Genomic DNA, 72,089 nt, shown 5'->3' on the forward strand with positions numbered 1-72,089 from the left:
TTTACCTTCCAGGGTTGGTTTTCCCTCGGACTCAGCGAGGGATCCCACCTCTACCGCCTGAAGGGCAGTGTCCTGGAGCGTGAGACATTGGGTCGGGGGATACAACTGGGGTGAATGACCAGTACCACGCCCAGGCGGCCTCACCTTCTATGCTGAACAGGGGTCTTGTGTAGGCCTTGCGGGGGAATGGGGAGATTGGAAGGGATAGACAAGGAAGAGGGAAGGAAGCGGCCGTGGCCTTAAGTTAGGTACCATCACGGCATTTGCCTGGAGAAGTGCGAAACCACGGGAAACCACTTTCAGGATGGCTGAGGTGGGAATCGAACCATCTCTACCCATTTGACCTCCCGAGGCTTAGTGGACCCCGTTCCAGCCCTCGTACCACTTTTCAAATTTCGTGGCGGAGCTGGGAATGGAACACGGGCCTACGGGGGTTGGCAGCTAATCACACTAACCACTATACCACAGAGGTGGACAGAAGGCTAATTACCGGACAGTAAGTGCCGATAGGTAATGTAACGGACCCGTTTAATTAAAACGTCCGTAATAATAATGTTCCTACTACTACTACTACTACTACTACTACTATCTTTACGTTCCACTAACTAATTTTCACGGTTTTCGAAGACGTTGAAGTGCCAGAATTTTGTAAAGCAGTACTTTTTTAAATGCAAGTAAATCCACAGACACGAGACTGGCGTATTTCTGCACCTTCAAATACCACCGAACTGAGCCGCCTTCGAACCTGCCAAGGTGGGATCAGAAGACCAGCGCTCTATCGTCCGAGCTACGCAGACCGGCAATGGGGCTTAGAGTAAGTTGATCGTGCGGTTAGGGGCGCGCAGCTGTGAGCTTGTATTCTGGTGATAGTGGGTTCGAACTCCACTGTCGGTACCCGGGAAGATGGTTTTCCGTAGTTTCCCATTTTCACATCAGGGAAATGCTGGAACTGTACCTTTATTAAACTTCGAACGCTTCCTTCCCACTTGTATCCCTTTTCTCTCCCACTGTCGCCGTAAGACCTATTTGTGTCGGTGCGACGTAAAACAATTTGTAAGTACATGCTTCGGTAATTTCTGAGACATGTCTGCAATTATATTATTAATAATAATTCGGACCTGTTAAAAGTTCACAATTTTCTTTAGTGTTTTCTGACAGATTACGAGCTACGAAGTTTGACTGGGGCGATTAACTTTTATTTTCATAATAGTCAGTAATAATAGACTAACACAGTTTGTATAATAATATTGTTAGTTGCTTTTCGACGGATGCAAGCTAATCGCACGGCCAACTCGCCCAATTATAATAATAATAATAATAATAATAATAATAATAATAATAATAATAATAATAATAATAATAATAATAATAATAATAATAATAATAATAATCAAAAATCTTCACGTGCCAATGGAGACGCGCGGTGTCGGAATTTTGCCCACTGGTATTCTTTAACGTGCCCGGAAATCTACCGATCAGAAGCGGTCGTATTTGAGCACCTTCAAATACCAGCGGACTGAGCCAGGATCGAGCCTGCTAAGTTCATGAAACCAGTGCTTGAACCGTCTGAGCCACTCAGCCTGGCAACGTTTATTTTGATACGTTGAATAGGCACTGCAAAATCAGCAGTAAGCTAGAAGATTCTCATTTACATTTAAACATGTTCTCTTCGGTTAGAAGCACGAAAGGAAGGTACGTTTAATTAATTTATGTTTATAACATGTCCCTTACTTTATGAAGTAGAACGTTCGATGTGTTTTGACATTTCAATTCCGATACTACTCACTTTGAAATTCTATCCCATGCATTCTTTCGTTGACGTAATAAACTTTATTTACGTACACGTCAACACGGGTTGTTTCTGCATACGGCGAGTTGGACTCCCAAAAGACCATGATATTGAAATCGCACTGTGGGAGAATATTCCACGTAAGCAGTTCGACAAAAGCACTAGACCTGTCACATGCCGGTTGTCTGCTGTTCTTAGCGACGGAGATGTCGCTGGACGGGTTCCCCACCCCTACATGAAACCGGTCTGTCTGACCTTGACCTGAATAACAGCTGTCAGAGATGCGAATTATCGTCCGCACTAGTACGCGAGTTACTTCGTAGAAGTAGCATCAGTAGTAGTATTTGAATAATGCCAGTGTATGAATACCACGAATACCATTATATGCTGCTAGTGTATCGTGTGGCAGAACAGAACACGGGTCGCCCTTCATGAATCTATCGGGAAAGGCTTCCAGCAATTTATATTATATTTCTTATTCCCTACGAGTTAAAACAGAGGACACTTTGCGTTTTAAGGGCCGATGACATTAAGGCAGCAATCATCATCATCATCATCATCGTCGTCGTCACGTATAAATATTCAATAAAATAATCGTTTTATATTCATCATTACTGAAATAGGAACTATAAGTTAACATTTAACTTAAGAAGATTGCCTAGAGTGTTTTGTTAATTTACAAAAGAAAGTTTAACATTTCTTTTAATGCAATCTGTATGTTTTTGTTTTTTAAACTGTTGTACTGTAATGTTTAACATAGGTACATTATGTTGTTCACAGGCGTTTTCGTGTACGTTCGTAAATCCGTACTTTTCTATTCGAGATAGTCTTGTTACCGTCCACCTGGAATTACGGAGCCCGTACTGTATATTAGTTCATTATTTTTCTACAACAGAGTGTTACGAATGCGACTGTAGTTCCCGCGAACACGCCACTCTTATGTCTGTGTCACTAATGTGCACTTTGTTCAGCTGTGTGCTGCTTGACTATGTGGCTCTCGTTACCTTCTTCTTCCTCTTCTTCTACTGCAGCCTTATGTCTTAACAGGTATACTGTATTCTACCGACATCATCTCAACACGCTGTAGCGTAATCTGCTGCGATTTACCGAGCTCGATAGCTGCAGTCGCTTAAGTCCGGCTCCATGGCTAAATGGTTAGCGTGCTGGCCTTTGGTCACAGGGGTACCGTGTTCGATTCCCGGGAGGGTCGGAAATTTAACCTTAATTGGTTAAATTTCCTGGCACGGGAACTGGGTGTATGTGCCATCTTCATCATCATTTCATCCTCATCACGACGCGCAGGTCGCCTACGGGAGTCAAATCAAAAGACCTGCATCTGTCGAGCCGAACTTATCCTCGGACACTCCCGGCACTAAAAGCCATACGACATTTCATTTCAGTGTGGCCAGTATCCATTATTCGGGAGATAGTGGGTTCGAACCCCACTCTCGGCAGCCCAAAAGATGTTTTTCCGTGGTTTCCCATTCTCACATCAGGCAAATGCTGGTGCTGTACCTTAATTAAGGCCACGGCCGCTTCCTTCCCTGTCCTAGCCCGTTCCAGTCCCATCGTCGCCATAAGGCCTATCTGTGTAGGTGCGACGTAAAGCCAATAGCTGCTGCGATTTGTTATTAGCACCATCATAGTAAAATGTAATATAGTTGTGGCGGAATCTTCTTAGATAAGTTCGACATCTGTAGATTGTGTATAATTTGATAACTCATCTGTACTCATGAAAGCGACCGTCGGCCTGGCGTTCAGGTTAATAGCTACATGTCTCTAACGTGTAACCTTGTTTATGTTTCTTATATTTATTGATGTGTATGTTTGATGTTTATACACAATACGAGATTACAGCTGACTCATCCCCACGAGCTTGACCTGGTTCTCGTTTTACGCATAGTAATCTGTAGGTAACTACTGCGAACGATGCTAACTCACGTGACATACATTTCATCTTGTTTCCTCTTAAACCACGCATATTTTACTATTTTCTTCCACGTATTTCAGCTTTTAATGACCTAATAATAATAATAATAATAATAATAATAATAATAATAATGATAATAATAATAATAATAATAATAATAATAATAATAATAATAATAATAATAATAATAATAATAATAACGTTAAGTGCTTTATGTCCCACTAACTACTTCTACGGTTTTCTGAGACGCTGAGGTGCCCGAATTTAGTCCCGCACGAGTTCTTTTTATGTACCAGAAAATCTGCCGACACGAGGCTGACCTACAGTATTTGAGCACCTTCAAATACCACCGGACTGGGCCAGGTCCGAACCTGTTAAGTTGGAATCAAAAGGCCTGCACCTCAACCGTCTGAGCAACTCAGCCCGGAAGGAGGCACGAAATGTAGGTACGTTTAATTTATTTACTGTAGTTGTATAACATGTCCAATATTCCTTTGAAACTAAACGTTCGATGTGTTTCGATAATTCAATTCCGATCTTACTCATTTGGGCATCCCATAACTGCTTTCGTTGGCGTAAGGACCTGCCATCTTTCTTGTACCTTTACGCAATGCACAACGGGGATCTACTGTATTTCACGTCCCGGCGCGCCTATACCAACCAATAATTATATCACACGCTCGTACAGGTCCCTCACCGATTCAGGTTTTCAGGTCATTTCCATACTCACTAGACCACGGGGCTGATGACCACACGTATCCCAATCCCTTAAAGGACATAACAGCAAATGAACCAGTATTAACACTGAGAATTCGGTACATCCAGGGTCCGAAACCGATGACCAGGGTTGTCTGAAGCCCCTAAGACGGAAACTGAATACTGACAACTACGAAACCAGTCTGGCGAGAATGTAACGTAACAAGGCATACGCTACTGTAGTAGCCACCTTCAGCTGTTATCGTAGCTCAGTTGCTCTTAAACATAAAACCAGTTTGACAAGGATATTACGTAACATCACGTGGTAGCGTTCAGCTGTTGTACGTAAACATAAACAGAAACCAGTTTGGCACGCATGGCGCGTGACTCGCCTGTTCTCAAAGGGAAGCTATTCATTCACAAGAACAAGGCATACTACCTATTCTAAAAACATCGTATCTCTTTGCTCTCGAAAATAACTTCCGAGAATTACTAAAAGTTTGATATATAGTGGTTCGTCACATCGTTCTCTATTGCTAGAAGAAATATCTGCAGGTATACACCTAACACCCTGTATATTGTACTTATGAAAATATTGAAATATGAGTTGAATTATAGCCGAGAAGTGATACTATGGATGCAGATATTTTCTCGCGAAACTGGAGCGTTTATCGTAGAGATAGGATAGGAAAATTAGGAGGAGGAGGAGGAGTAGTATTCACCAGAATAATTTGTAAGCTACCAAAAACTTAAAGATCAGCAAGATAACATTTCAGGTACAAGATAATAGGCAATTTGAAGCTTTTAGGGGTGTATAGAACTGGAAAGAGTGGCGCTGACGCTTACGTGGATATACAGGGTGTTAGGTGTATACGTGCAGATATTAAGCTAGTCGGCAAAGAAAAAGACATCTCACAATATATGCTATGTACTTTTTATCTTGTCCTATTAGTTTGCCCATAACTGAGCCAAATATTTCAGGACCTAATGTGTTTTGAACGGCTGTAGCAGGATATGCCGGTTACGTCATTCTGTCCACGCGTAGTGGAAGTACAGTAGCAGAGTCTAGGGCTTGTTGAACCTGTTTCTTATCGCAGGCCAACACATGTTGTTGTGCACTTCCCCTAAAGGCTTGGCAAGTAGCAGAGGATGACTCACGTGCCAGGCCACTTGCTGTACTTGTAAACCGGTCTAGGGTACTCTGTGTGAAATGTACACAGAATCCTTACAGTGACCTCGAAGATACGCACCAGCACATACGTGCGAATAAAGTATTGTGTAGTTGTGTGTGATTTATAAGACGTCAATGGCATTACTCAGTGATCCAACCTGACAAAATGAAAGGAAATAGTTAATAAGTAAATGAAAAATGAGCGCAACATTTCTGTGCTGTTATTGCGACAGTCTACGATGAATTTCTGACAATAAACAATGCGAGTTGTCTATGCTTATTCATAAACTTTTCAGGTCAATGAAAGAACGGTGGACACTGAAAGAAAAGGCTGTAAGCATTCAGTCATATTGTTATTAATGAGACAGATTTCAAAAACCGTAGTTGCAGCCATGCGTGAACATTGCTCGAAGGAACAATAGCTACTGTGGATTTCTTTTGCTAGATGCTTTACGTCGCACCGACACAAATAGGTCTTATGGCGACGATGGGACAGGAAAGGGCTAGGAGTGGGAAGGAAGCGGCCGTGGCCTTAATTAAGGTACAGCCCCAGCATTTGCCTGGTGTGAAAATGGGAAACCACGGAAAATCATCTTCACGGCCGCCGACAGTGGGGTTCGAACCTGCTATCTCCCGAATACTGGATACTGGCCGCAGTTAAGCAACTGCAGCTATCGAGCTCGGTCTACTATGGAATTGCCACCGGGCATTTCTAATAGAAGGCTTATTCTTCTTTTTCCTAATCTGTTTACATTCCAGGGTTGGTTTTCCCTCGGACTCAGCGAGGGATCCCACCTCTACCGCCTGAAGGGCAGTGTCCTGGAGCGTGAGACATTGGGTCGGGGATACAACTGGGGAGAATGTCCAGTACCTCGCCCAGGCGGCCTCACCTTCTATGCTGAACAGGGGTCTTGTGTAGGCCTTGCGGCGGAATGGGGAGATTGGAAGGGATAGACAAGGAAGAGGGAAGGAAGCGGCCGCGGCCTTAAGTTAGGTACCATCCCGGCATTTGCCTGGAGAAGTGCGAAACTACGGGAAACCACTTTCAGGATGGCTGAGGAATCGAACCACCTCTACCCACTTGACCTCCCGAGGCTTAGTGGACTCCGTTCCAGCCCTCGTACCACTTTTCAAATTTCGTGGCGGAGCTGGGAATGGAACACGGGCCTCCGGGGGTTGGCAGCTAATCACACTAACCACTATACCACAGAGGTGGACAGAAGGCTAATTACCGGGCAGTAAGTGCCGATAGGTAATGTAATGGACCCGTTTAATTAAAACGTCCGTAATAATAATGTTACTACTACTACTACTACTACTACTACTACTACTACTACTACTACTACTACTACTACTATCTTTACGTTCCACTAACTAATTTTCACGGTTTTCGAAGACACTGAAGTGCCAGAATTTTGTAAAGCAGTACGTTTTTAAATGCAAGTAAATCCACAGACACGAGACTGGCGTATTTCAGCACCTTCAAATACCACCGAACTCAGCCGCCATCGAACCTGCCAAGGTGGGATCAGAAGACCAGCGCTCTATCGTCCGAGCTACGCAGACCGGCATTGGGGCTTAGAGTAAGTTGATCCTGCGGTTAGGGGCGCGCAGCTGTGAGCTTGTATTCTGGTGATAGTGGGTTCGAACTCCACTGTCGGTAGCCGGGAAGATGGTTTTCCGTAGTTTCCCATTTTCACATCAGGGAAATGCTGGAACTGTACCTTTATTAGACTTCGAACGCTTCCTTCCCACTTGTATCCGTTTTCTCTCCCACTGTCGCCGTAAGACCTATTTGTGTCGGTGCGACGTAAAACAATTTGTAAGTACATGCTTCGGCAATTTCGGAGACATGTCTGCAATTATATTATTAATAATAATTCGGACATGTTAAAAGTTCACTATTTTCTTTAGTGTTTTCTGACAGATTACGAGCTACGAAGTTTGAGTGGGGCGATTAACTTTTATTTTCATAATAGTCAGTAATAATAGACTAACACAGTTTTTATAATAATATTGTTAGTGGCTTTTCGACGGATGCAAGCTAATCGCACGGCCAACTCGCCCAATAATAATAATAATAATAATAATAATAATAATAATAATAATAATAATAATAATAAATCTTCACGTGCCAATGGAGACGCGCGGTGTCGGAATTTAGCCCACTGGTATTCTGTAACGTGCCCGTAAATCTACCGATCAGAAGCGGTCGTATTTGAGCACCTTCAAATACCAGCGGACTGAGCCAAGATCGAGCCTGCTAAGTTCATGAAACCAGTGCCACTCAGCCTGGCAACGTTTATTTTGATACGTTGAATAGGCACTGCAAAATCAGCAGTAAGCTAGAAGGTTCTCATTTACATTTAAACATGTTCTCTTCGGTTGGAAGCACGAAAGGAAGGTACGTTTAATTAATTTATGTTTATAACATGTCCCTTACTGGTATGAAGTAAAACGTTCGATGTGTTTTGACATTTCAATTCCGATACTACTCACTTTGAAATTCTATCCCATGCATTCTTTCGTTTACGTAATAAACTTAATTTACGTACACGTCAACACGGGTTGTTTCTGCATACGGCGAGTAGGACTCCCAAAAGACCATGATATTGAAATCGCACTGTGGGAGAATATTCCACGTAAGCAGTTCGACAAAAGCACTAGACCTGTCACATGCTGGTTGTCTGCTGTTCTTAGCGACGGGGATGTCGCTGGACGGGTTCCCCACCCCTACATGAAACCGGTCTGTCTGACCTTGACCTGAATAACAGCTGTCAGAGATGCGAATTATCGTCCGTGCTTTGCGTTTTAAGGGCCGATGACATTAAGACAGCAATTATCATCATCATCATCATCATCGTCACGAATAAATATTCAATAAAATAATAAAATAATCGTTTTATATTCATCATTACTGAAATAGGAACTATAAGTTAACATTTAACTTAAGAAGATTGCCTAGAGTGTTTTGTTAATTTATAAAGGAAAGTTTAACATTTCTTTTAATGCAATCTGTATGTTTTGTTTTCTAAACTGTTGTACTGTAATGTTTAACATAGGTATATTATGTTGTTCACAGGCGTTTTCGTGTACGTTCGTAAATCCGTACTTTTCTATTCGAGATAGTCTTGTTACCGTCCACCTGGAATTACGGAGCCCGTACTGTATGTTAGTTCATTATTTTTCTACAACAGAGTGTTACGAATGCGACTGTAGTACCCGCGACCACGCCACTCTTATGTCTGTGTCACTAATGTGCACTTTGTTCAGCTGTGTGCTGCTTGACTATGTGGCTCTCGTTACCTTCTTCTTCCTCTTCTTCTACTGCAGCCTTATGTCTTAACAGGTATACTGTATTCTACCGACATCATCTCAACACGCAGTAGCGTAATCTGCTGCGATTTACCGAGCTCGATAGCTGCAGTCGCTTAAGTCCGGCTCCATGGCTAAATGGTTAGCGTGCTGGCCTTTGGTCACAGGGGTACCGTGTTCGATTCCCGGGAGGGTCGGAAATTTAACCTTAATTGGTTAAATTTGCTGGCACGGGAACTGGGTGTATGTGCCATCTTCATCATCATTTCATCCTCATCACGACGCGCAGGTCGCCTACGGGAGTCAAATCAAAAGACCTGCATCTGGCGAGCCGAACTTATCCTCGGACACTCCCGGCACTAAAAGCCATACGACATTTCACTTCAGTGTGGCCAGTATCCATTATTCGGGAGATAGTGGGTTCGAACCCCACTCTCGGCAGCCCAGAAGATGGTTTTCCGTGGTTTCCCATTCTCACATCAGACAAATGCTGGTGCTGTACCATTAAGGCCACGGCCGCTTCCTTCCCTGTCCTAGCCCGTTCCAGTCCCATCGTCGCCATAATGCCTATCTGTGTAGGTGCGACGTAAAGCCAATTGCTGCTGCGATTTGTTATTAGCACCATCATAGTAAAATGTAATATAGTTGTGGCGGAATCTTCTTAGATAAGTTCGACATCTGTGGATTGTGTATAATTTGATAACTCATCTGTACTCATGAAAGCGACCGTCGGCCTGGCGTTCAGGTTAATAACTACATGTCTCTAACGTGTAACCTTGTTTATGTTTCTTATATTTGTTGATGTGTATGTTTGATGTTTATACACAATACGAGATTACAGCTGACTCATCCCCACGAGCTTGACCTGGTTCTCGCTTTACGCATAGTAATCTGTAGGTAACTACTGCGACCGATGCTAACTCACGTGACATACATTTCATCTTGTTTCCTCTTAAACCACGCATATTTTACTATTTTCTTCCACGTATTTCAGCTTTTAATGACCTAATAATAATAATAATAATAATAATAATAATAATAATAATAATAATAATAATAATAATAATAATAACGTTAAGTGCTTTACGTCCCACTAACTACTTCTACGGTTTTCTGAGACGCTGAGGCGCCAGAATTTAGTCCCGCACAGTTCTTTTTATGTACCAGTAAATCTGCCGACACGAGGCTGACCTACAGTATTTGAGCACCTTCAAATACCACCGGACTGGGCCAGGTTCGAACCTGTAAAGTTGGAATCAAAAGGCCTGCACCTCAACCGTCTGAGCAACTCAGCCCGGAAGGAGGCATGAAATGTAGGTACGTTTAATTTATTTAGTTGTATAACATGTCCAATATTCCTTTGAAACTAAACGTTCGATGTGTTTCGATAATTCAATTCCGATGCTACTCACTTGGGCATCCCATAACTGCTTTCGTTGGCGTAAGGACCTGCCATCTTTCTTGTACCTTTACGCAATGCACAACGGGGATCTACTGTATTTCACGTCCCGGCGCGCCTATACCAACCAATAATTATATCACACGCTCGTACAGGTCCCGCACGGATTCAGGTTTTCAGGTCATTTCCATACTCGCTAGACCACGGGGCTGATGACCACACATATCCCAATCCCGTAAAGGACATAACAGCAAATGAACCAGTATTAACGCTGAGAATTCGGAACATCCAGGGTCCGAAACCGATGACCAGGGTTGTCTGAAGCCCCTAAGACGGAAACTGAATACTGACAACTACGAAACCACTCTGGCGAGAATGTAACGTAACAAGGCATACGCTACTGTAGTAGCCACCTTCAGCTGTTATCGTAGCTCAGTTGCTCTTAAACATAAAACCAGTTTGACAAGTATGTTACGTAACATCTCGTGCACTGCATAGGAAGCGTTCAGCTGTTGTACGTAAACATAAACAGAAACCAGTTTGGCACGCATGGCGCGTGACTCGCCTGTTCTCAAAGGGAAGCTATTCATTCGCAAGAACAAGGCATACTACCTATTCTAAAAACATCGTGTCTCTTTGCTCTCGAAAATAACTTCCGAGAATTTCTAAAAGTTTGATATATAGTGGTTCGTCACATCGTTCTCTATTGCTAGAAGAAATATCTGCAGGTATACACCTAACACCCTGTATATATATATATTTTTTTGCTATTTGCTTTACGTCGCACTGACACAGTTAGGTCTTATGGTGACGATGGGACAGAAAAGGCCTAGGAATGGGAAGGAAGCGGCTGTGGCCTTAATTAAGGTAGAGTCCCAGCATTTGCTTGGTGTGAAAATGGGAAACCACAAAAACCACCTTCAGGGCTGCCGACAGTGGGATTCGAACCCAATATCTCCCGGATGCGAGCTCACAGCTGCGCAACCCTAACCGCACAGCCAACTCACCCGGTGTGGAATTTTTTTGATAACATACTCAGCTGTGTGGGAAACGACACGGAAAGTAACCTGATTGTAGTGGGTGATATCAATTTACGAAATAATAATAATTTCGTGTGGCTATATCTAGCCTAGTGCAGCCCTTGTAAGGTAGACCCTCCGATGAGGGTGGGCGGCATCTGCCATTAGTAGGTAACTGCGTGTTATTGTGGTGGAGGATCGTGTTATGTGTGGTGTGTGAGTTGCAGGGATGTTGGAGACAACACAAACACCCATCCCCGGGCCAATGGAATTAACCAATTGAGGTTAAAATCCCCGACTCGGCCGGGAATCGAACCCGGGACCCTATGAACCGAAGGCCAGAACGCTGACCATTCAGCCAACGAGTCGGACAATTTACGAAAGATCAATTGGGAATGTAACGCGAACGACAGGAAGCATAGCCAAGTTAATCTGGGAAGGACAGCTGAAACAGAAAGTGATGGAACCTACAAGAGGAAAGAATATTCTTGACGACGTATGATAAAAACAGGTGAGCTGCAGAAAGAAACTGAAGTAATAGACTGTGTAAGTGATCACGTAATGGTTTTCGTCGTAGTTTAAAATAAATGCAATAGAATAATAATAATAATAATAATAATAATAATAATAATAATAATAATAATAATAATAATAATAATAATAATAATAATAATAATGCTATTTGTTTTACGTCCCACTAACTACTTTTATGGTCTTCTGAGACACCGAGGTGCCGGAATTTAGTCCCGCAGGAGTTCTTTTACGTGCCTGTAAATCTACCGACACGAGGCTGTCGTATTTGAGCACCTTCAAATACCACCGGACTGAAAATGCGATAGAAAGGAAGGTTGTAAATGTAGGACTATTGGTCTGGACCATATGGTTATCAATACAGGCATGAAGGAGGTTCTAAAAAGTAGTTATGATCCTTAAAAATTGTAAATAAAAATGTACGCCGTCTGTGGGATGGGTTTAAATCAACTGTTGAGGAATGTGAAAACAGGTACGTTCCTTTAAATGTGGTAAAGGATAGTGAAGACGAACCATATTATAACAGAGACGTAAATATACTAAGAAGGAAGTGCAGGTTAGAAATGGTTGTGGAGTTAGAAATTGTTGTGGAAGTAAGCAGAAATTGAAGAAACTTACTAATGAAACATGGAAAGGCATGTATAGGTATCTTAAGGCAGAGATAGATTCCAAGAAGACTTTGCAGCAATAATAATAGTGTCATTGATTTTATACGGTTTTCTGTGATGGCGGGATCCCGAAATTTTGTCGCACAGGAAAAAATTACCACGGCAGTAAATCTACCGATACGAGGCTAACGTATTTGAACACCTTCAAATACTACCGGACTGAGACAGGATCGAACCTGCCAAGTTGGTCTCAGAAAATCTGAGTTCTACCGTCTGAACTACTCAGACCGGCGGAATCATTAATGAACAAGGGGAATATATAAACATGGGGGTTTACAGAAGACAGAAGTATTCGGTCACCAATATGTGAAGATTGTTGGTTACAGAGTTAATGTCCAGAGGTAAGGTAAGGGTTATTCTGCCCGAAGGCAGGTCCGAACCTCCGCAGAGGTGTTCCTGAGCCGGAGTTTACGTGCGGTAGGGTGGCTAGCTCCTTTCCGCTCCTCCATTCCCTTACCCCCCACCAACAGCGCGTGGCAACCCATCCAACTCCTGACCACGCCCAATGTTGCTTAACTTCGGAGATTTCACGGGATCCGGTGTTTCAACATGGCTACGGCCGTTGGCAATGTCCAGAGAAGTATTGAAATTCACCTTCAATAACAAAGATATTTTCAATAAGTTATAAAGGGTGAACAATTGACAAGCAGCTTGAATTGATAATATTGTATTTCTGGGGATATACTGAAGGCAATAGGCGGGGTTATAGTACCATATCTGAAGTACTCATTTGATTACGGTTTTCACGAAGGAGTTATACCAAATGAATGGAGAGTTCCTTTTCTCATGTACAAAGGAAAGGGAGATAAACATAAAGCCGATAATTACAGGCCAGTCATTTGACATGTGTTACATGTAAGTTTTGTGAAAGCATTCCTTCTGGTTTATTAGACATGTTTCATCATCATCATCATCATCATCATCTGTTTACCCTCCAGGTTCGGTTTTACCCTCGGACTTAGCGAGGGATCCCACCTCTACCGCCTCAAGGGTAGTGTCCTGGGGCTTCAGACTCTTGGTCGGAGGATACAACTGGGGAGTATGACCAGTACCTCGCCCAGGCGGCCTCACCTGCTATGCTGAACAGGGGCCTTGTGGAGGGATGGGAAGATTGGAAGGGATAGGCAAGGAGGAGGGAAGGAAGCGGCCGTGGCCTTAAGTTAGGTACCATCCCGGCATTCGCCTGGAGGAGAAGTGGGATACTACGGAAAACCACTTCCAGGATGACTGAGGTGGAAATCGAACCCACCTCTACTCAGTTGACCTCCCGAGGCTGAGTGGACCCCGTTCCAGCCCTCGTGCCATTTTTCAAATTTCGTGGCAGAGCCGGGAATCGAATCCGGACCTCCGGGGTGGCAGCTAATCACGCTAACCACTACACCACAGAGGCGGACTATTAGACATGTTTGCGAAATTAATAACTGGTTTCATAGAAGACAATTCTGGTTTAGGAAAAGGGGGTCAAGTTCTAGGATAACAGTAGGATATAGCAGATATTTTAGATTCAGGATGTCAAATGGACTGCATCGTGAGTAACCTGTCTGATGCGTTTCATACGGTAAAACGTATAGGACTACTGAAAAAATTGAAATGTAAAAATAATCGAAAACGACCGATTTTTTGTCAAATCCGTAGTTTTCGGGGTCGGTGAGGTGAACTGTGACATTCTGGATGCCTTTTAAGGGAAAGTTCAGCGCCAATCGGAAGGGGAGTGAGAACGGGTGAAGAAAAGGAAATGCCCAATGTGACCGAGTTTAAGGAATAATGTGTGTTTATGCTAGCATACCTCTCAACCAAATTTGGTACACATATGACTTAATATCTGGAATAAATTTCTATGGGGGGATGGGGTGAATTATGAAAATATAGGAAAGAGGATGGGGTAGCATAGACAATGACAAATATTAATTGACAGTCCATACTTTTCAGGTTTGCTGAGGTGAATAATGACACTCCAGTAGTCGCTGAAGTCCATGTTCGGTCCACGGGTAGAGAAGAAAAGAAAATGTACAAAATGACTGAAATCACGGATGTGTGTGTGTGTGTGTGTGTGTGTGTGTGTGTGTGTGTGTCTTCCAGCATAACCCTCATACAAAAATGGTACACATGTAACTTACTATCTGAGAAGCACGTCGTTGTGGTAAAACACCCCTAGCACTCCTAGGGGTGCGGGTGAAATATAAGAATAAACGAAAATTACTGATATAAATGTGGAATATATTGTTTACGAGGTCGCCGAGTTGAACTTCAAACTGTGGTTGATTATGTCACACTTTAGCCGCAATTAGTATGGAGGTTGAGAAGTGATGAAAATGAATGTAAAAATAACCCAGATTATCGATGTCTGTGGGTATGTTCCAGAATAGCTCACAACGAAACTTCGTACACATACGACATGCCACCTGAAAAAAATACTATGGAAATGAGACATACCAACCCCCGCTGGGGGTGGTGAATGGGAGGGGAAAACATGTACATATAATGGAAATTAAATGGCGTATGGCTTTTAGTGCCGGGAGTGTCCGAGGACATGTTCGGCTCGCCAGATGCAGGTCTGTTTATTTAACTTCCGTAGGCGACCTGCGCGTCATGATGAAGATGACACATACACCCAGCCTGCGTGCCAGCGAAATTAACCAATGATGGTTAAAATTCCCGACCCTGCCGGGAATAGAACCCGGGGCCTCTGTGACCAAAGGCCAGCACGCTAACCATTTAGCCATGTAGTCGGACACATACAATGGAAAATAACAAATATTAATGTCGAATACATTATTTGTGTGTCGTTGAGACGAATTTGGACGCTCTGGATACCGTTTAAGTCCACATTCAGCCTCCATTGAGAGGGGCTTGAGAGTAATATTAGTCTAAAAGAACCGATATTAGAGTTGAATCCACTGCTTTTGGGGTTGAAAGGCTCTTTGGTGACAGTCTCAAAGACAGTAAAATTGTGAACACAATACCCACAGCGCGACGGGTAAGATACACATAGTTATCACTTATTACATTTTTGAAAGGATCGTATACTTCCCGGTCAGTTCGAGCTTCCACAAGGACAAAATTTTATTCGAAAAATAATCTAAAACTTGAAATCAAACAGTTCTAAATAACTCTAAAACTCCATAATAAATCGTAAAATATCAATCAACATCTCAAAAAGGAATTCTATTAACACTCAGTAAACACGTAACTAGTAATAGGAATATTAAAGTTAAACTTTCAAAAACTATCCAGATAAAACCGGGCACTACAGCTAGTGTGACATATATAAGAAGGTTTGTGATATTTAAAAAAGTCCTATATTTAGATAAGTTAACCCGCCTTCAAGCTTCTTCATTTGCGTGTTGCGTATCTCACTGCAAGGTCCTCAAGAGTTCAACATTATTCACCGCTGGTAGGATAATAAGATCATTCCATTCTGATGGAATTGTTGAAACGTGCGTGGTTTCTCTAGTTCCGTTATTCAGAATTCGACATGCAAAGTGCAATCTCCTCCAGACTTAAACTAATTCAGGAAATTCTATACACAAAGGGGAAACAACTTCATTAGTGTTCAGTGTTTCTCGTATGTTATCCTTTTGAATTTAGAAGGAGTTCCTCTTAACTAAAAACTGCATTATTCAGTGCGTCCTTCTTCAAAATAACCATGTTATGAAGCAGGCTTATAACGCAAATACAATTTCAGAGAGTTGAAATATAACGCCATCGAGGTATGAAGTAGAAAACATATATTTCTTCTTTCTGGTATATTAGCAATTTCCCGCTGGCTCCGCCCGCAATGTACAAGTATGATGTTGTTCGTTACTATCCTCACGGATGCATTTGCAAAGTTTCGAGTTAATGAAATAAAGCACATGATCTGTTCTGGTAATAGAAAGTAATATTATGTCAACAAAACACTTGAAAATACATCACACAAATAAATTGAATTAAACGTTCCTTGCAACAACACTACGCGCTGAACTGTTAAAAATTCCTTCAAATATCTTTGTTATGGAGACAAATGTACTCATAACTTTTCTCAGAATCTACCAATTTAAGTAGTTACTACCTCAAAAGAAAGCGCTTGATCCACTGAGTGGTTTTAGACCAAAACAAACTGCGTACCTCAATTACAACGAAAGATATGACTGCTTCAATGAGAAAAAAATGTTGAAATGAGACGTCAAATTGAATGTGCATTCATAACTTTCCTCACAATCAAACAATTTGAATAGTTAACAACTGAAATGAAAGAGCTTGATTCACTGAGTGTTCTTAGGCCAAAACGAACTCCGTACATCAATTAGAACCAAAGTTATGACTGCTTCAAAGAGAAACAAAAAATGAAAAATGAAATAATTTGAGGAAGGCGCAAGTGATTTATAGTACCTGATGACAAATCTGTGCATGAATACCTTTCAGTTTAAAAAGAATTAAGTAAATCAACTGGATAGAATGACCGGACTGACTGACTTTAGTTTTCATCATTTTTTAATATACAGATTTCCTAATATATTTCACGGTCGGCTGCCTTTCCTGTCACCAAACCAGTCTGGAGTATAGTATTCACTATTACCTTTACTGTGGTAGTTGGGAGTGTTACTTGTTCTTCGTACATGAGAATGTTTATGACGAACTAAAACACGCCAACTCAGAGGAATTTACCAGCCACCCCTAACATTCGTGTCCTGGCTGGGAATCGAATACGAAGCCCTCTAAATAGAAGGCTACTATGTTGATAATTCGGCCAAGGAGTCAGATGAAGGTGAAAACGCGAAGAATTATCTTTATTCGAACAGATCTTTGAGTCTAAGAACTTTTTTATATTTTTTACAATTTTCTTTACGTTCGACCGATACAGATGGGTCTCATGGCGACGATGGGATAGGAAAGACCCAGGAGTGGGAAGGAAGTGGCTGTGGCCTTAATTAAGGTACATTCCCAGCATATGCCTGGTGTGAAAAGCCCCGACAGTAGGTTTTGAATCCACTATCGCCTGGATGCAAGCTCACAGCTACGCACCCCTAACCGTACGGCCAACTCACTCAGTCTTAGAACTTTGACACTCCTATTGTGAATGAGATTCGTAACAAGCATTATAGAGAGAAAAAAAGGACTACTGTGTACGGCCCCGCTGGAAAACCAGTTAGCATACTGGCCTTCGGCTTAAGGCGTCTTAGGTTCGATTCTCGGTAGTGTCGGGGATTTTAACATTTATTGGTTAATTCTCGTGGTTCGGAACTGGGGGTGTGTGCCATCTTCAATACTAGCATCCTAAGTAGGGCGCCATCTTCGCAGACCAGCAAGTCGCCCATAGGTGTCAACTCTAAATACCTACACCAGGCCTCTCTGAAAACCATACGCCATTAATAATAATAATAATAATAATAATAATAATAATAATAATAATAATAATAATAATAGTAATAATAATACTTAATCGAATTATTTCTGCTTTTTCTACCGTTCTTCCCACATTAGTGGGGTCGCGGGTGCGAAATGTGTCCAACAAATGGACTCGGCCCAGTTTCACAATCGGATGCCCCTCCTGACGCTAACCCTAGGAGTTCACTCAGCCTTAGGAGGTCAACTGATTAGAGGGAGGTTCGATTCCCTCCTCTGCCATCCTCGAAGTAGGATGTAATCATTATTCCGTGTTTCTGTGGTGGTTGGTAGTGTGTTGTGTCTCGTGAATATGAAGAGGAGAATGTTGGGACAGACACAAACACCCAGTCTCCGAGGCAAAATAATTAATCATAGAAGATTAAAATCCCTGACCCGGCCGGGAATCGAATCCGGGAAATTCTGAACAGAAGGCCTCACCAATGACCATTCAGCCAAGGAATCGGACAATAAACGAATTAAAATGACAAAATTCGATACAAATTGTCCCAGACTCTATTTCCACTCCCCGAAATAATAGGAATACCCAGCCTGATGTACAAAGGGCGAATTGGACCAGGAATAAGACAAGAAATAATTTATTACGGATAAGCCCTGCATTTGACGTACTGTATCCAATGTTTGATACTGATTCTTCCGCACAAGAATCCACTCCGTTAGTCGTTTCTAGCGGCAATTCTAGGAAGTAATCCGTCCGGCGATGACAGTGATTATTATTATTATTATTATTATTATTATTATTATTATTATTATTATTATTATTATTATTATTATTATTATTATGTTGCCATTAGTTTGAAGTGCCACTATTTCGACTTAATATGTTGCTATCTTACAGAGACTTGATCAACCCTCCATATCTACGACGTTCATTATGTTTCAGTGAGATGTCTCTTACTGTAGTGCTACGTAGTGCTGTGTACTATGACTAACTTATCAAGAATGTTTATGTTTGGAAGTTAGGTAACCTGATCACCCTTCAGTTGTAGATTTGCCATGTTGGAGTTGTCACAACTGTTCTAAGGTTTATCAACCAATAAGGATCTGCCTAATGATATTCGATTCCACCAATGAGAAAAATTACTTCACTGTTCTTGAACTCTCAGCCATATTCACTATAAAATCTGTGAATTTTGATCTTTACTTGTCTATCTTCACCAAGACCTTAAAAGAGTGCTACATAACTGAGGAGGTCTCCCTCGGGAGATGCAGAGGCTGGGGTGACGTAAAGAGGTGGCGTAAGATAAAGGCAGAAACTTTCGTCTAATCAGGTGTATTAAACTACGTATCATGAAGAGAAGACTCCAGCGTTCCCCCTCAGCGTGTAACGGTTAAATCCATCTGCGTTTACTGTAATTTAATGTAAGATTTTTTTTCTTCTATACTTTAAATGTATATTTTCTAGGCAGTATTAATATAATATAATATAATATAATATAATATAATATAATATAATATAATATAATATAATATAATATAATATAATCACTCCTAATGGGGATTTTAAAGGACGCGTGAGCGTGTAACCACGTTCCCCTTCTCCATTTTGCTTTCTGGCGACTAATTTTAAAAATCTAAATTTTTCTAAGCTCGTTTCGGGCTTTTGTTTCGTGTTTTTAATCACCAAGTAGTATAGCTTATCCAATGCGTCCTTGGGCCTTATGTCCCGGTAGGTGTTTTATTTAGTCTTTACCTAGGAGTGCTTGTGAGTTTTCAGCCTCCGTTTGCATTTCCTTCTCGGACTTTCTAACCTGCCTATGTATTCATTTTCTCCTTTCATGGCCATGTAGTATGGGCTTTGGCTCCTGTAAAACGTTCTGGATCTCTCGATTCTTTCTTCGAATGTGGCTCTCCTATTTTTAAGTGTGGCGATGGCGATAGCTGATCAAGCTTTTAAAAGCAGAAAGTGTATCCTTCATCAAGTATTAGCGGTGTTTGACACTAAATATTAATGTATATTCCTGGCCCATAAAAGGGTTTTCGAAATGTGTAAATTGTAAATTGTCGTCAGTGATCGTGGCCCTTCTTGATGTAAAATTGATGGTTCGATTCCCCTCCTTGGAACTTTGTGCGAGAAGCTACGGCTTCTTCCTGTCACTTTTGTAAGGTTCTACATTCTTTCTGTCGGAGGACTCAATTCGTTGAGGCTAGTACTTCCCTATCCTCATTAATGCCAATGACTAAAACATTTGTGAGACCAAGTCTCGTATGAAAGTGGGAGTCCTGCACCTCCGACTGTAAATTTCCTAAGCTTATAAGCTTCCCGGTATTTATTGTCAAGGTTTTGGTTGGAAAATATAAGAAAGGATTGAAATAACATTTTCCGTAGATTTCATTATCAAAATTTAAACTTTCCTTCATGCTTTGTCAATCCATTCACCCCTCACGCTTCCTTTCATCACTAGAACACGTAAATACCCGCAATAATAATAATAATAATAATAATAATAATAATAATAATAATAATAATAATAATAATAATAATAATAATAATAATAATAATAATAATAATAAATAATAATTTAATATTATTTAATATTATATTTAATATTTAATTTATATTTAATATTATTTAATATTATTATTATTATTATTATTATTATTATTATTATTATTATTATTATTATTATTATTACTATTATATCTAAGTGTACAAGGAAGCGACAGTAAAGAAATAAAGCGGTGGAAGTTCTTTCTTTTATTGGAGTGTGGTCGCTGGGAAAAGCTGGTCCAGGTCATTTGAAGTTGACGCCTACAGATCACCTGCGCGTCTGAGAGGATGGGGCTCTACCTAAGATGAATTATAATGCTGAAGACGACATAAACAACCGAGCCGGAGGAATCAATCAATGAAAGTTTATATTCTCGACCCGACCGGGAATTGAGCCCGGGCCAAAGGCCAGCAGGCTAACAAATTTTTTATCGAGATGGACCGCGCTGGAGGTGATATTTATTTTTAAGGAGTAACATAACAGGATAATCAGCTCCATTTAACACTACTCGTAGTAGAAATAGGAGGAGGTCTGATATTTGAAGACTGAGGGCATCACATAAAAAAACGTGAACAGACATCAGAGCCGTCAAAATAAAATGCTACCTAGAGGTGGGAAGAGCACAGTAGTTGACCCTGTAAGTAGAAAGATAAAAAAAGAGGAACCTACAATAACTAAATTGAGAGCATGTTTTGGTGAACGCGGACCCTTAGACAAGCCTGGCTTTGCTTCCATGTACTTGTGCCAGGCACCTCATTTCATCTTTCCTATCTGACCTTCCTTCTTCAAAGATTGTTCTCTTCGGATCCTGGTGGTATTCATTTCGCGAGATCTAGAGCATGCTTCATTTACACGCCTGATAAACAATCTAATTTACACTTATAAATGGAAGAATGTACATAGTATATACATCCTTAAATGCATGTATGTAAATGACAAATCTCTATCTAAACCACTGGAGCAATATCAACCAAATTTGGTACACTTATAACTTACTATATGGAGACGAGCACTATGGGAGTAAGTCACCCCTAGCACCAATAGTGTGGGGGTTCCGGGTGGGTTGTGTAAATCGAAAATAGTGTTGAATCCATAGTTGTCGGGGTCAGTGAGATGAGTATTGGCACTCTGTTTTTTTTTGTTTTTTTTTTAAAGAGAGAGGTCAGCCCTCCTATGGGGAGGGGGATGAGAGGGATTCATGTATAAAAATACTTGAAAATAGTGTCGAATCCATAGTTTTCGGGGTCGCTGAGATGAATAGCGACACTCAAAATATTTTACCTCTTAGCGGAGGGGATCGAAGAGTGAGATATACAAATATTCCAAAATAGTGTCCAATCCACAGTTTTCGGGATCCCTGAGATGAATAGTGACACTCTGGATATTTTTAAAGTCGAAATTCAGCCCCCTTTGGGGGTGGGAAGCAAGGGGAGAACAATATAAAAATTATCGAAAATAGTGTCGAATCCATTCTAGTCGGGGTCGCTGAGATGATTAGTGACACTCCGGATATTTTTAAAGTGCAAGTCGGCCCCCATTGGGGTGGGTGATGTACAAATACTACCTGCTATCTAGAAAAATAATGTGGTGGCAATACACCCCTAGAACGCCTAGGGAAGGGCGTGAAATATAATCTGTATTAATAAATGGAAGTCGGTTTGGAGTGATCTATATGTACCGTACTCTCTCTCTTCATATACAATATATAAAAATGAAAATAGACGTGAATTAATGAGGCATTTCCTGGCATCTTAGAAACTTAAAACTTGGTACCAGAAAAGATGACGACTTCAGGATTCCTAGAAAAGTCGAACATTCTCAAATTTTCAAATTTGGGAGGCTCAGCATAAGAACGCAGTCGGATATACCTCGTATTTATCCGAAACGATAACCTGTAGCTTTCATAGGCTTAACATTTTCCTAAAATCCCTAATTTTAACCCCCTCCCCCAAAATCAAGATGGCGGCACAACCAACCAGATGTGCTAGAAATTGAAACTTGGCAGCATTTTAGATTTTAGCCTGTAACCGGCGGAAAAATTACGAGATATTTGCTATTTTGAATTTTTTACCCCCGAAAAATATCGAAATATGGAGGCAGTTATAATGACGGCGCATACTTCTCTTTCGAGGTATTTTGTGGCTAAACGGTAAGTCATATCACAAAACGGATAGCACAATCTCGGTTCAATTTGGAGTGATCTACAAATTTGATCCGATGCCTTTGTCGTATCTGTATCCCTTATACGTTAGATTTGTCTCTATTTCTCGACTGGACGTAAATTTTGCACTTTCTACACGTATAATTCATAGTTTGAATCACTTACAGGATTGATAGTATCATCAAATAATACACGAACAGTGGCCCTTACAGTAAAAACATATGAGTCCAATTACATATTTGTAGCTGTCATATACGGATTAAGTGATCAAAAAGTAATGCAATGTGAGAAAAACTCAAATACCACCCTATTCAACGTTTCTAACTCAATCTTACCCATGAATATATGAGATACGATAAAATATCATAGGACCAGCCATTTAGACAGCTGAATGAAGCGTCTTAAAGTGCAATCTGTTTGTCGATACGACACACCGTTTAGCAGCACTTAATCTGTAAATGGAGGTAAAGACACATATACTTTCATATGTCGATCTATATTTATTCATTGAAGTCGGCCCCCATTGGGGGATGGCTTACCCCCACAGTGCTCGTATCCATGTAGTAAGTTGTTTATAAGTGTACCAAATTTGGTTGATGTTGCTCCGCTGTTTTAGGAGGAGATATGTCATTTACATACAAACATATATATTGAGAGCATGGTTTGGTTGTGCCTGCCATTGTAATTAACACTTTACAAAGCGATGGTGACTTTCAGCAGGAGGGTGCTTGCTATTGTAATCATTACTCTCCACATCGACTTTGATTGACAGTAGGAATGGGGTCCTTCTCCAACCCCTGTGTACCATTGTAATGGATAGGTCCCTTCTCGATTTGACTGGCAGAATACAAGGGAGTTTGCATTTTTTTAAATTCCTTTATCCGATTGTGCTTGGCAGCAGACAAGGGTGCCCGATATTGTAAACAAATTTACCCATCTAAAATGTGACTGACGTTAGGCACAGTAGCCTGCTACTATAATGGAAACTCACCAACTCGGTGTGACTGGCATTAGGGGAATGGGCCTGTGATTATAATGATAACACACAACTCAATTTCGACTGGCAGTAGAGAAGGTGTCTGCCGTTATAATAAAAAAATCCTCAACTGTAATCTGTCTGGAAGTAAGGAATGGGGCTGGCCATAGTAACGAAAACTGCCTAAATCGATTTTGACCGCACAGTACGCAACGGGGACTGCCATTATAATGAACATTCTCAACACGATTGTGAATAGCAGAAGGAAAGTTGTTATCAACACAACTCCGCAACTCGCACTTTACATTGTAAACAACGTAGTGTATGTGGAACTCGCAATGCTGTTTACATATAACGTTAAGAGACATGAAATTTAAAACGATCTTATTCACTGCATGTACAATATTTTATTTTGATATCCGTATACAATGAAGAATACCGTAGCGAAGCACGCGTACATATGCTAGTAGTTGAATAAACGATATGCTATCCATGAAACGTAATTAATATCAGTGAATGCATTGGATATATTAATGGCCTGAGTCGGCTAGGATAAGGGGCTGAGTGACGTAAGGGATTTATAATGAATCGTCCGTTAGACTCATATAGTACTTACTCATTGTTCGCAGGTGATCAAATATTTAAATATTAGAAAAAACCTTTGTATACACCTATGCACTGATATACTTCGAAAATTTGGTTACATAATTCTACTTGTACTGTACAGGGTGTGGGAGGAATACTGTCCATTAAACACCAATTAATAATCTATTGACTTTACGTCCCACTAACTTCATTTTTAAGGGTTTAAGAGACGCCCAGGTGCCGGAATTTTCTCCCACAGGAGTTGTTTTACGTGGCAGTATATCTACCCACACGTGGTTGACGTATTTGAGTACCTTCAAATACCAACGGCCTGAGCCATGATCGAATCTGCCAAGTTGGGGTCAGAAGGCCAGCGCCTCAACCGCCTGAGCCGCTCAGCCCGTCCCAATAAGCACCAGTAGTAAGAAAGAGGTAATAATAACAATAATAATAATATTGGCTTTACGTCTCACCAAATACTTTTACGGTTTTTCAGAAACGCCTAGATGCCGGAATTTTGTCGCGCAGGAATACTTTTATGTGACAGTAAATCTACCGACACGAGGCTGACGTATTTGAGTAACTTCAAATATCACCGGACAGAGCAAGGATCGATCCTATGAAGTTGGGGTCAGAAGGCCAGCGCCTCAACCGTCTGAGCCACTCATCCCGTAACAAAGAGGAACAGGACAGACATCCGGTTATTGACGGATTTTGATGTTGTTTTCAACATCAGATTACGAAAAAGCGAGCTAGTTAGCTGTGCTGTGAGCTTATATTCGGCAGATAGCAAGTTAGAAACCAAATGTCGGCAGCCTTGAGGACGGTTTTCTGTCGTTTTACATTCCACACGAGATAAATACTGGAGCTGTACCTTAGTTAACACCATGGTCACTTTCTTCACAGCCCTAACACTCTCCTGTCTCATCGTCACCATGAAACGTATTTGTGTTGGTGGGACGATAAGAGGCCCAATAAGCCATCATTTTCCATGTCCATTTGGGCAATGAAGAGATCAAAGCTATACAGAATAAAACGAACTAAAAGAAATTACATCAAAAATAAAGTAACTCTGTACATTTCTGTCAACGGAAACCACTTTTTTTACGATATTAAGTACTGAAAACTTGTAACATAATGAATGAGAACCGCCAGAAGTTCCAAATTTCATTCACATATTTTAGAAAGGACATTTCACGACAGAGTAACGTCCTATGAAATCAACATGTTCTCATTCATTTTCAGTTTTGATCAGTGTCAAATAATTTTATCAAGTCAGCAACATACTGCTACAAAGTTAAATAGGAAGTGAGAAATATTGTTACGTGTTTCATACCTTATGATTCACTGTAAATTTTCAAATGTTAATAATAATATTGACATCTATGGTATTTTTATGTGATATACTGATAATGATGTCTCATTTTAGGAACTTGTATATTCTAAAAATATTACACTCGATTTCTTTCCTGTAGAAATATTTTATTTACCTGCTTTATTTTGAAGTTTATGGTACTGGCATTTACATATACTATTATTTTGTATATGACTGGGTAAGGCACACTGAGTGCACATTTATGTAAAGGAGATATGGTTTATTTTCCTTCCAATATTTCCTGTGAATACCTTTATTCTTCATTAGAATGTCTGGGAGTGCACTTGGAAAACATCTAAGACTCTGACGTTTATCTTATATTTTTCATTTCTTAGTAAAAGTTTACTCCTGTGACGAAAAGTGATTGACATCTTCACAGAATCACTAAGCAGTTTTACGTTATTTTTGATATCGTGATCATAGCTACTGGACCTCCCGGTTTGCTTGAATTACGGACTGCACGATCATGACGTTTCACAACAGCACTGACCTGAAACTATGCATCTATTTTAAATTTATGCAAGCTGTTGAAGAATATTGTAGTATTCGTAACCTTGGTACTAAGTGTCATTTCTCCCAGAATTATAAAGAGTGTCGCAAAATAAACATCCTGTCTAAAGTGCTCCCATAAAATAAGCAACACGGAACACACCTTAGGTCTTCATCGTACAGACCGCTTCAAGATGAGATTTTATTTGTTAAAATATGTCCAAATTTGTTGTAATTCCTCTTCTTAATACAATGATGTTATTGGATTTACGTCCCACTAACTACTTCCATGGTTTTCTGAGGCGCCGAAGTACCGGAGTTGAGTCCCGCAGGAGTTCTTTTAGGTGTCATTAAATCTACTGACACAAGGCTGACGTAGGTCAGTATGACACCTCAAGAGTCATGTACAATTTGTACATGTGACAGCGCCACTCGGCTATAACGCCCTGCTTCCAGGTTCTCATACCACCATTGTCCTACCTGAGGTAGTTACGTTTATCATGATAGGTTTTTTTTCTTTCTTCAGAAATGTACTTGTTTTGCATGGTTTAGCAGCATGAACATCAAGCATTCTCGAGTACATGATGTTCAAGAATGATAGGAATGTCAGGTTCCATACACGAGTCCATTCTTACAGTTGAGTTCATAGGATGAATGCATCCCACTACTCATTTCCACTCCCGCTAGCTGAGAAGTAAAGGATTTGAGATACTGTAGATTTAATGTTCACTGAACGTATAGGGTGGTGGGGAAGGAAGCGAGCACCACCAGAAGGCATTATAAGGTTACAAATCTCAAGTGAGTAATTAGGTCTTCTCGGCGGTAAATTTCATTACGCTGATCACAGAAGAGGTTTTACCTGGAAGTAATTCGCGCCAATTACTGGTAATGGCACACCACCTTCATTACAAAATACAAAAGGGAGCATCTGTATCCAAATGAACTGTTACAGTTCCTCATACCTCACAGTGGAAGTGCCTATTATTCAATTTAGAAGCCTCTCTTGAAGATAAATATCAAGTTTATGAATGGAGTATAAGTTTTGTCTTAAACATTAATTGTTCATTAATTTACGTGAGACCAAGTTTCGAGGCTACGCGGTACGGGTTATGTATCTGTAAATTTGCTTTGGGAAGATACTAGATTCGAACCTACATGTCCGTAACGAAGAAAATGGATTTCCATTGTTTCCCATTTTTATACCAAATAAATACTGGGGACTCTAACTTAATGAAAGTCACGCCGTTTGCATCCATTTCCGGCTCTTCTTCAGCCCATCGCCACCGTAATCGATATCGATTATCGTACGTTATATGGCTACACTGAAGTAAGAAATGCATGTGAATAGTAATAATTAGATTTAATTCCCAGTAACTACCGATATTTTTGCTACTTTAGTACGTAAGAAAAGCCGAAATTATTTTACTTGCTTTTGTAACACCTGAGATGAATTCCCAACTCTAATAGTATTGCTTTGGGTCCCATTAACTATTTCTATGGTTTTATGAGGCGCGAGGTACCATAATTTTGTCTCATACGATTTATTTTGCGCACCATTATAGCTATTAAAATGTGTTACCATTGATGCTTTAACGGCCCGTACTTATAGACATGATATAGGCTTTTTGATCTTATGTCGTGTCAAGAAAATTAGGTGAAATTCTTTACGATTCGCAGAGAACTTCGTTCTCCGTCTTCAAAAGGAAATCTCGACCATTCACGTGGAAGACTTCTCCAAAACTAAAGTTTGAATTTAGATATTACTAATAGAAGTGTAAGTGGTACGTTCATTTGTAACCAGATTGGTCACCGTACGCAGTACAGCGATAGCATTCGAAGTGGAATCTGACGGCACCATCAGAATAAGTCCGAGAGCGAGTCTCATAACGGATGTACATACATTATGAAAATATGACACTGACACAAGCCTGGAATGAAACATCTGGTGATGAGAAACGTGCGAATTCGGAAAACACCGAAACTAAATAACAAAAAACTAAATGACTAAATAACAATAACAATTTACCTACGTAAATCCTTAATGGCTGGCAACCAGGTATTACTTAATTGATAGTCAGTGTCCCTGTTGAAATTTTTAGGATTTCTACGTATTTCCACAGCTTCCCGTATAATCCAGGACCTGTAGTGTCTAATGTGTTGAGAGCCCGGGCAACGTGGAACCCGACATCATGACCCGAGAACAGGGCGTGTTCAGCTATTGCTGATTTGTCTGGCTGTCGGGACGAATATTTCGTTCACGTTCCTTGATACGAGTACCATTGGACGTGCATATTGGGCCAATGTATACCTTGTCGCAAGGGTACAAGGAAATTTTGTACACCCCAGGATGTAAAAGTGGGGACAATTTGTTGTTGGTTTTACCTAGACTGTGAGCAATTTTAGAGACGGTGCCAAACACGGTTTTTATATTATGTTTGAGGAGGATCTTGGCGATTCGATCTGTGATGTTGAGAATATAAGGTAGTTAGGCAGTTTTCTTCACTTCTTCCTTCTGTGAGCTTTGCTTGGTCGTCCCTCTGGGATGCAGGGCGCTATGAATATATACATCGCCGTAACCATTACGCATGAATGTGACTTTGTGTGTGTTCATCTCCTCCTGGATGTCTGATGGCTCACAAATTCGTATCGTCATCTTTGCGAGTGTCGTGGGAATTCCTGGTTTTTGTGCTGGATGGTGGTGAGAATCTCATGAGGGTAGTGATTTGTGAGGGTAGGCTTACGATAGATCGTACAACCTAAGGAGCCGTACGGTTTCTTTCTTACTAGAACATCCAACAAAGGAAGGCATCCTCTCGACATCTCCATGGTCAATTTCATTGAAGGATGTTGCTGATTTACGAACAGATAGATGAGGTGGCTATGGGAAGTCCATTTTCAGCCGTAGTGGCTAATTTCCTTATAGAACATTTTGATGAGGAGGCTATTGCTGCGCCCGTCAAACCTATAGTTTGGTGGAGGTATGTTGATGATACATTTGTGGTCTGGACAGAAGGTCATGAGAAACTTCATCTACTTCTAAAGCTGCTCTGAAAAATAAAACGTTGGAAAGCAACTTCATGTCTGCAGAAGTCCACTCTATACCGAATACAAACTGACAGGAACGTGACTCAAACCGCGTAGCCAACTCACTTTGTCACAAAATGAGCGTTTGGCAAACCTTGTCCACTAAGAAAGAAATTGTGCGTCTAAAAGTTGACATATGTAATTTTACCAGATGGGGTGGATGTTATTTCTATGAATCTGGTGATGAAAGGAGATTGTGTTGAAAAAGTGTAGTTTTTCGTTATTTACTTTACGTCGCACCGAGATAGGTCTTATGGTGACGATGGGATAGGAAAGGCCTAGGAATGGATAGGAAGCGACCGTGGCCTTAAGCATTTACCTGATTTGAAAATGGGAAAACACGGAAATCCATATCCAGGGTTACCGACATTGGGGTTTGAACCCACTATCTCCCGGATGCAAGCTCACAGCGGCGCGCCCCTAACCGCACGGCCTACTCGCCCGGTGAAGTCTAAATTAGTGAAGAGCCAGGTAGCATTTCGTTTCACACTTAAGAGACATACAATTATCCAAGAATAACCATGTAGACTTTGCCGGATTCTGAATATATATATAAATATACAATTTGCTTTACGTCGCACGCACACAGATACTGTAGATCTTATGGTGACGATGCGATAGTAAAAACCTAGGAGTGGAAAGGAAGCGGCCATGGTCTTAATGAATGTACAGCTCCAGCATTCGCCTGGTGTGAAAGTGGGAAACCACGGAAATCCATCTTCAGGGCTGTCGACAGTGGAGTAAGAACCCCACTCGGTCGCGGATGCAAGGTCATAGCAGCGCGCCTCTAACCGCAGTGCCAAGTTGTCCGGAATTCTGAATATATAAGTTGGAGGTACAATGATACTTAGTTGCACAAACGGACCAGGTGTGTCTCTTAATTCACGCAGGACACTAAAAGGAGAGGAGAGAAATATATCAACGAAAGATAAGCGATTTCGTTGTACAAATGCACGAAAAATATCCCCGAATAATACCAGATCGTGATAAAGAGGAGTAGTACAGTTAAAATGAGGATGGGATACAATCCTCTAACTCACAATTGTGATAAAGATTCTAATGAATCAAATATCGTAATCTCGGATTGGATGACATCTGAAGCCAATATGCCTCAAATGAAGTCCCCACGTTGTCTTATGTTGCCAAACCCAATTGTTGGTGTCTAGGATTTGAGAAACTTCAAGATACGTTAAAATCAGATATAACATTTTTGTACAAATATGTTCTCTTCATTCACACTGTCGTTCAAATGTAAAAATTAACTGGTGGAGCTGAAGGACCGCAAACATATGAGGAGGGATGTAATCACCGTTATGTGTTTCAGTGCTGCTTGGCAGTTTGCATTTTCGTATGTATATGGAGATGCATAATAAGACGGCCAAGATAACCCAGTCCCCGAGCTAGAGGAATTAACTATACGCATTTAAAACTCACGACCCGGTCGAGAAGCGAAGTCAGACCCTTGAACCGAAGGCCAGTGCGCTGACCATTCAGCCAAGGAGCCGGAATTCCTTAAAATCTAATATCGTATCAAAATACTTTACGAATGTTTCAAGTAAGATGTGAGTTCTGTGTGTTGCAGTAGGAGTTTAACCCCCAGAATAAAAAAATGCCTTATCTCTCTGCGTCAAGGCGACCCAAGCCGAAAACATGTCTGTAAAAATTAATGTTGAAGATACGTCTTTAAACGAAGAGATTTCCCTATACGCCGATGGAGACCATACCGCCATTAATTAATATTTACCATAGTTCAACTACCGTTTCTCCGAAGAACGGAGTACCAGAATTTTAACTTCAAACGAAGCTTAATGTTCACTGAACCTATTACTGTGAACTATCAGTAGTGGAGCTATTTCATTACTTAATTTAAACAATACAATTACCTAGTAGAATGCGATTAAGGAATCCATACCATTAACATTTAAAGTGCTAAAATATGTTTACAAGCTATTTATTCCATTGCATCCCATGGCCTAAGAGCCCCGGAGAGCCATGGCCTACCAAACGAACGCTACTCAGCCCGAAGGCCTGGAGAATACGGGGTGTCGTGTGGTCAGCACGGCGAATCCCCTCAGCCGTTATTCTTGGCTTCCTATACCGGGTTTATTTCATTAAAAGTCACCTTTCTAACACTTAAATCAATATCACTTAAGAAGTATTGTGAACTACTTACACATGAGGCTATGTAAGTTATGGTGAACATTATTTTAAACAATTAAATATAGCTTACATAGGTGAATAAGAACGAAGATTTCCGGTAGGAATAATACCTTTTCCCTACACTAAAATGTATTTTGCGAAACTGAGAGAGACTTAATAGGAAAATACAGTTATGAAATGAGATGAAGGGACGCAGAAGTCATTCTTTTCCATCGTATATCACAACAAATGTTTTAAAATTGTGTGCAAGGCTTCCTCATTTAGAAAATTTCGGAAGCACGTGGGTTACATTCACCAGCAGGAAGTCAAAGCATTTAGAATCATTATATTGAATTCAGGAGAGACACATGGCGCTGGAGTTCACTACTACACAAAGGACAAAGGCAGCCGGGGGTAGAACTATTCAATTTATCCCACTTAATGACTAGGTTGGATACTGGAAGTCTTTACCGCCAGTCCTGAAAGGACTTTTCGTGGCCTGTACAGGTATGACTGCTTGATTTACGGCCTGTGGAATATTCGAACGTTTGTTAACAATGCTCTTTGACTCCCATTGCTAAGTTACAATCTATATTAATCTGCATGTTTCTATCCTTATCGCAGAGATAAATAATAACAGTTAATCCAACAAGTCTCAGGCAAAGCAAGGCAAGCTTGTAATTTTACGAGATTGTTGATATCGTGATCAGAGCCACCAGCTTCACGTAGAAACAGAACCACATGTAAGTTATTTTTCATTTTAAGTATCCCACGCGCTTTGGCCGGGGTTCAAACCACCGTCACATTGGTGAGATGCCAGCAGTTATGCTAGGTATCTTGCTCTTGTTAAGTAGAGTAATTTAAAAATTAAACACAGGCTATTGGAGGGATTAGGTGTGGAGTAGAGGAAATAAACGTTTCCTATCACAGTATAACCGCAACGCTTCCATTCCCTATTTCGATTCGCAAATAAATCACAAGATGCTATCGAGATGGGACGTATGAGATGACATTCTTATGAATATCCAATTCTTATGAATATTAGACCGTGTGTGTAGTGTTCCGCTCCGGTCGTGTCATTTGGACTCGTCACTTACACTGGCACGTCTTTCCAAGAGCTACATAGCAGAGACAGATCATCGAACACTCTCCTCGAGTTAGCTCTGTTAACCTGGTTAAGCACAAAAATGTCTCCATAATCAAAAGTGTATCCCCTAACCCCAACTCCCAGTCAATTGCTGTTATTGTTTTATATGTGGCCGTGAAACCTTTAGGGAAATGTTCAAGTGTCCAAACTTGAGAGAATATTGATTTCAATCATTCTGAGCTACTTATAAATATTGTAGTCGATATTATGGCCCATTATGTGAAGTAACAGCAATCCATAAGGGTGTGAGGAAATGTTGCACGTTCCCCCACCATTTTCATTGTTATATAGAACGGGAATAAAGGAAATCAAAGTGAAATTTCGAATAGGAATACCAGTCCAAGGAGAGGAAATCAAAACTCTGACATTTGCCGGTGATACCGTTTTTTATCTGAGTCTGCAGAAGATCTGTATAACCTGCTGAATGACATAGACAGAGTCTTGGAGAAGATGTGCAAGTTGAAAAATAAATCTAAAGGAATAAAATACTGGAGTGCAGTCGGACGAAGTCAGATGACGCAGATAATATTAGATCAGAAAATTAAGTCTTAAAATGCTGTAGAATAACTAAGTATGGCAGAAGTAAGGATGACATGCAATGTAGTAAACTATAGCACAAGTAAGGGAGGCATTTAATTGTCTGACTTTGAACACTGATATACGAATTACAAAGATAAAGGTTTTCATCTGGAGCGTGACGTTGTCGAGAAGTAAGACATGGGCAATAACTAGCTCAGAAAGGAAGTTCATAGAACTTTATGAAATGTGATGTTTTTGCTGAAGGTGAGATGGATCGGTCGAATCACGAAGGAAGAGATACTACATCAAATGGGTGAGGGAAGAACAATTTAGCTTTGACCAGAGGAAGAGATAGAATGATCGAACACATTTCAAGGCACCTTGCACTTGTTCAGTTGGTTTCTGAGGGAAGTGTATTTGTAAGAGTGGTAGGGGTGGCCCAAGGCATGAATAATACTTCAGATTATCTTAGACGTAACATGTAGTAGTATTTATGTAGAAATGAAAAGGTTAGCACAGGCATGGCGTGCTGCGTGAAACCAGTCTATGGACTGATGACACAGATAACAACGACAAAATTAACAACGTTTCTTTGGTTTGTTGACTGGGTTCAACGAATCGGCCAAAGTTAAGTTATGGTCTAGAAAGGTAAGACAAAAATAAAACTGCCTCCATATAGAATGGAGTATTCGTATCCTCGGTACTAAGTGTCACAAAATTGTTAACTCTTTGTCCGGCTGCCTTTGCCCCCAGGAATTAATTATCCAGGTATATAATCATTTTTTTGCTGTAGGTTGAGTGAAACTCTTCAGAGTGCAAATCTCGTTCGTAAATCTTTCGACTTCCTGAGAGAGAATCAAACCCATATTCTTCTTGCTTGACCTACCTCGCCCTTATAATACCACCTATCCATAGAGTTTACAAAACTTGTCATATAAACTGCGTTCGTCTAGCAAACTTCGCCCATATCGTACTTCATCTTAATATTACTTACAAATCCCTACAACAACAGTACTTTATCTTTAAGAATATAATTGTAAAATATATGGGAGAAGTATATTCTGTAGGAAGTTAAACGGATTAATTACACATGCAGTATAATAATTTGCCCATTGTCTTATTTTTAATGTGAGTGTAGAGATAACTTAGTGACCAATCAAACTGATCATAATTCATTAGAATTCTGCATATTTCATTTCTTATCGGATTTAACCATTTGCGTATAATATTGGTATGTTCTAATGGATACAAAACGTATTCTGTATTTCCTATGCCAATTTCCTGCTTCTCTTAATGAAATCTGGTCCACAGTATAAATCCCTATTGTCTGATAAGAAACTCCTTTAATATTATTAGAGGCAGCAGTGCGCCAGTTGCTTTGTTGTGCGAGCTCGGGTGACAGGCTAACTTCTGCGGTGAGACTATTTAGAGTCTACCATGAGTTAGTCTTCCAGCAACTGGTCTCATCTGGCCTAAGTTACAGAATAAAGCATAGGTTGTTCATCAAGGGAGAAGTTAGTGGACATTATGTGATCTCTGTTAGAAGATAAATGCTTAAGTTACGTTCGCCATATGTACATATTTCTTTAAAAAATTTGCATCCAATTAGATTAAAACGTACACCAAGAATCAACAAGGAGATTTCATTCTTCTTCTTTTACTTCCTTGACTTTTTCCCGTTATCTTGGGTCGGCACCACACAGAGTGGTCCACCAGCTTCTTAGTTTCATGGAACCCATAGTTTATAGACAAGTTCAGGATATCGGTCCCTACTCTTGTACAGAATTACTGCATCGATACTTATTTCTGGTACCTGCAGTGAAAAGAGGAATAGATATGTCACAAAAATTCTCAGGCATAAATATGTTGAATTTACATAATATAAAACTACACACATTATATTCTTGAAAACAAAATTCACCTCAATAACAGGCTATAAAGCTTTCTTAGCTAAGTAACATTTTAGTGTTTGGTTTCTTAAATATGGAGTCTTAGAACAGTTTTATTCCGACAGGAAGTATTTTTGTAAATGAATACTCCCTTGTTAGAAGGATTCAGGCCAGCACATATATTTCGGCCGTCTGTTTTCTTCTCTCAATCGCTTGTAATACACGTGTTGCGATTTTAATTACTTCCGGCACGCATCTCCGTAGATAGGTAACACATCAAGGTATTCGTCACTGTAATAGGTTGAGTGTGTATTTTAGTAAAGGCAATTGGGTACATTTCCACTACACCAATGAATAAACATGTTTGTGTTGTGACATTCTTTTACAAGTGTCCAGATCAGGCAGAATAACTGCTTATCATAACGTTGTGTTCATCTTCTTAGCGTCTTTCCCGCATTAGTGCAGGATCTATTGTTTAACTCACTCGGATCAGGCCAAGTGACCAACGAAGCATTCGCATATCCATAACATGCACTGCATACAATTGTTCCTCTCTGACTGTCTGTAGTCAGCGTCGGAGCCGTCAAGAGTAACTGCGTTCGTTTAGTAAGAATATTGTATTCCGTCTGTGTTCTGCATTCCATAAAATTGGTTTTTTTATGTTCGGTCGGATCCCATTCCTTTCAAGCCTATCGTTACACTTCTGAAACTGTTTGTGAATACGTTGATGATATTCTGCCGCCAACAATAGATCAACAGCATATAAGAGTGACCATGTGTGTGGCACATAGGAGACCTTAGGTGACTGTATCCATCATATGATAAATAAAATCGGTGACCGGATGACATTCTGGCTGATCGGCGTAAGACACTAATGGACTTTTGACACAGTAGCTGTTTCAAACAGACATACTCATCGGGAACGCCATGGGACTGGAGTGAATACCAGTTTAATTCATGTGGAACACTGTCAGAGGCCTTCTTCAGACCCAGGACGGTAATGCGAATTGGTTTCTTATTCCATTCTCGGTACCTCTCCTTGCTGGTGACAATGCTCCGTAGATGCTAATATAACATTGTGTTAACGTATAAGAAGAGATGTTCTGCCGTGCATGGTCACAATGCAACTTCATCAATATATGCATAGAACAGGATTCGAACAGTGGCTCCATTTTCAGTTCTCAAAGACCTTACCAATTAATCAGCAGCGGCGATTGGGAATTACAAGTAGGAGAGCAAAAATGTGAGATAAAGCGGAAGGGGTGGGAGATTTATACATCAAAACTAAAAATAACGTACACAGTGGTAAGTTTTTGATGCTCTCCTAGGGAATTACGACGGAGATTTAAAGGGTGTCAGCTTACCAACTTAAGATGAGATTTTTATTCAATACTGTACAATAAAACTTTCACCAAAGGAACAATATTACACATGTATTACAAATAAATAGAAGTGATTACACAATTAAAAATCATTTAGTATTTGACTACACACTAAGAAACTAACAGGCAACAAAGAGACTGCCAGACCGACGAATGCGCGCGGCAAGAGGGTTCATGACCTTGGCAAAATCGTATACTCCTGATACCCTTCCTCACAGCACATTCGAAGCCTCCGCTGCTTGCTGTGACGCTAAATAAAATCGGTTAGCCGCGACGAGAGATATGTTGTGCGTATTTCCCCTAATAATTTTGTAAATAAATAAAGAAAATAAAAGAAAAAATTAGTTGATAAAACAACAGGGCTTGTACAGATTGCTTTTCTTAGTAATTATCAGTTTCAGTCGGTAAAAATGTAATGTTTTCTGAACAAAGTGGAGGGATGGGGGTGGGAGGGTGGCAGTCCCTACTGCAATTATTCATCAATAACTCACTCCTCCCTCGCATGAGGCTCACTATTAATGCATGAACCCAGAACTTCGATTTTGATTTCCATATCATATCTTTAATTCCAATTTTACAACATTAATTTAGGTTATGTCACAATAAAACACTTCACAATCTATCAGGTAAATAATATTGGTTCATCTATATATATAAAACTAGCTGATGTACCCGTACTTCTCTACGGAATTCTGCATTGCATACGGAATTCTAGTGTACACGTTGTGAGGAAGATTGTATCAAATTGCATAGCTCTTAACGTTACCAAAGAAACGCGACGCGGAAGTCACCAAACATCTTTTCTCATATGAGTTAAGAGCATTTTCACTGTAATGGTAGACCCATTTGCATACCATCAGTCACAATCAGGTTGGGAAGTTTTCATTATAATGGTGGACACTCACTCTCCACGTGCCCTTTTACATCCTCAGAAAGACTGTCTTAGTGGTTTTCCCAACTGAAATGAACATACATTACAATGACGTCAGTAGGAATGGCGACATTAAACGCAATGCTATCGTATGAAATACTTGATCAAATGAAACACAACACATTTTCTCACTTTTAAGGAACAGGACTACACTGCCGATCTAACAGTTGAAAGTTCCAGAGCTGGAATGACCAAGCCGCAGACAGCCGTGATTCGTGAACACTCTTCGTCTTTTTTCGGCGGGAGAGGGTCGAATAGTGGAGACTCCCAGGGCAAAAACAATGCCCTTATACTAATCTGTTCCCTAGGAGTACCCGATGAGTCGGAAGATATCAATTCACTACACTGGCTGTGGAAAAATCTGACTTGGAGACAAAATTTTCCTCCAAGCCAGAGGAAAAACCTCCTCTTCACTGATAATCTGCAATAAAATAAATGTATACTCTAATAAAAGTGAAGAAGGAGGAGAAGAAGAAGAATATTTTCTTAAGTAACGGCTCATTTCAGGGTTGAATTTTGTGTTGTTTAGTGAATTGTGGTGCTATAATGTTAAATAGGCCTAAATTGTTATTCTAGACTAGGCCATACTACTACTACTACTACTACTACTACCACTAAGTATGCACACTGCTCATTCAAAACAGCGCGCCACAGTAGGGAACAAATACAATGACTGGAATACTATGAAGAACCAGTCTGTTATGTACCAGCTGTATCAGAAAATGTATGAACCAGAGGAATGGCATGCTAAAGAAGACTTTTCAAGCTCACCGGCTATTTCCCGCCAACATTCAGTCAGGCTATTATACTCGGTACGCAGCAGTAATCCCATCTATCGGAGTTGAGAGGCAGAATAGGAGACAAAGAACATCACAACAAACAATGATCAATGTAACGTTATTGTTGATCATCGATATTGTAGGCCTTCACATTTAGTTTTCTTCCAACTCTGAAATACCACTCATCATAGTCGGTACGGTAAAACTGAATGAAACATAAATGATCGGAAATTGTATTCTCTGTAACTTTTGCTATCTAAGTCAGTATTTTTCGATAGGACAAAAAACATAGGTATTTAAAAATTAAATTTTAGGCGCCTTCCCCTAAACTACAATTTCATCCAGGGTGAATACAATTGCTTATAGCTTACACTGTAGTTTCATATTCCACGTCTCTATATACCGATTTTCATTAAATTCTGTTAACCCATTTTCTCGTGGCTCGGCGTCGATATGGACTTAACGACAAAAATACAAATTCATGAATATCTGTGTTATCATAGCCGGTACGGTAAAAATGTATAAGACATAAGTGGTCGGAAATTTAATTCCATATAACTTTGGTTATGTAGTATTTATCGATACGACCACTAATAATATGAATATTTGAGGAGTAAATTTTAGGCCCTCCCCTAAACTACCATTTCATTCAGCGTTAATAAAATTATTTATAGCCTAGATTATAGCACCTTATTCCCCGACTTTGCATACCAATTTTTATTAAGATAGGACCACTAATAACATAAATATTAGAAAATTAAATTTTAGGCTTTCCCTAAACTACCATTTCTATCAGCGTGAATGACATTATTTATGACTTAGATTGTATCGAAGTATTCCCCGACTTTGCATACCGATTTTTATTAAATTCTCTTTAGACGTTTTCTAGTGATGCGTGTACATACGTACAGACAGACAGACAGACAGACAGACAGACAGACAGACAGACAGACAGACAGACAGACAGACAGACAGACAGACAGACAGACAGACAGACAGACAGACAGACAGACAGACAGACAGACAGACATTACGGAAAAGTAAAAAGTGCATTTCCTTGTTACTGTGGACACGACCGATACAGAAATACAATTCTTTTCAAATTCTGGGCAACGTACAGACAAAACTCTTATTTAAAATAAAATTATTTTTAAAAAAGGAAAAAGAGCATGGATGCTACTACGTTTATTAAAATTTGTCTCATTAATAACAATTTCACTGAATACCTATAGCCTACACCCTCCTTTCACTGTCCTGAAAATGTTATGAATAAGCATAGACAACTCGAATTGTCTATTGTCAGAAATTCATCGTAGACTGTCGCAATAAGAGCACAGAAATGTTGCTCCCATTTTTCATTTACTCATTAACTATTTCCTTTGATTTTGACAGCTTGGATCACTGAGTAATGCCATTGACGTCTTATAAATCACACACAACTACACAACACTTGAATCGCATATGTGTGCTGGTACGGATCTTCGACGTCACTATAAGTATTCTGTGTACTTTTCACACAGAGTACCCTAGACCGGTTTTCGGGTACAGCAACTGGCCTGGCACGTGAGTCAACTTCCCCTACTTGCCAAGCCTGTAGGGGAAGTGCACAACAACATGTGTTGGCTTGCGATAAGAAACAGATTCACCAGTCCCTATACTCTGCTACTATACTTCCACTACACGTGGACGGAATGATATAACCGGTGTATCCTGCTACAGCCGTTCAAAACACATTAGGTCCTGAAATGTTTGGCTCAGTTATGGGAAAACTAATGGGACAAGGTAAAAGTACATAGCATATATTGTGAGATGTATTTTCCTTTGCCGACTAGCAAAATATCTGCACGTATACCCCTAACACCTGTATTCAGCTGGCTAGTAGCGTGCAGCGCCCGTTTTCGCCCTAATTATGACATAGAATTCGTAAGGTTTTAAAGAGGTTAGGGAGCCATACTGATCGATGACCGCCACACAACCTCAAATAATATTTAAATATTGGTCGGAGTTCGGAGTAGGGTCCGGGGCACTCATATCACTCTCAACAATATCTCAGATACGCTCAACATGAGTGAAGTCAGGCGACCTGTAGGAGTAAGCACGCACCCTCATGTCTGTGGAGTGCTCATTGAATCAATCGGACACAATTCGGGAGCGATGGGTAGGTGCATTCTCGTGCTATAGGAAAGTTTACTGCAGGGTGCTGTAGGCGAACAAATGGATGGAAATGATTAGACAGCAGGTTTCTGTAACGTTCGCCTGTGAGGGACGTCCCATTTCATCCCACGTGAAAAGTTCTCATACGATGAAACTGCCATAACTGGATGAGTTATAATCTATTGGCAAGAGGGATCTATTATCTGATGTACTGGGAGACGCACTCATACCATGCTACCGCCGTGTACTAATTGTTATCTCGATTCATCCGACCGGGCGACCATCCACCTTCTTCTTCTTCTCCTTCTGGAAGTTCCATATCCTCAATGGATATTCGCGGTCATTCTGGTCCAGTCCTCACTACTAACATCTGCTTTAAATAAGCCAGCAGGTGACGAATTGGGCCACTGGCGCAGGTTTCCCAACCAGGAAATGCGTCGTCGCTCAGACCTCTTCTTCCATATACTCTTCCTTGGCGTATGAGTTGTTGGAGGTGGCATTTCTCGTTGTACATAATGTGGCCAAAGTACGTTATCTTCCTTTCTTTGGTGGTCTTTGCTATTTCTAATTGTTTTCTCATGCGCTGCAAAACCACGCCGTTCGTTACATGATACATCCAAGTTATTCTGAGCATAGGACGATAACACTAGAGCTCAAAGGCATTTAACCGCTTAATTATTACGGCCGTGAGTATCTAAGCCTCCGTACAGTAATACAAACACATAACATAACACATAACAATTGAGGACTCGGGACCATTCACCATACTTCAAAAATCCAAAGGCAGTGATCATTTTCGCATGTCAGTCATTGTGCCTTCTTAGGTGCAGTGAGTAGAGATTCCCGTGTGGATGGCTATTTCGGAGGAGATGGTTATGGATGGCGCAGCTGCCCACACTTCATTGTTGTTGGGCGTAGAATTTGGTTGTGATCTTCTGGACTGCTCAATTATCACCTCTTATCATGCGAGCTATCCGACGGTGCAATTCGTCATCAACATGTTGTACTCCACGGTAGTTGACCCTAGTGGTCTTAATATTCCCCGAATTCACGTACTCACGAAACTCTCTTGACACAGTGGCTCACGGAAAGCCTGCAATGACTCATACACCTGGCACAAATAATCTGGTTTCAATCAAATACGCAGTGGTCTCGTGTCATCCCCATCTGTGGCCAACTGTTACTCACACAGCCAGTGCGATGATTGACGACATCACAGTTACGAGCTACGACTTACTATTACATTTACTGGGCCAATCACAGCGTCATTTGTTTAAACGACAGCTATATCTAATTCAAAAATTGCTCATCATTGTTCATCACAACCTGCGTTTTGAAAAGGAATTTTCGAAAAAGGAGTGCTGGATGTACGTGAATAAATACGATACTTTAACTCATACGTTAGAAAGTTACGTAAAGTCGCTACGACCTCTTATAAGTCATAGCAATTTAAATTACAAAGAAAAAAAGCGTATTCAGTGTTCGCTGTGTTTATTGAAATATTGAAATATATATTCTGTGGTAAGAAGAATTTATCTAGGGAGAATATGGAACTCAAATTGTATTTATTTTGACTATTTATTCAATAACGGCAAAATTAAATAAGTCATAACAAGTGGTTAAATATAAAACAAATTCATAACCTACATAGAGAACAAAACTTTAAGCACATAAATAAATTGTTTGTATTTTTGCATTTACATCCTGTGCGCTCTGTGGTCAAAGGTATTATTGAGTTTATTTCAATGCCCTATTCCTATAAATTTATATATTTGGAAATTACACTTCGGTGCTGTAATATGAAAAACATAATATTGTGGCGATAGACAGCTGTTGATTAGTTGAAGTTCTTGATGTTCTTACACTGGATTGGTCATTGTATCCACGAGCTAGATTATTAATAAGAAACATGCATTTAGCTAATGATACGCCTCATTGTTACACACTGCCTGCAACTCTAGTTTCTTGTTATAACGCTACAAGCAGGCCTGTGCAGTAACAGCACACGTGAGCTGACCTTCACAGGGATATATTTACATCTGGGTGTACACGAATTTAGCATAATTGATACAGGTGACGACTGAAAGGAATCTTGACAATCATATCAACCGCCAATTTGACTTGAATTAAATTATGAAGGCACTCAAAACCATTGAAGAATGGATGAAGGTACTATTCGTTTCTACCGAGACAATGGAGATTGGAGTCGCAGGACAAGTGAACAAGGCCAGAGAGAACAGATTGTTGAAATAAAGTTTTTTACACTATTCTATTATCATTCTAGGTCTGATTACTTTTGCTTCTACATTTTGTAAATATCCATTAGTTAATCCCAGACGATAATTTTATCCCTTATCCGAAATGCATTGTCACTTGATACGCCAATGTTTACAGTTAAGCTTTTGAGTAATCCTTAAATACTAATACATACCTTATAATGACCGAAATTAAGTACTTCAGCTCAGTAACTGAGAAACACTTGTCAAATAAAGGATCCACATCTTACCTGAAACAAAAGAGAGAAAACACTAGAAAAGGAGCAATATTAAAAAAATCCCTTTTACAATGCCTTACCTGCTGTGTAAGTTGCTTCCTTTGTCCATATATTTCGAAGTTTTGTCACATACGGTATATTATTCCATTAATCTCAAAATAGGCAACACAATCTATACAGGAGTTGTCCTAAAGGGATAAATCATTCAAGTCATTAAAGCTAAAAATAATCTAAAAATAGGAGAAAACTAAGATAATAAAGAAAGAGACCGAACATAATTCATCAATTTAAATATGTGTATTTGTGAGCGCTGCGATTTACCATGAAATTTATTAGCGCATGCTGAAGTGGAAGTTTATGGGAGATTCGAGTAGTAAACTTCTCCAGTAATCCTTTGATATACGGTTATTTCACCTGATAAGACGCCAGGGAACCCGCTAATTCATTGACATGCTGAATTATCAGTTGGGTAACCAACAACCTTCGAACCATGTTTTAGATTCCTGCCTATTCACATCTCAACTATACTAGACTAATAATCGTATTGCTTCAAGTACCTCGTGCACGCATTTTAATTTATGTTGTCTGTGCGTCAGTTTCGACGATCAACAGCCCTTGCATAAAATAATCTCTTTGCTGCTGGTTTAACGTTGCGCTAACCCATATAGGTTTTCGGTGACAATAGAACAGGAAACGACATTGAATGGGAAGGTACCGTCTTTGATCTTAATTAAGGTACAGCACCAGCATGTCCCTGGTGTGGAAGTGGGAAAGCACAGAAAACTGTTTATAGTGCAGCCGGTGGTGTAGTTAGAACCCACCATCTCTCGGATTCAGGCTTTTCGTTCGGTCCTTTTGGGTAAGAAGTCTTAAATAAAGTGAAACTGCTTTTAATATACTACGTGTCTTTGAAACGCTTTTGTCAGTCGCTTCCCGAACTAAAGTGAACTTTCCAACGTCCCCGTTAAGAGTTAGCAGACTCTCATCATTTATCATCGACTATGGAGTCTTATTTGCAAATTAAAGTCGCAGTTCAACGCTGTTAATTGACAACATTCCACTCTAACTATGTAACATAATGTTGTTGTGTTCCTGGTTCTTATATTGTTCCAGTTGGGAACCAAACGTTCGGGAATGCGATGTCTATGCTTTTGTACTTTTATCACTCTCAACGTAACTCCCTAGGGACAACTTTCTCAGCATTGCCAAAGCTTTTCCAAACACTGCTGGAGCCGTCTTTAGCAACCTCCAGTAAAACCTATTGCGATATTGCAAAATGACATCCAATCGGTTGTACTGTAAGACACAGTGTGCTAAATACACTTAAGAAAATGGAAATTGCAACACCATGAAGGCATTGGTCGTTTATGGTGATTTTCAAGATATTGAACGACGCCATGTAGGTATGTAAACGATCAAAGTTTCTGACACATTGGATTGTTGCTACAGGTCTCCCCACGTGATTGGTCGCGGAGGAATCAACTCCAGTATACGGACTCTGGTGTAGCGTAGTTGACTTGCAGACTGTGCAGTGAGGTGTTCTTCGTCAAACATGCCTCGACGACAGAGAAGAGCACGCTATCAACAACTGTCGCCGTTTGAGAGGGCTCGGATAATTGGGCTGTGTGAGGCTGGATTATCGCTATGGACTGTCGCTGCACGTGTTGGCCGACAGGCATCTACGGTACAACGTGTATGGCAGCAGTGGTCAAATGAAGTTACCCATACTCGTAGACCTGGCACAGGCCCAGCGCGACGGAAACTGTGATAGTGGATCGCCGCATCATTCGGATGGCCCGGATGGAACCCCATGCAACAGCAGCGCAAATTCGAGCAGCTGTGGCACCCCACGTTACACAACAAACAGTTGGTAATCGCCTGCGTGCAGCTGGCTTACGAGCCCGTTTCCCTGCAGAAGGTGTTCCATTGACCCCACAACAGCGACGTGTAAGGCTGGCCTGGCGTCGAGAAAGATCGACGTGGGTCGACGAATGGCATAGGGTCGTCTTTAGTGATGAATCGCGCTTCTGTCTTGCCCGCAGTGATCGCCGGAATTGTGTGCGCCGACGTACCGGGGAGAGGAGCCGCCCAGATCTTATTGTCGGGAGGCACACAGGGCCAACACCAAGCATTATGGCCTGAGGAGCTATTGGCTTTAATGTGAAATCACAATTAGTGCCTGTTGAGGGCACTATGACTGCTCGACAGTACGTTGATTGGGTAGTCAACCCAGTGGTTGTCCCTACGATGGCGAACATTGCTAATGGGATGTTTCAGCAGGACAATGCCCGGGTTCACACTGCACGCATCTCCAGAGACGCTCTCCACGACATCACAACCTTAGAATGGCCCGCCGGATTCCCGGACCTCAGTCCTATAGAGCATGTGTGGGACATGATGGGTCGACAACTGGCCAACCGTCCTCAGCCACCCACAACTCTGGAACAACTGACCCGTGCAGTGCAGCCAGCATGGGCCACAATTCCTCAGGAAGCGATCCAGGGCCTTATTGACTCCATGCCTCGACGAATTCATCAATGTATTGCAGCTCGTGGTGGGCACATCCTGTATTGATTGTTGTCCAAACTTGCGGTCTGAGGGACCTGAAAGTATAATCGTCGAATCACAACCAAACACTCGTCCTGCGTGTTCAATTGCAGCAATGTAGCACCACTCCCTCTGGGTGTTGCAATTTCCATTTTCTTCAGTGTAGGTTCAATGGCTTGAATGAAAAGTACAGAAGTTCCATATGTGACGAGGAACAGAGACTAGTAGGGACAACTGACAATGACTTCTGTATTTTTAAGAAAAAGTTTTTTTCCCCCTGGAAGTTGCTTTACGTCGTACCGACACATATAGATCTTATGGAGACGATGGGACAGGAAAAGCCTAGGAATGGGAAGTAAGCAGCCGTGGCCTTAATTAAGGTACAGCCCCAGCATTTGCCTGGTGAGAAAATCGTAAACCACGGAAAGCCATATTCAGTGCTGCTAACAGTTAGGTTCGAACCCCTGATACTGGCCGCACTTAAGCGACTGAAGTATGTTTCTATCAGCGAAGTTGTTGTCCCGTACTCGCCATGATGGCGAATTGCTTACATCCTGGCTTCCGTTGCCTTCCACAGATGTGTTTGAGAGACTTAAACTGACACCATTTATTGTTCGTTAGAAGTCAATTGTTTCCTCAGTAGTTTTATCGTACATTGGCTCAAGATGCAGTACATATCAGCTCAGGTGTATTTTTAGTGACAAGTTATTAGATTACGATATGCATCGTATCCGCGCAAAAGTCGTTAGGAAGAGAGTATGGTGTGAGCGATCCCACTAAGAGAGACATGTTATTGGCTATAGTGAGAAACTTGGAAACGACTGGGTAATTGTTCGAGCAAGTCTGGTAAACATCGCATACCTTCTTAAGAAGACGTGGCAGAAGATGTTCAGGATCATTTGCTTCGATCTCCAATTAAATCTTTCTTCGTTTGTTTTAGAAGACGGGGTATTCGTATTCCAGAGGGACGAAGGTAAAGGAACTGCAGCCATACAAGATGACTGACTGGCTTTCACGAATTACAGGAGCCGAGTAATGAGAAACAAGTCCGTTGCTGCCCGAGGTTCTCGGATTTTACTGTACGGCTACGGGAAATTATGAACATGGTTCACAGATGAGGCCTAGTTCCATCTGACTGGTTATGCGAATTCACCAAATACCCGCATTTTGATCCTACATAACATGCACAGTATTCATGAAAGACCCATGCAACCCCAGAAAGTCGGAGTTTGGTGTGCAGTCCCCGTTAAACCAAATTGAACACAGACGGGTACAAGGACATTTTACTGCAATCTGTCGAGCAATTAGACGACGTTGAGCTAACTCAGGATAATTTCCAGCAAGGCTTGCCATACATCAACTGAGTCTCTCGCTCCGATTGCAAGATTCTTTGAGGACAGAGTAATCTCTAATAATTTGTGGCCACCAAGATTAAGAGACATTACGCCAGACATCATCAGATTCTATCAAATCACACTCAAATATTTAGAAAATATTTAGAAACGTATCCGTCGCATCTTACATGCCAACGCCCTTATTCGTAGGACGGAGGTTCGTCAACCTATATGGGTGCAACATGATGAGGAACCAGCCCACTTTTCACCCGGTATTCAATTTTAATCAGACGTTCCCGGAATAATGGATAGGAAGAGGAGATCCTATTACAAGGCCACCTCATCTGCCTGGTCTGATCCCACTTGATTTATTGTTGTGTAGTTATGTCAAGGGTCTGTGTGCAAGAAGCTTCTAAGGATTGAAAAAGAGCTCCTGACAATAATCCCGACTGCTAATGACATCGCTAGAATGTCGCGAGGGATATTTGACCGGATACGCCTGAACTACTTGATGCAATTCCAAAGATGTAGGATAAAAATAAACTGCTGATACTCATTTTGTAATAGCTTTCATTCGGAGAGGTCTTATGGCGACGAAGGCAAAAGACAGTGCTGGAACTCTAGTGATCTTAGCCTATTTGGAACTTGTACATGTCTTGATAGAGTGATCGTGCAGTGCAGGTAAATCAAGGTATTGTATCGTGACACAAATATTATTACCTTTATAAGCAGGCCTATCCCACAAAACAAAGAAGAAAATGGTGTCTACTCAGCGACTCAGACGCTTCCGGGCTGGGTTTACCTATCTCAAATTGATATACGTACCTTGCTCCAGCATCTCCGAATGCCTATATCATCATTAGGGAAACACGCTGTATAAGGACCAATAGCACAAATCTCCGTACACATACCTGTTTATTTTCGTCGTAAATCAACCTCTCGAAGTTCGAACAAAATAGGTGATCCCATAGCTGTGGCCTCCTATTGTGAGTGATAAAAGTTTTTAGAACTCTGTCCTAGGCATTCTGACGAGTTACAAAGGCATAGTCTCTTCACTACTTGTTGCAATTCGAAGGATGTAGGATAAAAATAAACCGCTGATACTCATTTTGTTATAGCTTTCATTCGGAGAGGTCTTATAGCGACGAAGGCAAAAACAGTGCTGGAACTCTAGTGATCTTAGCCTAAATGAAGCGTGAATCAACTCAGTATAGTAAACCTTAAAATAAAAAAATTACTTCGAGATTTTAATAGTTCCTCTTCACACTAGTGGGCATAGCAAAAGATTTTTAGTGGAGACAACTGTAGAGAGAAGTCTAAACTTCTTGCGCTAGTTGTTGCGAGTTTTAGACTTAAGATGGCGTTTTCCAAGGCGCTTCATTTAAATGAACGGGGCGGGTGTACCTCCCGGTACATATCTCCCCCTCCAAAGGTCCTTCTTCGCGATGACAGTTTGAATTTAAGCTTGTTAGAAGAAGTATTTAAAGTTGGATTTTACAAATAGAAAATTTCTTGATGAAAGTTCATTTGAAATAAATTACGTCGAAAACAATTCTTGGAATCTTCTTGCAGCCGTACAAGTGCAGGATGTACAGTTCATGTTTGACGGCAAGCACGGCCGCCCCAGCCGATACCCGTGTGGGGCCCCCCACGGACCCCCACCAAAGTACCCTTAGATACAACTCTCCCGCTACCATGAGAGACGTAGCCATGGTGAAGGTCGCCACAGACCAGATATAGAGACACTGCTCCAAGATGGGTAGGTGGTTAGTTTGCCGCACCTCAGTCCTCACCGGAAAGAATGGTGCTCCAGCAAGTCGTTATGAAGGAGACTGGGCCAGAGCAGAGTGGGCCCTTACCCCACGCCAGCATCACTCGCCAGATGTTGTAACTCGGCTGCAGATGTCAGAGAGGGCACTGAAACAGTAATTTACTGGGCGACAGAGATTTTTTGATGGAGAGCGAGAGTTTGTTTATGTTTTTGAGCTGCAAGTTCAGATGAGGCGGGTGGCATTGAGAATCGGTGTTTGAATAGCAGTGTAAGTTTTGGAGGCGGGGGATAGGCTAATGACAGCCGGGCAACAGGAAAACATAAACCTTACTAGAAAGGATGATTGTTCAGAATTAAGTGCATGCACAAGATGATTCCCTTAGAGGCATATTGGGCGGGGCAGAAGGCCTGCCCGTACCTCTTACAAAATTACTTTTAATAATAATTTTCTAGTTATTGAGCTGTTGAGAAAGGAAATATAGCTGAGTTATTACTGCCATAACCTAGTGGCATATGTTGCAGAAACAATAAATTTATACAGGTTTAATCTGGGATAGATGCACTCTAAATGTTCTCTCAGTGGCTGGGTTGCTCACAAAAAGGGTGGCCGTTGTTAAGAAATCCAAATAATACATGGCCCATGGAATCTGGGGCAAGCTCGCCTGCAGGTACGAAATTCTTAACCATGACCTGATCGCCGACCTTCAAATTTGTGGGCTTTCGTCCACGATCATATCTCTCTCTAAGCTTTTCATGAGAAGCTTTAAGGTTGCTTTTAGCCTTCTACCACAGGTCTCTGATATTCTCGGGATCTATTGTCTCTGTCAATATGTCATTGAGTGACCAAGATTAGACAGCGGCGTGTTGGGAACAAATTTAAACATGAGAGAGGCGCGAGTGAACTTGTGGGGCTCATGGACGGCCGAGTTTTGGGCAAAGGATAACCAATGCAGAGAAGTATCCCACCTGGAATGACCTTCATGATGAAAAGCTATCAAAGCAGATCGAAGATTGACACGCTCAGCCAGAGATGGTTGAGAGTATTAAGCGGAAGTAGTTACATGGGATATAGACAGATCAAAACAAAATTTTCGGAATAAGTTAGAGGTGAAAGCTTTTGCATTATCAGAAACTATATATTGGCAGTGACCAGAAGAAGCAAATATCGTATTAGACAAGAAATGGTAGACTGAGCGGTAGCCAGCTCAGACGGAAATAACCATGAAAATCTAGTAAAGCCGTCTACACATACAAGAATAATTTTATTCCCGTTCACCTTTGATTGAGGGAAGGGTCGAATGTAGTCTGTATACAAGCGATCCATGGGGTGAGATGCACGATGTGATAACAATAGTCCTAGTTTAGTCGACAATATGGCCTTAATAAGCAAGCAAGATTTACATGCTTTAACCATTTCTCTGATTTCCCCGTCCATACTCTTCCAAAGAAGCATCCCTCTGATTTTTCTCTTGTTTTGAAGATGATTAAATTCCCCTCTAGTGGGGTCTCATGATATTATTTGGAGATCATAGGTACAAGCACAGCTGGAACTACTACTTTCATCTTCTGATCGTGCCTCGAAGGGCAACACAAAACCCAGTTCCTCAACACATAAGGGACAACATGTTGCCCAGAAGAAAGGGTTTCCATAATAGGAGCCAGCACCGGATCTTCTCGTTGATATTCCTCGATATCACGAAATCACATCGGGGCATCTGTCAAAATAGCACTAATACTACAAGGTATGGGCGTGGAAAGGGAGGAACTATCTTCCAGTTCACTGGTTTCAACATCATTAGAAAACATGCGACATAGGCCATCTGCGACTACGTTTTCTGATCCTCTTATGTGTTGCACGTCAAATTGAAAGGCTGAAATTCTGATAGCCCAACGGGAAATACGTCCAGTACGACGAGGCCTAGCTAAGACCAAACTTAAAGCTTGATTCTCTGTCTCTAATTAAAATTTGACATGCTCCAGATAGAGGCGGAATCCCCCCAGGGCAAACAGGACTGTCAAACCTTCTAGTTCATAGACGGATACTTGGCTTCTTGAGCCGATAAAGTCCTAGACGAATAGGCGATAGGCCGCCTTCCGAGTTCCATTTCCTGAAGAAGGACAGCAGCAACCGCATATGAAGAGGCATCTCAGTTTGGACTATGAATTCCTTAGAGAAATCAGACATGGCTAATACTGGGGCGCTACAAAGAGCTAATTTATGATCTTCAAACGCAGCTTGCTGTGACGTTCCCCATTCAAATATGACGCCTTTCTTACGAAGGAAGTTCAGGGAGCGCCGCCCTATAGGCGAAGTTAAGAATAAATTTTCTCAAGAAATTCACCATGCCTATAAACCTAGCGATTCTCTTAATGTCCTTGGGAGGCTTGAAGTCGCGAAAAGCCTGCGTTTTGGAATGGTCTATAGAAACACCATCGGACGACACAATATGCCCTAAGAACGACAAAGAAGGCTTACCAAAAGCTACCTTAGATACTTTGACAGTCAGCCCAGCCTTACGAAGTCGACTGAGGATTTCCTACGGGGGATCTAAGTGCTCTTCGTAGGTCTCCGAAAACACAACGACATCATCGAGATAATGATAAAGATAATTAAACTTTATGTCGGAGAAGACATTATCCAGCAGTCTAGTAAGGACAGCCGTGCCCGCGGGGATCCCGAAAGGCACGCGGTTCTATTCATAAAAATTCCAATCAGTGGCGAAAGCCGTTTGTATTCTTCTGCCAGAGATATATGATTGTATGCCTGGTTAAGATGGTAAAGAACTCAGCCTTGCTTAACCATGAAAACAAGAGTGAAGATCAGGAAGGGGCACAGATTGTAAGACGACCTTACGGTTCAAAGCTCTGTAATAAATCACAGGCCTGAAACCACTTTCGGGTTTCGGTACAAGAAAAATGGGCGATGAATACGCCGACTTGGAAGGTTGAATAATACCATCCTTCAACATCTGATCGATGATTTCAAAAGAGCCTTCATTATAGGCGGAGATAGCCTATAAGGAGGAAACCTAACTGGGATAGAATCGGTTAGTGCAATCTTGTCCTCAATAATGTCAGTGACGCCAAGGTTATCTGAAAATATGTCATGAAAAAACTGACACAACCTTCCAATACTTTCAACCTGGTTCTCAGGTAGGTGCCTAAGATCTAACGACATCTCACTCCAGTTAGGCGAAATAGATGCAAATGACACAGAGTTACATTTCAAGAGAGGAATATTACAGTTAAGAGAAAAATTGAATGTGCTCTTCTTGCTATGAATATCGAGCACAAAGCCCCGATGAGACATAAAATCGACCCCATTATTACACGGCAAGACAATTGTTTAGCTGCAAATAACTAAATTTTCCAAGTGAATTTTGAAATACGAACTTTAGCAAGGATGAAGCCTAACGTTTCTAATGATGAAGAGTTTGCCAAAACACATTTAATAGAAGACAAGGAATAGTCCGAAAATTTACAGCAAGCCTTTAATTTAAGATACTACTCCTGGGAAATAATGGAGCTAACGCTCCCTGAATCCAGCAACGCCAAGACGGGTTCGTTATTCACTTCAGTTTTAAGATATGGCACAAATCCAGGAATTCCGGGATCAATTTTAAGGCATTCCCTAGGGCAGGGATGGCGAACCTATGCCACGCGTGTCACTAGGTGACACGCGAACAGGATTTCGGTGGCACGCCACATGGACATATTAAGGTTTTTATATACGTCTTGTGCTACAGACTATACAATATCACATGGTTCGTATAGTCATAGTGTTTCACGTGTAAGAAATAAATATCGAAAACCTGGCCGTCGGTGAGTGAAGTTTGACGTGTGTGTGGTAGCCAGTAGCGCGTAGTTATTCGTTGTGTGTTACTGTTTATTGAATGTCGTTTGTATACGGACCTCACAAACATGTTTTCGGTGCCGAAAAAAACAGAAACTTAACAAAAGTAGTAACTGGATTCTTCAAGAACAGTGGACAACGGAATTCAGAGTGACAGAAGTAAGCGATAACGTTTCGTGTTGCCTGTGACTGAAAACCGTCGTGTCCAGCACATTTAATGTAGGCCAAAAGCACAATTTCCAGACGAATCATTTAAATGTTCGTTCCATGTCAAATGAAGAAAGAAGAGAGCTTGTTTCACGGAAAATCGAAGAATACACAAAACAAACTATTTGTTTTGTATCATCTTTCATGCCAAGGAACATCAGTGCGGTTGTTTCCATCTGTCTTACTGCATATTAGAGCATGGGAAGCCGATTTTAGACGCTGAATTCTTGAAAGAGACTAACTTATCGACGTCCGATACATTAATTAAAGACTTTCCTAACAAACAGCAAATAATTAGCAGAATTAAAGAAATGCCAGCCAGCCGAAATACTGTCAAGGGTAGAATAAGAATGAGTGAAGATGCTTCGGAGGATTTGAAAGCTGATTCGGATAACTCCCAGATGTATTCAGTATGTCTTGATGAAAACACGTATGTGACCTTACAAGAAAGGATTGCTGTTTTGTCTGATTTCCTTGTGAAAATATGATGAGGGGAGGGAGGAATTAGTAAAATTATTAAGTTTACGAAGTACGACAATAGGTAAGGATATAATGAAGGATATGAAGCAAGAACTTGTATTAAAAATGGGCTTTGACTTACAGAATAGCCTCAAGTATGGTGGGTATTCATAACGGGTTCGTCCAATTTCTTAAAGACGTTAAACACCCTACAATGAACGTTGTCAAGTCAACAGTTAGAATCCGTCTTGGTTCAGACCTATGTGTTTCTTGTGTGTTACTGAAGACAAGAAGTTATGAACCTAATATCAATGACATGGGTACTAAATGTGAGAACGATATTTCACTCGAAGGTCATTAGCAATATTAGTATTTTATTTGTTATATCTAATAATATTTAATGACGAGGTGTGTTACAATGGGAGCTTATTATATATTTGTACAAGTAATGTTAGGTATTCTCGAAATACTTAAAAATGTATTTTTGACGTTTTTGCAAAATACAACCACGAAACATGCAGTCAAATGTATTTACAAGTAAATACATCACGAAAAGAATAACTAACATATTATGAAACATAACTGGGAATTAAGAAACGAAGTCGTACTGGGGTGGGGTATAGCCATTCCTTAAAAGAAATTAACAAGTGGCACAGTAAACAGTTGAGAATAATAAAACAGACTTAAAATGGCACACTAGCTGGAAAAGGTTCGCCATCCCTGCCCTAGGGCTTTCAAATAATTAGTTAGAGGAAGTCTCTTCCTTGAAAGATTCGTTGCCTAATCTAATAGGGGCTGAGCCTCTGGAAGGTGAATTTTGTGACTAAGCCGAAGACATTAGTCACTTCCTATCGCCTGGGTTAGTGGAGGCAGCACCAGAAGTTGAACAGGACTGTGTGCTTTTAAGTGAAGTACAATTCTTGGCTAGATGAGAAAACGACCCGCACTCCAAACAACCTTGGGACGGACCTGCTCCGTTCCTAGTTCCACTAGATTTTACCATACATACATACATACATACATACATACATACATACATACATACATACATACATACATTATCATTATAGACTGTTATGCCTTTCAGTGTTCAGTCTGCAAGCCTCTGTGAATTTACTAAACGTCGCCACAATCCTCGATTTGCAACTAGTGTTGTAGCCTCATTTAGTTCTATACCTCTTATCATTAAATCGTTAGAAACCGAGTCTAACCATCGTCGTCTTGGTCTACCTCTACTTCTCTTACCCTCCATAACAGAGTCCATTATTCTCCTAGGTAAACTATCCTCCTCCATTTTACCAAGCGGCATTTATTTCTAAGGTGTTCGGGTGATCCGCACACGTAACACTTGCGTGTGGGGAAGGTTCGGCGAGGTGGTGGCCGAGAACTGTTAGATGACGGAGGGGTCTCCCTGGCGACTCTTTAAAGTGTCAGCGTACCTCATCTCTTCGGCTGATACTGCCATTGCCTCGAGTTCCGAGAAGGTTTTGGGTCGAGAGGCGAAACATAGGTATGACCTATAAGGTGGAGAGATTCCTTCTACTATGGTTTGTACTATTTGATCTTCTGGAAAATGTAGATTAAATACCCTAGTATAAAACATCATATCTTGGGTAAAGTCGGCAAGGTTCTCGTGCAACCTCTGTACTCTGAAGTAGTACTTCTGGATTCAGGACGGCATTGCTCTAGTTGGAATAACAGAAGATGAATATGGAAATCCTCTATCGATTATCTGTCTGCTATTGCTTATACTATTTTGTCCGAGAGGACAACTACCGAATAGGGGTAAATTATTTGCAGTATTTGAGAGCGAGAGAGAGTAAACACTAAGGCATGGTCTTGAAATTCAACTAATAACGTTAGAAACGAATTACCTCATTAGTCGAATTTATGGGAAATTTGGAGATGTCCTTAATCAACATGGCTAAGGGGTGGGGCAAGCTGCTGAAACCGGGAGACATAATGGGGGACGGCATTGGAGGCTTAGAAGGTTCAAACACTGCATTACTCATAAAGAACTGTGGAAGTTGTCTTAGATGATCCGACACTAGTTCCGATGGGGCAGATGCTTGTTTAGTAGCCATAGATTTCCTACTCCCAGTAGCCCAACTAGACACCTCTTCCGCCGTCAAGTTTACAGTTTGAACAGGGTGAATTTTAGCACTAGCGGCCCTAGATAACAATTGACTAACCCTACTCGACATATCCGACAGGTATTCCAATAGATTACTCGCTTCCTTAGCATGATCATACTTCAGTTATAGAGACAATAGGTCCCTACCCCTAGAGTAGAAATGAAACATTCTAGAATGAATTCTTTTAAGTTGATTAGCAGAAGAATCACATAAAAATAGTAACTACAGAATCTAGCTGGTTGGAATTATAAGTGATCGTGGACAGAGCCTTATCAATGTCCTTCTCCACAAATACCGGGATACTAATAGGAAGTTCTGAAGATTCCTTAAGTTTGGCAGTACCTGCCACAACCGTGCCTCCAGACTGGACCTTCCTAATTAGAAGTTCATAAATCAATTCCTCATTGCTCAAGCACCCGGGTGCAAGGACTTCGCGAGGACCAGACATAGCGGTGGAAAATCTAAGAAAATTAAAAATTCTAGCGACCAAGGAAACTTTTACAGTTCGGTGTTGATTTCTAATAGTAGCCGTCAAAAGGGGCTTCATCCAGACCCATTCAACCACGCTCTGCCACCACTTGTTACGGGGAATCCGTGGTGTGCAATGGTGAAAGAAGGTGCGGCCATGAATAGGTCAAGACAGGACAATCAGAAAATTGATTGAAACTTAAAAATTGTGGTTATATTTATTTTTCAACTCTGTTTTTTTTCTTTTTTCGGAAATAAGATTTTACCAAATTCAGGTACATCATAAGATAGGCTAACAATTTTAGAATATCGAATAACAACAACCTTGAACTTCAGGCTCACTAATTATACATTATCCAATGAGCGCTGCGGCTCCTTAAAAACAGTCAAGGAGATGAGCCTCCCAATTCATTTTCAAAATATACAATGTTTCAAGAGCCTCTTTTGCTCCACAAGATTATCTATGAGTCTAGGAGGCTATTCTCCGAACATTACACCAATACAGCCTTCCAAAGGCATCCTTCAATACTTACGTTAACATCCAGAACGTCTTCGCTCTATAGAATTTACATTTTCAACAAAATACCCAGGCCTATCAAAGGTACAACATACATTTTACAATTCTAACAGTATTTACTGTCTTAGATGCTCAACAGTCTAACATATTTACATAGAATGAAATATAATTTCGCAGGGGTATCGAATACCCACTCCACCGGGCCTTTGTAGAAAAAACAATAGGTTAAATTTAATGGGCCAAACATCAAAATGATGTGAAGGGGGAAACTTGCACTCCTTGAAATTTGCAGTTAAAAGATTAAAACGCTATTTGGGTTTCTGGCCCAAAGTTACAGAGGCTAAGCCTATACTACTAATGTGACTAGATGGAGAAAATTTAAGTTACAAAAGTTACGGACAGGAAACGGTTACAAGGTCATAGTCACCTCAAAGTCAAGTTGATAGAGAACTCGAGAAGGTATCACACTCTCTATTACCGAATTTCGGCTAAGTTCTTTTAATTAATTTGAAAGTTACATTTTAGAAAGTTACCGTTACATTAGTAAAGTTTGGAAACCTTCCCCTCGAGCTAGCTTTCAAAGACTATCATTTCTATAGGACTGTCATTATCTTGAGCTGCTGGTCTGCTCGATGATGGACGAGGCCCCCGCCTCCTTAATAACCAAACACACTAAATTGGGGTGGTGAATAAGACAGCATGGTCGAAAATGTGCCAGCTTTTATACCCGAGAGGAAGGTTCTAGAGAGCTCTGGGCTAATACCCGACACAACCCCAACTTCCATTGGATAATTACATAGTTACAAGAAATATGTAAATGGCTGAAAAATAAATACACAAAATTTTCTATTGGCCAACATCTTAAGTTGGCGGGAAGAGATCGAAGTATTGACAACTTTAACTCACCAAAAACAAAGGATAATCAATTCAGTGTAGTAAACCTTAAAATAAAAGGTTACCTAAGCATTTTAATAGTTCCTCTTCACGCTGGAGGGCATAGCATCAGTTCTTTTTAGTGGAGACATCTGTAGAGCAGAAGTCCAAATTTCTTGTGGCAGTTGTTGCGAGTTTTAGGTTTAAGATGATATTTTCCAAGGCGCTTCATTTAAATGAACGGGGCGGGTGTACCGCCCAGTACGGTCATTATTATTATTAGGCTACCATGCCAACCCTATGGTGTCAGAGACAACATTTTTACCACTTTTCCGAGTCTCTTAGAATTTTAGTCCTGGATTTAGGATTGGAACGTACTTTATTCAGACTTCAGAATTTAACTAATATTAATCATAAATATTTGGTGGGGCTATTGCTAGCCTGGTGCTCTCTGTGTCAGGCAGAACTTCCGGAGAAGGTAGGCCGAATTTGCCGTGTATGAGAAATGGCGTGCTATTGTTGTGGAGGACAGTGTTATGTGTGGGGACGACATAAACACCCATCCCCGAGCCAGCAATAACTTGCCTGAGTACGGTTACGAAACAATAGACAAATTCTACGTCAACACCTGAAATGTACAATTGTACAAAAGCGGTGCATGAAGCTTCCTGAAAAAGTGGACGGTGAATTCAATCACTGACTGTACTATCCGTTTTAGTAATGCATAAACCAGTGTACCTAGCCGCAAAGAATTAATCTGGTACTAATTTCTGTTGTAATCTGAGAAAAGCGCAGAGGAATGGACCTCTCTAAGAAAGAATACGGAGGAGTAGAGTAAATATCATTTGTTATTATTTTGTTGAGTCTCTAATTATCTCGACGTCCTGATGAGAAAACCTTGTTAGAGTAAACTGAAGACGCGTGTAGCATCCTGGCTACACAGCCGCCAATTCCACATTACAGTGTGTACCGCCGGGGTGAGTGGCTCAGACAGTTGAGGCGTTGGCCTCTGACCCCAACTTGGCAGGTTCGATCCTGGCTCAGTCCGGTGGTATTTACAGATGCTCAAATACGTCAGCTTCGTGTCTGTAGATTTACTGGCACGTAAAAGAACTCCTGCGGGAATAAATTCCGGCACTTCGAAAACTGTAAAAGTAGTTAGTGGGACGCAAAGCCAATAACATTATTATGTGTGTCCCATTTCGTTCACCCATTAATTAACTGAAGAATTCTTCTACACATTCTAACTCACTCGTCTAGCCCTGGGATATTTACACGTTCTTTGTAATATTTAGCTCTTTATATTTAATTTAGGCGGGGAAAGCGTTCGAGAGGCACGCTGAAATATCCAGGAAACTGAAATAGCATAGTTTGCTTCGCGCTGTATGCACATGAGAGTAAGATACGATGGCTGAGCGGAAAGGTGAGAGGTAAATGGCTCTGTAAGGGACTTGTCTGGGGATGTGAATTCTCTTTGTTTATTTAAGGCAAAGACTGTCAGGGGTGATGGTTTGCAGTTATTGTTTATTAGTCATTCAGGGCATTGTAGAATACCTTCCAGTTTGTGAATGTTGACCGGTATCCTTATTCTTAAAAGGATCCAAACCTTTACCCTTCCCTCCTCTGTTACTATTGCGGAAGACTGATAGTCTCATCGTTTTCCCCCTTAAAACAACATTCGCCTCCACCATACATCATTCAAAGTATATCAGAACCTGTCATGAATAGATTAACTTTAAGAACTCCATCAAACTTTGCAGCTGCTGAAACTTCACATGACGAAATAAATAAAACAAGAAGGCTAGAAACGACTCCCTCCACGTATTTGTTACTCTGAGAAAGTGTATCTCAGTTTCTGAGCAAAATTGCCTGTAGTTCGAAATATTGTCAGCGCAAGTGAGTCTCCAAACATTTAGTTCCGAGTTGTGCATTCCCGAATAAATGTAAATAAAGCATATTTTCTTTCTTTCTTCCTTTCTTTATTTCTTTTTTTCCTTTTGAAGACAATTTTTAACAGGCATACAGATTCCCGGTGTCACTGGAAAGTACAAGGGGGGATGATTTGCAGTTATTATTTATCAGTCACTCAGGGTGTTGTAGAATACCTTGCAGTTTGTGAATATCGGCCAGCACCCTTATTCTTCAAAGGATCCAAACCTTTGCTCTTCCCCCTCCCCCTCTATTACTATTGCGGAAGACATAATCTCATCATGGCAAGGTGGCAGCCGAAGCATTTAAAAGGTACCGCCCAGGAATTTGCCCGGGCCCTTGACGGTGGAGATCGAAGTCGCCACATACCCAAAGGAAGCTTACAGCTACAAGGCACGTACCACGTGACCAACTTGTAGTCTAAGGAGAGAGTGTGATCATAAGTAACAACCCATGTAATTTTTACCCCTTTAAGTACAATTTAGTTGAACTTTACCGTCCGCAAACATTTTTTGGATGCTTAATATGTGCTACTTGAAAAAATGAGGGAGATGCATAGAAAACCATCCATAGTACTGCTGACGATGGGGTTATCCAAAATCTAAGCACCCATACCTAGATTCCCTGTGGGCTGGTGCAGTAGAATACATTCATGCTACCCCTACCTTTCGTAGGAGGCGTCTAAACGGGAAACCCTCAGAAACTCTCACCTCGAGAGCGTAAGTTGTCAACCGCGGGCCCCCAGCTGAATCTGCCATTAATCCTACCTGACTGTGCCAGCCACCTTGCTTTCATCATTGCTTCGTCAGCTCTTGTTCTCTTCAGACCCCGATGGTTGTGGGTTTGAAAGTTCTACGACTCCCTCATTTTCACGGCCTTTGTGGTGTCCCAATCTTTTGCCGATGCCTTCAGAGTTCGGAGAGTCGGATCACTTTCTTCTTCCTTTCGATTAGTGTTAAGAGAGATTGGCTGTACTTCCTCTTAAAACAAGAATTAATAAAATTATCCATAGCTAATGTCTAACTGAACTCAGCAAAATCGTTGTAGTACGAATATAGTTATACGGTCATTTGATATAGATAACCCAATCCCTAGTCTCTGATAGAGAACAGTTGAAATGGAATGATGCTGCGCAATGTAACCTGAGCCCATATGACATTTAGAGAGAATCTATTTATAACAACAAAAACACAGTTATAATTATTACTGAAACTCTTTGTTCCATAAAAATGATTCAGATAGAATGAAATATTCTCTCCGCTTTAGAGCAGTGGAATGGAGAATTACATTCTGTTCATTAATTCACATTTGTATTTCCATTGAAACTCAAAGACACAATAATAATAATAATAATAATAATAATAATAATAATAATAATAATAATAATAATAATAATAATAATGGTAGTGCAGAGAATAGTGCAGTGATTGTCACACCATGTTCTTTTATAGTGTGTTTTGCACCAATGTAGTTTTTCGGTTAAAATGACTTTTCCCTAGAAGATTAGTGTAAGAGAGAAAAAATAGAATTTGATTCGACACCATTTAGGTCGCTAGATTGTCCGTCTCAATGTGCAAAGCGGATGGCAGAGAAAGCAGGCTCTCTTGTCGATGTATGGTAAAGTTTAAATTATCTTTGCCAGGTAAACTCTAACACGTCACCAGGAATTTTTCACATGCCGACATCGTACGACTTGGAGAGCCGAACGGATTTTCTTCTGCCTTTTAGAAATCCTACTACCCTTGCTGTGTTTAAACACAGGTTCTTGTGATCCAGAAGTTGACACACTGTCACTGATCTGCATGGAAAGCTAGAGTGCCCTATATCTTTCAGTACAGGCTAGATCATGTTTGTTATATTTATTTATCAGTTTCAGCTTCATCCTTGGCATTGACAATATCGAAGTGACTGAGGTATGAGCAATGCAATGCTGTAGCCTAGGCGGTCTAGGTGACGAATAATGTGGTATCGTCTCTAACATAATCAGTTGGTGTGTATTCGGGAGATAGTGGGTTCGACCCGCACTGTCGGCAGCCCTGAAGATAGTTTCCCGTGGTTTCCCATTTTCACACCAGGCAAAGGCTGGGGCTGCACCTTAATTAAGGCCACGGCCGTTTCCTTCCCACTCCTAGCCCTTTCGTATCCCATCGTCGCCTTAAGACCTATCTGTGTCGGTGCGACGTAAAACCAATAGCAGTTGGTGTGTATATATCAAGAGGCTCGGCAGACTGATGTGCAATAGTGCACTGGTTCCCAAACATTTTCTACCTGGTGCCCCCTTTTGTATGTTCTACAAACAATGTGACCACTGTCCATATCGTTATTAGAACAATTATTTTCTCAGAATCATCTATAGTTTAGAATAATGAAGAAAAATGAGGTTATTTCAAAATTCAGAATAGTAGAGTAACTAGAATGTCTGGGTGAAGCTAGAATTCAAACTGAAATATATTTTTTTTTAAATATACGTGAACAAATTTTCAGTGTCAAGTTGCAGTTTTAAATTCAAAGTGTTGGCTTCAAGAGCAATTTACATAAACGTGTAACTAAATTATTACTTATATTCAAATTACTTACTTGAAAATGTTTGAAAACAATAGTGTCAATTTGAGTTCTTTTTTCTTTTTTTGCAAGTTGCTTTACGTCGCACTTACACAGATAAGTCTTATGGCGACGATGGGACTGGAAGGGGCTAGGAATGGGGAGGAAGCGTCCGTATCCTTAATTAAGGTACAGCCCCAGCATTTGCCCGGTGTGAAAGTGGGGTTCGAACCCACTATCTCCCGAATACTGGACACTGGTCGCACTTACGCGACTGCAGCTATCGAGCTCGGTTCTTTAAAAATTAAACCTATGCTACAGTACGCAGACACTCAGAAACAAAACTGGCATTGGGAAAATGGACAGAAGCAGGATACCAAAACAAACCGTACAAGCTTTTGTGCAGTGTATACATTCGTTTTACCATTTATAAGGTCGCATATTTCCTTTTCCTTCCGAGTAAGTTGCCTGTGACCTTGTATAAATACATCACGTCCCCAGTTTGGGAACCACTAATATTGCACTTTCTTAGCCGGTGAAGAAAGCAACGGGAAACCACCTCACACTTCATTTACCTAGTAAGACTATTGAGTGTCTCCTACACTATCGATAACAGGTGGCGTATCAACCAGTCTTCGAGCTCACGGCTCAACACACGCACAAATCAATCCCCACATTCCCTCTTTCGCCGAGCGAGTTGATAACGCAGTACGTGTCGTAAAGCCATAGGCTTGCTTTCTAGAGATGGCGGGCTCAAAGCCCGACCTTCAAAAGCCCTGAATATATTTGTAGAGGTTTCCCCATTTTAAATAAAGCAATTGCTGTGGCTACTGGCGCAACCTTTCTAGTCCCAGCCCCTTCCCATCACAGCTTTGCCGGAAACATGAAGAGGAGTGTTGGCTCAATCCGCAGTACTGTTTACACACCGGTAACTGCCCCTATTCCGATTTTGCTCCTGCCTGAGAATGAGATCTAATAGGATTATTTCGTCCTCGAAGCGTCTTGTACCCTGATGGGAATTGTAAATTATGCATTGGATCCCTTTTTTTTTTTTGGTAGTAACATGAAACTTTCGTACTTATCCTAGTTACTCTGTTTGGAAGACCAATTTTTTTCAATATTTATTACAACTTTCAAATAGCAGACCCCTATTATCTGATGTGACACTGGCAGTGACTTCTCGGACTACTGAGGATTTAGCCGAAGTATTACAATTGAGTGAATTAATTGAAAAATTACAATTGAGTGAATTAATTGAAAAGGTCTAGCTCCTTGGCTGAGCGTTCAGCGTAGTGGTCTGCAGTTCAGAGTGTGCTAGGTTGGATTCCCGGCAGGATAGGTGATTTTAAATGCGTCTGATTTATACCTCCAGATTGGACACTCCACACCAGGCGAGTTGGCCGTGCTGTTAGGAGCGCGCAGCTGTGAGCTGGCATCCGGTATATAGTGGGTTCGAACCCCACTGTCGGCAGCCCTGAAGATGGTTTTCCGTGGTTTCCCATTTTCACTACAGGCAAATGCTGGGGCTGTACCTTAATTAAGGCCACGGCCGCTTCCTTGCCATTCCTAGGCCTTTCCAGTCCCATCGTCGTCATAAGACCTATCTGTGTCGGTGCGACGTAAAGCAAATAGCAAAAAAAAAAAAAAAAAAAAAAAAAATGGACACTCCAGAAACACACAATAATGCATTGGTTTGGCTCAGGAATGGCAGTGAAATTGGGCTTAATGTACATGTAATGCCGATCCCAAGTAATCACGAAAAGCCGATGAAGAAGAAGAATTAAATTAAACGCAGCAATTCCAATGTGCGATAAGTTACATATGAGAAAACCTACAACCTATTTTCCAGTCAGTGACCGGGTCAGGAATGGAATGAATGAAGCCCCCATCTTGCGGCGAGGATAGGAATCGTGTCGACTGCCGAAGCCAATAAATTACATATAGAGAAATAAATCCATGTAATACCGGTAATAATGTTTGTCTACATCTTAGTCCCGTTTCTTCATTACAGGGGTGTTGATGAGTAAGATTAATTTATATGGTAAGTTTTTACGGTCAGCAGCCCTTCGTGACGCCAAACTCATTTGAGGAGCTAATGGAGATGAAATGAATGATGGTGAATGGAATTGGGTAAGAAGTGGTAGGAATCGGGTGTGGCTTATGAATAGGTTCTGTCCCGGCATTTGCCTGGATGTGAAAATTGGAAACCACAAAGAACCATTCTCAGGACAGCCGACGATGGGGTTCGAGCCCACGCGTCTCCGGAATGCAGAAGTAGGCTCCATAGCCGTAGTGTGTGAATACAAGCGGCGACTCCGCTCGGTGTCCCTGCAACAATAAAGTAATGCAAACTCGTGTTCTCATCCCGAGGTGGTGCAGCTCTTTTCAGGCACACTCCCATGTACCATTCTAACCACATACCACCCCTCCTGATTCATCAATTCCTGGTAGTACCGGGAATCGAACCCGGGCCCGCGAGGACGGCACTTAATAACACTAACCGTTACGCTACGGAGATTCTGCTGTAATGAAATGAGGTAATAATTGTGATCTTTAAAATATTGTATCGCCGTGCTTTAAATATAGGAAGACTATGCATTTTGCGTTGTAAAAATGTGTTAGGCATATCTGGGAAAACTGTGATCCGTCGGTGAAATTGCACTAGGTATTACGCTCGGAAGAACTTATCAGCTCAAATCTATAAACGGGCCTCGAGAGATTGATTCTGTGTATGGGCGGCAGTATCCATTACTTGTTTACTTTGCAAGTGCCGAAAGTAAGGTTTTACACAGGAGATGAGATGTGCTGGTATTTCGAAACGAATACATGAAGTACTTGCCCTGGAACGCACATTGTTCCGTTTCATACCACGTTCAATTCCTTTAAATAATATTCGGACTAACACATCGTGCTCAGTTTAGAACCCACTATTAAAACAGTCGACATCAATCACGTAATAATCCATATTTCAAACATAAGTCCATATACTTATTGTGTCGTCCACATGACGTAGGCGTATGTATATGTGTAATTATTTTGCATGTTGGTGGAAGCTTAGTGCGGTGACTAGAGCATCGTGACGTTTCGTTTTCCACATTATTTTCAACAATATAATTTTTTTTAATATTTAGGAATATGAAATTATTCATGCAATTAAGCCCAAACACATGATGTACAGTACAGTCACTCACGGAAAGAATGAGTGCAGTGTATTTTGTAAGTTCCTCGCAGGAGCACTTTCCTCAGAAACAACTGAACCTATGGATAGGCCTACGAAGCAATTCCAAGATATTTGCTCAATCAGGCCATCAGCTGAAGTTCATGAACCTATTACACTCCGATCCAGAGAAGAACGCCTTGGAAGATTTCTGTGTCACTCAAGACCAATGGTTAGGCTGACTCATCAAAACTTAATTTGCAAAGAGGACAGCCTTGCGTCATAAATCACAGTCAATGACGGAGCATCAGTATCCTCAGGACCATAACAGAAAATAAAATTCTGAGATGGGGAAACGAGACTACCATTACTTCGTAACATTTTATCGTTATGGAATGGAGCTACTGAATAATTTTATGAGGCAGTTTTACATTTGTTTGATACACGTAACCTACATTTAAATTTAACATGAAAATCTCATGTTACATGTCATTTCTGTTGAATATTTCGTTCGGACTAAGCAATGTTTAGAGTGTTTTATTGTACAGTAATTGCATATAGAGCTAGGGCACTTTTCACAAAGACTGGACGTTTTTCTAACTTTACTGTATGGGCAGGTACAGAATATATTCCGCTTACACCAATGTAATCACAGGTTTATGAGGGCCCTTACCGTGAAACATAGGTATATCGGTTCACAGCAAAAACAACTAACTTGTACACAACCACCCAACATATCGAAAGAATTTACATGGGAGTCTCGAAACTGTGGCACATCATCCAGAAGATTTGTGAAACGATGACATTTTTGCAACCCTGCTGCTCCAGGTAAGGGTTAACAGTCAAACACCACGTACTCTTACACGATGAAAAAGTATGTTTTTTGGCATCACTTTAATAAGTATTTTCTGGGTTTTGTGCTAATGGTACAGCTATGATTCTTGTAATATATAAAAATCAGTATATTCTGAGCTGTTTATGACCATGTAGTACTACTTTTCTTTTATAGGATGTGTGAAATGAATAAAAATTTGGACACATACGTTTTCCAAATTTTTTTGTATAAGTTACTTCAGGTACACATTTCTCAGTTATTTTTTATTCAAATACTCTCAAATTTTGTTCACATACTGGGAATAGACGTTGGCAGATCAGTAACCACTTTGTTTCATTATTATTAGGACAGAATTCAAGAAAAAATTCCGAACTCTTTCTTTTCAAATTTATTCAAAAACATGTATCAATTTTTCTCTTCCCAATCCAGGCATACTATTTTTTGGAAATGACAATAGGTTAACGTTCAAGTACTCCATTAGGCAAGTTAATGTACAAAAAATTAGCCCTCTATCTTAAATGGTTTCCTAGTTATTGGTACCTAAACATGAAAAATGATTATTAATGGGAAACAGCTGGCAAAGTTAAAAGTATGTTTTTCAGAGAGTTACCTGTATTTTAGAACATCCCAACTGCAAAATCATGATCTTTCTCCAGTTCTGATTCTTCCCTCTTCCTATTTATATTCCTATTTCTCATCCTGGCCTCTTTGGTGATCTGTTCAGCATACTTTTCGGCATCTCGTGCTCTCCACCTTGCCAACAGTGATGACACTATTTTTCATGTTAGGTCCACATTTTATCCCCAAGTGTTACAACTCCATTGAAACAGATTACTGCATCTAAAACACTCATTTTTTGGTGCCCATCCCCAAATACAATACTACAAACTTGCATTAGGATTCTGAGTGCCACCATGTAAGCCAGGATTGCCAACCAAAGAATTCATGCATTTTTCAAGATGTTAAACAAGGGACCTTCTGTGTTATGTCTAATGATAACCAACAGTACACTGATGACACTTAAAGTAGGCGTGACGCTTGGGACGCTTATTTAGAAAAAACGAATTTAAGGTACTTTTAGACGTCTAAACCCCAACAAACTATATATATTTGGATTCAGAAAAGAATGAAGAATGTTATGGTGCCATTATCAAAAAATCGATTTTTTCATCATGTAAGAGTACGTGGTGTCCTTACTGATGTACTTCCAGTTATTTTAATATACAAGTGATGAATATCGTTGTTTGCAAGATGGTTAAGGAAACGATTAGTGAATGTACCAAGTTCAGAACGTCATATCATTCACAACCTAAAATTAATACGTTCAATTGCTTCAATACATGATGGATGACCAACACATTTCTAAACATTCTTCTGCAAGTTTTGAACCATTGCGGTGAAATTTACAGAAAGTGCGGTGGTGCATCTTGTCTAGTTAGGTGGGCAATTTGAATGAACGGGACAAAATGTTAGTTATTTAACTATCTAGGTATTTTATAAAATAACGAGTCCATGGTGGTTTCGTTTGGATCATAACACCTTTAATTTTTTGCAAACACTACACCCTAGTTCGGTCCATCTGTATTCATTCCAGTCCCGGTCGACTCGTTTAACGTTCTGTCTTTTCACAGAGTCTTTAGTACTCTTCTGGAACTTCACATTCAAGAGCTACAATTTACTCTCATCCCTGTTTACAAACATTTGCATAGGGTATGAATGAGCAATGGGAGAATTATATTCGGTTTATGGATTTATAAGTTTGTTGTTATTATGCACTCCATATTTTATTCCCCCTGTGGGTGAGGGCGATATAATAACACCCACGGTATCCCCTGCCTGTCGTAAGAGGCGACTAAAAGGGGCCTCAGGGGCTCTGAACTTTGGAGCGTGGATTGGCGACCACGGGGCCCTCACCTGAGTTCTGGCATTGCTTCCACTTAGGCCTACTTGTGCCAGGCTCCTTACTTTCATATATCCTTTCTGACCTCCCTTGGTCAACTCTTGTTCTTTTCAAACTCCGACGCTATTAGGTTTGCGAGGGGTAGGGAATCTTTCATTTTCACGCCCTCCGTGGCCCTTGTCTTCCTTTGGCCGATACCTTCATTTTTCGAAGTATCGGATTCCTTCCATTTTTCCCTCTGGTTAGTATTATATAGAGGATGGTTGCCTAGTTGTAGTTCCTCTTAAAACAATAATCACCACCACCTCTATATTTTACGCAAGTAATTGTAGTACTCTAGTTTAAAGCGGGCAATTAATTTATCAACTGCTTTCAATGAGTTTCAAGTGTCAGTAGTATTCCCTCTTAAAGGATTTAATTGTAAGAATAATATTGTTTTACTCCAAAGCACTAATGTACATTTCACTAGAAACGCTAACAAACAGGCATAAGTAATCCACTAGATTACAGTAATGGGAAAGTACGGAAAACCATGTTCAAGGCTGCCGACGGTGAGGTTCGAACCCACTATCACCTGAAGGCAAGCTCACAGCCAGTTAGACGTCATCCGTGGTTGCAGAAGATTACTAGTGTTGCAGTGCATTATAACGTTATTCTTTTCGAATCCAAAGTAGTCGTGTACGTTTACGAGTGTACACTGTGATAACTGTGATATTAGTGAATTCTTGCGATCAATCATTCGTATTCGCATTCTTGCACAATAAGAATTGACTTAAATAATGTGTTAGAGATTGAATTGCTGTTTTCATTCCGTGCAGTACATGAGGAGGAAAGAGTAATTGCTAAATTTAGTTTTAGTTTAATCAATGATCTTGAAAACACCACTATAACTGAAATCCTTGAGGACGAAGAACTGGTGCAAACGACCTCCGACGGAACTAATGATGTCGAGCCTCTTAAATTTATGAGCCTTTGAATGATGATGTTAAAGGCTATGTTCCTTCCGATTATGTTAAGAAGGTAATTGAATCTTAAACAAAGGATGTTCGTTGAGAACAATCATTCATCACTTCATGCGGTTCAACAACAACAACTATTTATCTCGTTATCGATGCAGGAACAAACTGTGAACACATCAAGGTCATACCAGAGTACATGTGGTCTAATTTGCAACAGGCGAGACCCTAATATAATGGCTGTGCATGGTATAAGGCGGTAGCCGCCCACGAAAGCTAGAGGTCTTTGATTTCAAAGAGGATCGACCTGGCTTTGGAACTTCAGTGTAGTTCACAAGTCTGTTAGTCGAAAAGTTACAGACTTTGTAACTTACAAACATGCTCAATCGCATGAAGAGATCTGCGATTGCACTTCATATTGAATTCATTCTCCGACAAGTTCGTTTCTAATTATTCATCAGATGAATGTTTGAATACCAACCAATCTGGATTTAATTCTGAAATTCAGAAAGACTGCACACTATCTAGCATCGGTGAAAGAGACATGATTGTCGGAGTGAAATCAGAGTCAGGAATACCACATTAGTGTAGAATTCAGCTCATGGTATCCGTGGAAAGTAAACATTTATCTCCCCATTCCATCGAATTCTTGCTGTTTTACATGAATTACGTGGCATATTTGCTCCTCTTGTGCAAAAGATCATTTCTGATCCAACCTCATAATATATACATATAAATTGTTCAAATTCAGGCAAAGTGGACAATAGTGTTCTTGGATAATGCGGGATAACTGTCTCCCTCCCAATGTTGAAACAAAATTCTGTCCATTTCTAGATTAATTTTCACTCCATCAACAACATTAATTTTCACTCCATCAACATCTGCTAGTAATTCTGGATAACAACATACAGGTAACAACCGATCCACTTTATACATCTACTCTTGTTAAACCTATGGATGTATACATTTTTGTCAACGGAAGAAGTTCGCAAACATTTTGTAGGCCAGTTTTACTCGACAACGTTGATAATGACCTTCAGAGAAGTTAGCACTACTATCAACATTCATGCACAATGTTATCTGGGACACTGAAGATTCCAGTTGCTCAACTCCCAATTGCACAAATGCATCATCGGACGATGTGCTCATTGTCGTTTATATCTGACAGATACAATTAGAAGAATAATCATTATTTCTAAATGAGTCTTCTGTCGTGCTCATTATTATACCAATATGAATATGGGAATATAAGGATATTTTAACAACCTTGGCTTACCTCATCAACCTGCAACTTTGACATACACATATACGGTCAACTCGCCGCAGCACTGGTTTCCACCATGCCCACATACAGACTGTTCTCTGTTCTCCGGCCTGACTTCAACACTGGCGTCGCTATGCATCCTGACTGTTCTACAGCGTGTTTTCTTGTGTACTATTTCTCAGTACTTCTATAAATCCGAGTACAGTACAAATATCCCTCGGTGTGGCTTACCAAACAAGTCCGCTTTGATACTTTTGTAGTGACTGAAGGGCTACTCTCACCATTAAGTCCCCAGTTCATGGGAACTCCTGTTTTATTCCAGCAGGTGAGTGAAGGGGAAAAAAGTCAATTTAATTTATATTTTTTCAGAACAACTGTGGTCTTATACCTTCGTCCTACTACTAACTACTAACAATGTTTTCATTTCTCCCCTGAAGGGGAAGCCGGGCCTCTTAGACAGTGACGCCGTCTCTCAGGCCAGGAGATTTGTTACGGTGAAGGAGATGCTCGGAGAAGGTGAGGGGGTTGGTCGTCGTGGATTATACTAGAAACTGTCCCGGCATGCACCTTAGTGCAGGAGGATAGAAAACCACGGAAAACCATTATCAGTACAGCGGACGGTTGGGGCCACCCATGAGGTCCAGCCCTGTCCAGTCCCCCGAATGCAGAGGCGTAGAGCCACGGTAGAGCCGTGACCACCCCTCCTTTGCTCGGTTGGCCGGTAGAGTGCAGAGCTGCCGGACCACGGACTAGCCATGGCTACTTATTAGCCGAGACCCACTCTGCATCTACCGACCCTGCCTTCGTACTACTACTACTAAAATGTTTTTATTCCTCCCCGGAAGGGTGAGGCGGGCCTCTTAGACGGTGACGCCGCCTCTCAGGCCGGGAGATTTGTTACGGTGAAGGAGATGCTCGGAGAATGTGAGGGGGTTGGTCGCTGTGGCCTATACTAGGAACTCTCGCGGCATTCGCCTTAGTGCAGAAGAATGGAAAACCACGGAAAACCATTCTCAGGACAGCCGACAGTTGGGGTCAGCCATGAGGTCCAGCCTTGTCACGTATCCTGAATGCAGAGACGTAGAGCCACGGTAGAGCCGTGGCCACCCCTCCTCTGCTCGGTTGGCCGGTCAGAGTACAGAGCTGTTTGACCACGGACCAGCCGTGGTCACTTATTGGCCGAGACCCATTCTGCATCTACCGACCCTACCTTCGTCCCTCGCATCACGCATATATTTGTGGACTGTGTTTTCAATCATGCGAGTGCTCGACACTTAAAAATATATTTTTGTAGTTCATTTTATTGATGTGAACAACAGACCTGTATAATACGACCATCAACTTTATTTTTCCTAACAGTAGCTCTCTTAAAATTTCAAATCTTTATAAGGTAGTCAATGTACGGACATGAAAACCTCTTCCCATTTGCAACTGCTGTAGTTAACTTTATGTGTGTCTTTGGCTTCTTAATTCGTGGCATTAGATTTTCTGAAAAGGAAGAGGTCTATATTCTGTCCATTCAGTAGGAAATCATTGTTATTCATGAGAATAGAGGACATTCACGACTGTCTTATTTATCACTCTAGTCAACGGATTTGGAACTAAATAATTGTTATTAGGTTACCTTTGAGGTATTTCGTCCCTTTATAATTTTATGATCTACTAGCAAATGTACCCGTGCTTCGCTACGGTATTCTACATTGTATACGGATATCGACGTAAATACTGTACGTGCAGTAAATGAGATTGTTTCAAAATTGCATGTCTCTTAGCCTTATCCGAGAAATAGCATGGGGAGGTCACCATACGTTGTTTCCAATGTAAAGTGAGGGTTGCGGAGTTGTGATGATAACGGCAGGCTCACTTGCCTACTGCCATTCACAATCGAGTTGGCAAGTTTACATTATAATTACAGGCCTACTGCGCGGTCACAATCAATTTGGGGAGTTTTAGTTACAATGGCAGACCCATTTCCTACTTTCAGACAGATTACAGTCGAGGAGTTTTTATTATAGTAGCAGGCAACTTCCCTACCACCAGTCAAAATTGAGTTGTGCAGTTATCATTATAATGACAGGCCCTTTTTACTGCTGCCAGCCAGCTTACTGCCAGTCACACAGAATTAGTGAGTTTCCATGAAAATAGTAGGCCACTATGCCTAATGCTCGTCAAATTTTAGATTTGAACATTTGTTTATAAAAGCGGGCACCCTGGCCTAGAGCCAAACACAATAGGGTAGGGGACTTTCGAACAAAACTGCATGATCGCTTGCCTTCTGCGAGACAAATCGAGAAGTGAATTATTCATTAAAATGGTAGGCCCTCCTTACTAATGCCATTTACACAGGAGTTGAAGAAGGACCCCATTCCTACTGCCAGCAGTCAAAGTCAGTGTAGGGAGTACTGATTACAATAGCAGACACACCCTTTCTCGATCGCTACAAATCGACATCAATGAATATATATAGATGGACATACGAAAGTATATGCATGTTTACAATATTGCAGACCTTCATTTACAGATTAACTGCTGCTAAACGGTACGTCATATTGACAAAGGATTGTACCACAAGGCGCAGTATTTAGCGATCTAAATGGCTGGTCCTATGATATTTTCTCGCATCTCATCTATTCATGGGTCAGATTGAGTCAGAAACGTTGAATAGCTTGAAATTTGTGTAAGATTATCTTACATTGCATTACTTTTCGGATAATTATGTGACATAGCATTTGGTTCACATATGGGTACTGGGTGGGCCAATGTTCGTGTAGAGTTTGATCATACTATCTTTCCTGTAAGTGATTGAAAGTATGAATTATATAGGTAAAGACTCCAAATTAACTT

This window comes from Anabrus simplex, chromosome 3 (assembly GCF_040414725.1).
Source record: "Anabrus simplex isolate iqAnaSimp1 chromosome 3, ASM4041472v1, whole genome shotgun sequence".
Taxonomy (NCBI): Eukaryota; Metazoa; Arthropoda; class Insecta; order Orthoptera; family Tettigoniidae; genus Anabrus; species Anabrus simplex.